This window comes from Macaca thibetana, chromosome 1 (genome assembly GCF_024542745.1).
Source record: "Macaca thibetana thibetana isolate TM-01 chromosome 1, ASM2454274v1, whole genome shotgun sequence".
Classification (NCBI taxonomy): Eukaryota; Metazoa; Chordata; class Mammalia; order Primates; family Cercopithecidae; genus Macaca; species Macaca thibetana.
In genome coordinates, this window is record NC_065578.1 from 25,439,638 (window position 1) to 25,509,759 (window position 70,122).

The 70,122-nt window shown below is 50.8% G+C and overlaps 1 protein-coding gene across 5 annotated transcripts; it reads left to right on the plus strand.

The window, feature by feature from the left end:
* Positions 1 to 878: 878 nt before the first annotated feature.
* RPS6KA1 (ribosomal protein S6 kinase A1) lies at positions 879 to 47,216 on the plus strand. 5 transcript variants are annotated; one of them, XM_050794865.1, is made up of 22 exons: positions 879 to 1,119; positions 8,037 to 8,081; positions 18,048 to 18,164; positions 18,371 to 18,452; positions 22,645 to 22,725; positions 22,892 to 22,971; positions 24,814 to 24,920; positions 25,637 to 25,674; positions 26,018 to 26,160; positions 26,576 to 26,646; positions 26,954 to 27,042; positions 28,070 to 28,134; positions 28,409 to 28,511; positions 30,482 to 30,612; positions 32,416 to 32,541; positions 32,736 to 32,825; positions 33,181 to 33,339; positions 43,235 to 43,396; positions 43,634 to 43,710; positions 43,950 to 44,067; positions 44,983 to 45,120; positions 46,269 to 47,216. In XM_050794865.1, the coding sequence occupies exons 1-22, from the start codon at positions 1,057 to 1,059 to the stop codon at positions 46,389 to 46,391; spliced, it is 2,208 nt and encodes a 735-aa protein (XP_050650822.1). In that variant the 5' UTR covers positions 879 to 1,056; the 3' UTR covers positions 46,392 to 47,216. The 5 variants fall into 5 exon arrangements, with proteins under 5 accessions (XP_050650822.1, XP_050650847.1, XP_050650828.1 ...); XM_050794871.1 differs by lacking the exons at positions 879 to 1,119; positions 8,037 to 8,081 and adding an exon at positions 13,925 to 14,329; XM_050794856.1 differs by lacking the exons at positions 879 to 1,119; positions 8,037 to 8,081 and adding an exon at positions 17,003 to 17,218.
* Positions 47,217 to 70,122: the final 22,906 nt, after the last annotated feature.

The window sequence follows — 70,122 nt, forward strand, 5'->3', positions numbered from 1 at the left end:
CCAGTCCAGAGCTGGGGCTGCAGGTGACTCCAGGGAGACCTGGCCTGAAAGGACTCCCTTCAAAGGGCAGAGCACAGATTGCAAAAACGCATATTAAGAAATCACTCTTGGCGGGGCGCAGTAGCTCACTCCTGTAATCCCAGCACTTTGGGAGGCCGAGGCAGGAGGATCGCTTGAGCCCAGGAGTCAGAGACCAGCCCAGGTAACAGCGAAACTTCATGTCTCTCTCTCACTATATACACACATACATACCTATATATGTATATATATATTTATGGATGTAATATTTATATACATTATGTAAAATCAGTCGATCAAACAATCAATCACTCTATGGTGGCGCTGTGGGTCCTGATTGTGGTAACAACTGCTGATGCCTATCTGGGCCTGGGGCACTGAGATCGCCCGGAGATCACAGTGTTAGCTTCAGTGCGGGGTAGAAATTAGTAGAGGACAGGGGATCTCTAGGGCCTGGTGAGTTGAGGGCCTAAGGGGAGCAGGTCCCAGGCTCCTTCCAAGCCTTAGCCCAGATCAGGCCCAGGAACCCAGTGTGAATGTGTGTGCGGGGGGTGGGGACAGGGTGCTTTCCTCCCCTTGGAAGGAGAAGGAACATCTGGGCTGGGATTCCAAATGAGCTGAGCGGGGGAGAACGGTGGCCCTGGTGTGGTGTGTCCAGGGGAACACCGCTGGGAGGGAAGAAGCCAGCAGGGCCTCTCGGGCTGAGCCAAGCGCGGGCCGGGGGCTTGCGGCGGGGACCCGGCCGGCCCTCGGGGCGCGGCGGGGGCGGGGGTCCGCGCTGGGAATGCCGCGCCGCGGGGGCTGGGGCGGGGCTTCTCCGGCTCCGCCCCCGCGCAGGTAGCCAATGGGCGCGGCGGCGCCGGGTGACGGAGGGAGCCGAAGTGCTAGTGCCGCGGCGGCGGCTGCGGACGGCCCAGCCGGAGCGCGAGGGGCTCGGGGGGGCGCGGCGGTTCGGGTCGCAGAGCCAGGGACCCCTGGACCCGGGAGGCGGCGCAGCCGGGGCCGCCGGAGGAGCGCGGGTGGCCCGGCGGCGGCGCGATGCCGCTCGCCCAGCTCAAGGAGCCCTGGCCGCTCATGGAGCTAGTGCCGCTGGACCCGGAGGTGAGTGAACTGGGCGGGGGACGGGCGCCCGCGGCCGGCGAGCCCGGATCCTCACAGGGGCGGGGCGGCCCGAAGAGCCGCTGTAGCCCGGCAGGCGCCCGCGAGGGCGCGAGTGCCCTCCGATCTCTTGCCCACTGTCCGGCTCCACCCCCCTATGCGCCGGGTGTTCGTGTGCGAGGGACAGTTCCGCCAAGCGCCGACTACCTCCCCGCCATAGCCAGGAGAGGGGATCCTATGGGGCGCTGAGATCTGGCCGCCTTCACCCCACATCTAGGACCCGTCCCGGCATCTGTCCAGAGCTGTCGGAGCTTCCTCCATTAGTGCAAACGGGGAGATCTTCAGTGCCAGATGTCTGGGATTCTATCAGAGACAGGGGTTATGGGACCCCCCACTTCTCCCAGGGCCTTCCGCCAAGAGCCCTGCATCTGGCTTCATCGCCGCTGAGCCTAGAAGGATTTCCCCTCTTGACCCCTGGCGGTTGTGGAGTGTGGGATGGCACCACCCTTCTGGGACTGGAACTCCTGATTTTCTTTGCCCTGAGGCTAGGGCCAGAGGACACCTGTGTTCCCTACCCTGGGCTGTGGAGAAGAGAGTGGGGAAGAGCCCTTAGACCTTGTGAAGATGATTCCTGGCAGGGCGTGGGGGGACCTTGGTGCCTGCCTCCCTTCTTATGCCCCTTCCGGTAGGAAGGGCTGGGCCCTTGGGGAGTTTGGCTTCTGCCAGCCCAGATTCCCCAGACAACTCAGCTCCTTCTCTCCCAGAAGCAGCTCCTGTCCTCCCTTGAGGACTCTGTAGCTCCAGTCCCTAAGCGTGCAGAAGGCCACCTCTTCCTGTGCCTTTTGACCCCAGGGTCAAGGTCAAGCTCCCGAACGAGCTGGTGGAAAACTTCCTCCTTAACCTCTTGCTGGGAAGGAAGCAGGTGATACTGTCCTTCCCAGGTGATTGTTGCGGGTATGCAGGGAGGGAATGGAGGCCTCATTTGAGCCCAGGATCTGAGATGACTTTCTTCCAGTTTGGGCCTGGAGACCCTGCCTCAGTCCCCTCCTCTGCCCTCTCTTACCTAGGGCAGCCACCAAGTGTCCTGCCTCTCAGGACCACAGCCTAAGATCAGGGTGAGCACCCAGGGTCCCCAGCCCCCAGGGTGTGCTGCCCCTTTAAAGGGATGGCCGACACTGGCTATTGGAGGGTGGGCGCGGCAGGATTAGGTAACCAACCTGAAGGCGCAATTTGGAGTAAATTGCTCTGGGATTCCTGCCATGGGGATTTTACAGGCACTGCTAGGCTGCTCAGAGGTTCTCTCGCTGACTCACCCTCTGAGGTGAGGAACACTGCCCTCTGCAGCCCCTGTACTGCCACCCCCTACTAGGACTGGGGCACAAGGTCCTGGGGGTGGTGCTCAGAGGTGCATTCCTTTGCCCAGGCACGCCCCGGGACCAGGCCTCCAAAGGGGAAGGTAGGGCTGGGAAAGGCTGGGGAGAGACTATGCTAATAGGGAGGGTGGACACCCAGGACCTCGATCCTCGGTCTGGGGCACCACTTCCTGCTCCTCTTTAGGGAATCCTGAGGCAGGGGCCAGCTTCCCAAGAGGCCAGATTTAACTGGGAAACTATCTCAGTTTTGAGTTCTGTAACACCTGAGGTCTGTGAGAGGCGAAGACCAGCGGACTTCCTGGGATTCGTGGGACAGGGGGACGCGATTTCCTCAGGAGTTTCGCTCCAGAAACGCTGTGTGATCCTCAGTCAGTCCTCAGCCTGTCTGGGCCTCTGCTTCTCCAGTGGCAAGTGCTAGGTTCTAGCCTCCACTTCCTGGGCCTGAGAGGGTGCAGAGTGTTGGGTACTGTTGTCTGGTCCCCCCTCCCCCACTCCTGGAGGTGCCAGGCGACTGGGTGTTATTGTTTGGGTAACAGGAGCCACAGGGCAGCCACGGTGCAGGTTGGGCTGTTCTCACTGGAGAACAGGGCCTCGCTGTTCTTAGCCCAGGTGACTTGTAAGCGATACAGCCGCCTGACCTGCAGGTACAGGCACCACCGCTGCTGGCAGCTCCTAGCCAGGAAGGAGGCAGGTGAGGGGCTGGTGGGGGGCTTTTCATAGGGACCTAGGATCTGGACTGCTCTGCCCTCCCATAGTGCCGCTGAAAATGGGCCGCTGGGAGGCAGGGCCTGGCCCAGGGTGCAGCCCAGGTGGAGTAATCTGTGGAAAGTGTGGGTGAGGATTCTGGCTGAGCTTCGCTTAGCCTTGTTGAAAGCAGTAGTAGCCTTGTTCCCGGGCCCAGTTCTGCCACGTACAGAGCTTTACTATGTGCCACTCATTCTGCCTTACGAATGTCACCCCACTTTAATTCTCACAACAGCTTCTCAAGGTAGGGATTATTACCCCCATTTTCAGATGGGACAACTGAACTCAGGCTTATGCGTTAATATCAGAGCCAGGATTGCAACCAAGATCTCTCTCTCTTTCACCAAGTGGGAGAGAGGCTCAGGGATGGGGAAGGGCTGGAGCCACACTAGCCCAGGGGGAAGGTGCTCCAAGAGAGGCTCCGGATGTTGGCAGACTCTCCTTATCCTGCAGGGCCCTTGTCCAGTCTTTGCCGAGGGCTGGCAGTGCCAGCCAGCCCTGGCACCTGGCCCCCAGCCTCCAGCAGTGAGCAGGGCTGCCAATGCTGGGCTCAGAACCCAGCTCCTGGGGCTGCTTCCTGCCTGTGGGGCACGTGCTGTCCTTCTCCATCTGCTGCCCAGCTTCTCCAGACGCTGCCCTGGGCCCCTCTTTCCAAGACAGAGCTGCTTGGGTGGGAAGGAAGGATGCCGGTTGGAACCCACTTCTGACATCTTGGAACTGGGGGCAGTGGTCTGGGGCCCTGGGCATCTGCCCTCATGAGCAGTGCTCTCTGAGGAAGAGGACGGAGGGTGGGTCTCCAACCTCTAAGAGGCCAAAGGACTCCTAAGACAAGGTCCTTCATTCAGTACTCTGCAAGGTCAGCACCATTGTCCCCATTCAGTCATTTATTTAGCACTTAGGTGATAAGTACTATTTCAAACAACAAAGTGCAGATGTCAGCAAGGCACACCTGCCCTCATGATACAGATAAGGAAACTGAGACTTTATTTATTTTATTTTTTTTTGAGGTAGAGTCTTGCTCCGTTGCCAGGCTGGAGTGCAGTGGTGCGATCTCGGTTCACTGCAACCTCCACCTCCCGGGTTCAAGCGATTCTCCTGCCTCAGCCTCCTGAGTACCTGGGACTACAGGCCCGCATCACCACACCCAGCTAATTTTTGTATTTTTAGTAGAGTCAGGGTTTCACTATGTTGGCCAGGATGGTCTCCATCTCCTGACCTTGTGATCCGCCTGCCTCAGCCTCCCAAAGTGCTGGAATTGCAGGCATAAGCCAGTGCGCACAGCCGAAACTGAGACTTTAAAAAGTGATATGAGGCCACGCGTGGTAGCTCACGCCTGTAATTCTAGCACTTTGGGAGTCTGAGGCAGGTGGATCACCTGAGGTCAGGAGTTTGAGACCAGCTGGGCCAACATGGCAAAACCCTGCCTCTACTAAAAATACAAAAATTAGCCATGCGTGGTGGTGCGGCCTATAATCCCAGCTACTTGGGAGGCTGAGGCAGGAGAATTGCTTGAATCCGAGGGGGTGGAGGTTGCAGTGAGCTGAGATTGCACCACTGCACTCCAGCCTGGGCAAAAGAGCAAAACTGTCTCTAAAAATGAAATAAAAATAAAAAGTGATATGAGAGACCCAAGGACGGAATAAGTGGCTGGCAGAGCTAGGATTAGTGGCTGTATCTTTGTGGCTGCATAGCTGTGTTCTTTCAAGGATCCTATGCAGCAGTCAGGCCAGAGGGGCAGATGACCCAGGACCCGGGCTCTGAGTGGGAAGCTGGCACCCCGCAACTCCCCTGACCCCCCTACCAGTCTGTTCCCCAGGGCTGCCTGTTTCCCTACTCTTACAGGTTTGGCGTTTCGTAAGAATGACACCCAAGCCAGAGATATAGGGAGTGGAGGCAGCCAGACTGCCTTGGGGGGGTCCCTAAATCATCCAGGCCACTGCTCAAGAAGCCCATACCTCTGGGTACACCTACCCCTTCGTCCCCTCCCTCAGTAGACTTGCAGACACATGACTTTGGGTTATGGTCACGTGTCTCCCACCTGCCTGCTGAGGGACCTCGGGTGAGTCCCTTAACTCTCTGAGCCTTATCTGAAAAATAGGAGTAATAGGACCTGCTCTGGCCTCCTTGCTCTCTTTGCTGGGTTGAACTTTCATTGGATAAACCACATGCTGGACTCTGGCTGGGTGCCAAGGAGTTGATGATGGACAAGCCATGGCCCCTTCCTGAGTTAACCTGCAGCGTGCTTAGTGCTATGGGGGTAGAGAGGAGGGAGGAAAGAACATGAGGCTGTGTGGACAGGGGTGACATTTGAATTCAGTCCTGATAAAAGACCAGGAGTTTGCCAAAGTGACAAGGCAGGAAAGACTTTCTTGGTAGAGGCAGCCACCACACAAATGCTAGGGATATAAAATAGATTGTTTTCAGGGTCTCCAGTTGTTGAGTTTAGCTCAAAAATATGGCCCAATGATAAGAATGGCTGTTGTTTGTAGGCCAGTTACATGCCAGGTATATATATTTATAGGCATTATTTCATTTACTTCTTGTAGCCACCAATGAAGTATGTTACTTTGATCCTCATTTCACAGATGGGGAAACTGAAGCCCCCATAAATGAACTAACCTTCTAGGGGTCACGCAGGTGGTAGAAGCCAGAATTTGAACCCATAAGGTCAGGTTGAAAAACCTACATTCCTAGTGATTGTGCTGGGCAGTTGAAGATGATGGCCTCCAATTCTATGCTAAGGAGCTGGGACTTGAATCTACAGTCCGTGGAGGCCATGGAGGGGTTTGGGGCCTGGTACATAGCAGATTCTCAGCAAATCTTGACTGAGTGAGTTGAGTGCAGTAGTTGCACTTAATTTTAGGAATAATGAAGGTTTGGAGTGGGGAAGGCCATGGGGCAGGGAGCTGGTGGGTAGGCCGTTCTGATCATCTGCAGGAATTATGTCAAGAGTTTAGAATGCCGGGTGAAGTGGGGCTCAGTCTACAAAAGCATCCCTACCCCAGCCCAGCCCCTGGGCCCTGGCCAACCCATCCCTTCTCCCCAGGCTGCTGAGAGATGACAGTGTGTGTATGGATGTGTGTGTGGAGGGGCCTCTAGAACATTTGGCCCCTGGGGAGAGATTAGGGGCATTAAAGGGGCTCAGGGGGCAGGATGTCCTGGGAGTGGCAATGGGGAGCTCTTCCAGGGGCAGGGAGATTATGTAATGGGTAGAGCACAGCTGTGCCTGCTACTGCCAAGCAGGGCTACAGCTGCCCCATGGAACCAGCTCCTGGCTCCAAAGTCCAGATCCAGAGCTGTTCTAGAGCGGGCCTTCCTAGCCGTTGGGAACCTCCTGTCTGCCTCACCACACTCTCCCTGTTCCAGGAGGGGTGGGGCGATTTCTTCAAGCTTCCAAATACCTAGATAGGGTAGGTTACTCACCTCACATCACACAGGAAACAGATGGGCTGGGTTTGACACACCCCAGCGTATTTAATAACCACCTGAGAGTGAAGTCTGGGGGCTGGAAAAGGCAAGACTGACCAGAGAGGGGCTCTGGGCTCTGGGCTGTCATTCAGCTGACCTTTTTTGAGCACCTCCTGGATTTGGGACCAGATTTTTAATCCCCACTCACGAGTTGTGTGACCATAGGCATCATCACTAGGTACCTTCAGAGCCTCAGTTTCCTTCTCTGCCAAATGGGGCCAGGGCCTCCTTCCCAGGGCTGTCGTGAGGATTAAATGGTGCCACAGGACCCAGGCGCAGTGGCTCATGCCTGTAATCCCAGCACTTTGGGAGGCTGAGGCGGGCGGATCACCTGAGGTCAGGAGTTTGAGACCAGCCTGGACAACATGGTGAAACCCCGTCTTTACTAAAAAAAAAAAACAAAAATTGTATTTTTAAAGCCAGGCATGGTGGCACTTGCCTGTAATCCCAGCTACTTGGGAGGCTGAGGCAGGAGGATCACTGGAACCTGGAGGCAGAGGTTGCAGTGAGCTGAGATTGCACCACTGCACTCCAACCTGAGCAACAGAGCAAAACTGTGTCTAAAAAAAAAAAAAAAAAAAGAAAATGATGCCACAGGTGCGAGGCACTGAGCCCACTGCCTGCCATGTGGCAGAGGCTTGGAAGAGAGCAGCTGTTAGCACCAAGCCCTCATGTCTGCCCTCCCGGGACTCCCCGTCTATTAGGAAGGGCAGGCCTGTGTGTAAATAGTCTCTGCAGTGTGACAAGTGCTACAATGAAGGCTGAAGTGGAGGCAGCAGTCATTCTGCCTGGCAAGGTCAGGGGAGGGGTCCTAGAGTGGGGCAGGGCAAGGATAGTAGCCATCATCTCTGGGTTGCACACTTTCCCAGACTTTGTCTCCTTCTACCCTTGCAGCAACTCTGGGAAGTCAGTGTAACTACCCCACCCCATGTTACAGATGGGGAAACTGAGTCCTCTCACAGTTGACTAGTTTGTACAAAGTTTGTATCTGGTAGAGCTGGAAGCTACACATGACCCTTCCTTTCTCCCGGGGAAGAGGTGACATTTGAACTAAGTCTTCAGAGATGAAGTGTTTGCCAGGCAGACAGCATGAGGGTGAGAATGCTGGCCCCTGGGAATGTTCTGCCTGAGTCATGAGGGGCCATTGCCACAATCCTTGGTCTCTGTGCCCTCACCGTGAAAGTGGAGGTGGAGGGACCCACCCAGGACTCCTGCCCCACCACCATGGCCTCCATGGCTATTGGGAGCAGCTAAGGGTGGGGGTGCCCCATGGAGTCTTTCTCCCAAGCGTGTAAGTTCTGACAGTGCTCCCCCAATCTCCTTTCTCTTTTCCAGAATGGACAGACTTCAGGGGAAGAAGCTGGACTTCAGCCATCCAAGGTGAGGACCAGGGCCAGCACCCTGGGCGAGGGGCTGTGGAGGGTCCTGTTTGCATGGCCTTGGAGGAGGTTGAGGGCCCCAGCCTCTAGCCCCTTTGCCCAGCTCAGCTGTCCTTCTCAGGGCCCACCGAATCCTTGTGGCAACCTTGGGCATAGAAATCACTTGTTCCAACCTTCCTATTTTGTAGGTGAGGCAACTGTGGCCCAGAAAGGGTCAGGAGCAGAATCCAGGTCAGGGCTCTGGTTACCTGTTACCCAGGCCAGGATGTGCCTGTGGTTTATTTACTCATGGAATTCATGCTGGCTCTAAGGAGTGATGGGAGGGGCTCAGGCCAGCTGTGCTGCTCCTTTTGGTAGAGCTGTGCTTGTCAAAAGCCTAGAAGTGAGCATCTGGGCACGTGAGCTGAAAAGGGGGTGCTGGTGGCTTCTCAAGGCTAACCAGGCCCATTGCCTGGCATGTGGCACTCATGGCATTTCTTAGGGCTTCCACTTCCAGTCTGGGGCTCATTCCCTCACCCCTGCTATCTCTGCTTCCCCTGGGCCCCTTCCTGTAGCTCCCTACCCCCTGTTGCAGGTTTTGTGTGTTGCCAAAAGCACCAGGGACTAGGTGACAGTGTGTGACCTTGGGGAGGTTCCTTGTACACTCTGGGCCTTGGCTTTCTCATCTCTATATTGGAAAAGACCACATCCCCTTCACAGGGTGGCCGTGAGGTCACAGGAGATGCTGGCCATGGAGGGTCTTTGGAAGCTGCCTAGGCAGGGACAGAGCATGGACTCTGGTGTTAGAGCAAATCTGGGTTCCAGTCCTGGCTCCATCCCCACCATTTAACCAGAAGCTCTTCTCCCTTCTGAGTCTCAGTTTCCTGAGCTGTAAGTTGGGGAAATAGTGCCTATCTCACAGGAGCAATGTGAAGGACGATGAGGTAGTAACTGCCTGGCACATGGCAGCTTTGGTGCCAGCACCGAAAATGTCCTTGTATATTGCTCAGCTCAGCTTCCTGCCAGTGGCCCCACCTTCCAGACCTAGGTTGTCTTGAGCACCAGACCTGCCATAAGCTTGACCTTTGAGATGGATTCAGAATTAGTCCTGATGTTTACCTTGACTTAGCTTCCTAAGATGAGGTGACTGAGCTGGGTAGGGTAGGGCAGGTGAGGGAAGCAGGCTCCCACCCTCTTCTCTGTGGGTTGCTGTGGCAACCTTGGACCAGCAGAGGCCAGTAAATAGTGTGGACTGGGCCCCTTGGTTTATCTCAGCCCATGTCTGCAGAATCTCCTCCCACAAAGTAGCTACCTCTCGTTGCCTAGTAACAAAATGAAGAAGCTGTAGGTTCCCAGTGAAGAAACAGGGTGTTCAGATCTCAGGGCTGAGGTTCTGGGGGTTGCAGAGGAGCTTGCAGCATTTAGGGACCTGTGCTGAGTACAGCTTCTCACCTCAAGAACTGGAGGGGCTGACTGGGAGACGGTAGGAGCTTGCCCAGGCAGGTAATCTTTTGCTCCCAAGCCTATGACTCTTGCTCTAGAGCAGAAGATCGTGGAGTGGGAAGAGAGACAGGGCTGGAGATGGTTGGGACAGGGAGTCTCGAATGCCACTTAAGGAAGAGAAAGAGTTTAACCTATGCCTAGCATCATACCAGGCGCTTTGCATTTAGTTCTCACTACATCCTTGGAGGTAGACTGTTACTATCCCCATTTTACAGATGAGAAAATTGAGGTTCAACATCACAGCTGGTGGGCAATGAAGACAAGTCTTGTTTGGCTTCAAGGTCATTCCTCATAGTCCAGAGAACCCTGAGTGCTGAAGAGGAGGAGCATTGACTTTCTGTGATCCCAAGTGGGACCAGTCCTGGGCGCCTGCTCATCCATCTGTTGCCCCAGCCACCAGTGTCCCTAATGCCCACTTCTGGGCTTAATACACCAGGGGGCGCTCAAACTGTGGTCCGGACCTCATCTCTTTGTGCGGTGAAATGAGCTGGCAATGGGACACTTTATCCTAATGAAACATTCGGTGCACCCTGTTGTACACAGGAGGGCCTAAAATGAAGTCAACATCCCCCACCCTCTGGGAGCTCCCAATCTTTGGGCAGAGGGTGGAGACAGGAAAGCCGTGTGGTTTAGGCGCTATGATGGGGGGAGAGCGCAGCTGTGGGCACATAGAACCTCCGCTCTGTGCCAGGCCCCATGTTGGACAGAGACATATACCACCACCTTCCAGGCGCCCACATTTCTCTCCATAGCATGATGAGATGAGCATGTCCCCGGGAACCCAGCTGATGGCATCTGAGTTCGGGGCTGAGTGTGAACCAGAGACATGGTCATTGCTGTGCATGGCCGAGGAAGAAGAGTTGGGGTGGGCTGTAGGGCACAGGCCATGTTCCCTGCGGAAATGGCATTTGGTTGGGGCTCGAAAGGCAGGATTTGGGCAGCTAGAGAAAGAATTGGGTCTTCCAGGTGGCAAAGAGGCAGGGAAGGGAGTCAGGGATTCTGAGTTCAGAATCCTGCACCTATTTTTTATTTGCCTTGTAACCTTGGGCAAGTCACTTGCCCTGCTGAGGCTCGGGTTCTCTCCTGAAAAATAAAAGGAGAATAAAGCCTATTTCTCAGGGCCACCTGCAAAAGAGAATGTGATGCATATAAATTAAAGTATCTAACAGGGCTTGTGGCACAATGTTGCTGTTTAATGCTTGTTTATTTTATTCATTTCAGGCAGAAAGTGGGATTTGGGATTTGGGTTTTCGCAGCAATACTGTGGATAGCCATCAGGGTGAGAACTCTGTGGATCCCCTCAGCACCTAGATGCATCTGGTACCCTCAGGCACACCAGAGCTCCATTTGTCCTCCCTCCCTTCCTGGGAGTGGACTGGGCATCCCAGGCCCCCTCCCCCAGCTATCTCCGGAGCTGGACCCCTTTGAAGCGCCTGCAGGTCTATTTTGAGAGCTGAGCGTCTCCCCTCCCCTCCTCTCTTCCTGTTTATGAAACCCTGATCCCTCCCGGATCCCTCCTGCTCCCCTGGCCAGAGCTTAGGCAGGATGTGACTGTGGACTTCAGGGAGGCTTGGGCAGCCTCAGGTGTTGGGAGGAACTTCCCTGGGCCTGGCCAGAGAAGGCCAGCCACTGTCCTAGTACCTGGGGCCCTGTGTCTGGGCTCTGTCCTTTCAGCCTGCCCAGGGGAGACCCCACAGCAGTAAGACTAAGTAAACCTGGGAGAAGTTTTGTTTCCAACATCCCCTTGTCTCTGTGGCCCCTTTTGCTTCTAGAAACAATCTGATAGTGGAGCATATTGTTCCAACCTTCATTTTACAGAGGAGGAAACCAAGGTTCATACAGGGAAACAGATTTGCCGGGAGCACTCAGCTAGTGAGTGGCCAGCTCTTCCTGACATCCCACCCTGCCTGCCCCCCTGGCCTTAAGCCCCTTGCTCACACAGGTCTTTCTCTACCTGAAGTGTCTTTTTTTTTCCTCCTTTCTGCCTGGCCAACACTTGTTCATCCTCAGGACCCAGCTGGGCTGCCCCTCTGGAAGGTCTTTCTTGACTTCACCCATTGGCAGATAGTCACCACCTTTGGGCACCCACAGCACCTTGGTTATGGCTGTCTCAGGATAGTTGTGGTTTTTTGGTTTTTTTGTTTTGAGGCAGGGTCTCCCTGTGTTGCCCAGGCTGGAGTGCAGTAGTACAACTACAGCTCACTGTAGCCTTGACCTCCTAGGCTCAAGTGATCCTCCTACCTTAGCTACCAGAGTATCTGGGACTACACGCGCACGCCACTATGCCCAGCCAGGAGTTCAACACAAGCCTGGGCAATACAGGGAGACCCATCCTCTACAAAAAAAATTTATTTTTTTTTTTGAGACGGAGTTTTGCTTTTGTTGCCCAGGCTGGAGTGCAATGGCACGATCTGGTCTCACTGCAACCTCTGCCTTCCAGGTTCAAGCGATTCTCCTGCCTCAGCCTCCCCAGTAGCTGGGATTACAGGCATGTGCCACCATACCTGGCTAATTTTGTATTTTTAGTAGAGATGGGGTTTCTCCATGTTGGTCAGGCTGGTCTCGAACTCCTGACCTCAGTTGATCCGCCTGCCTCAGTCCCCCAAAGTGCTGGGATTACAGGCATAAGCCACTGTGCCTGGCCCTCTACAAAATATTTTTCAAAAATTAACCAGATGTGGTGGTGCGCACTTGTCCTCCCAGCTTACTCCAGAGGCTAAGGTGGGAGCCTGAGAGGCTGCAGTGAACCATGATTACGCCACTGCACTCCAGCCTGGGCAACACAGTGAGACTCTGTCTCAAAAAAAAAAAAAAATGCTGGACACAGTGGCTCATGCCTGTAATCCCAACACTTTGGGAGGCCAAGGCAGGCAGATTGCCTGAGCTTAGGAGTTCGAGACCACCCTGGGCAACATGAAACCCTGTCTCTACTAAAATACAAAAAATTAGCCAGGCATTGTGGAGTGTGCCTGTAGTCCCAGCTACTCGGGAGGCTGAGGCATGAGAATCACTTTGAGCCCAGGAGACGGAGGTTGCAGTGAGCTGAGATCTCACCACGGCACTCCAGCCTGGGCAGCAGAGTGAGACTCCCTCTCAAAAAAAAAAAAAAAAAAAAAAAAGGCTGCATGTGTAACTGCTCCATCAGTAGGAGGCACACTTATCATCATCTCTCCATGCCAGGCCTGACCTAGTGTTGGAGGCCAGCTCCCCTTCAAGGCTGCCAGGGAGCTGTGGACCCCTTCTCACCTGCCTGGTGGCATGCTGGGAGATGTGTCTGAGGACATCTGTCCCACCTGAGGGAGGGGGTAGTGCCTGGGAGGGCCCTGCAAATGCTGCCAGCTGGGGAAGGGGCTGTTGGTGTCCGTTAGGGACAGGATTGGCAGGTGGGCTTGGCTACAGCTGGTAGGGTGGGGACCCTGGAGACCAGGAATCAGGCCCGGGGGCTCTGGGCTTCTCTTCCAGCTGCCCTGTAGGAGGAAGTAAATAAAGAGGAAGTCCCTATGCGGGGGGGATGGGGCAGGGACCAAGGGATGTGGGCTGGTGGCTGTCCTCCCCCCGCCCGCCACCAGAGGCCTCAGGGCCCACACAGCCTTCAGCAAAGGCAGTTCTGAGACTGTTTCCTTCCTGTTGCCCCTTCTGGTACCCTGCTGGCCACAGAGGCTAGTGTGGACTGGGCCCCTTGGTTTATCTCAGTCTGTGTCTGGAGACTGTCCTCCCACAAAGTAGCTACGTCTCTACCTTCTTTCTTTGCATCTGAGGGACCAGGGGTTGGTAGGGAGGGTGAGCTTTGGGGCTCCGAGAGCTGCCCCAGCCTCCAAACTGGTCTGAGGAAGGTGGAGAGCAATGAGAGGCTTGGCTGAGGGAGGCATCTTTCGCAATCTCCCAGCAGCCATCCACCCGCAGACTCTGCAAGGACAGGGAAGGGAAGTCTGTGTGTGCGTGGGGGCGTGTGTTTCTGCATAGGGGTTGTCTGTGGACAGCGTTTCCGATCACTGGCCTGTGTGTGTGTGTGTGTGTGTGTGTGTTCCTGTGCTGTACTGGTGTGAGTGATGAAGTGAGACCACGTAGAAAGGGGCTGGGCCTGGCCAACCCCTGCCCCATAGCTGCCTGCTCCTCCTCTCAGACCTCTGTGAGGTCCTTGGTTGGGCTTTCTGCCCACCTTACCCATCCTGGGGCTTGGGACTGGCAACCATCTTCGGGGCAGCTGAGCAGGGCAGGACCGGGGCCACTGGTGCCTGCTTTCTGGGCTGCCATTGTGGGTGGGCCTAGCCATGGGAAGGGTGCTATGGGGGGTGGGACACAGTATCTAAGCTCTGGGCTGGACAGTCAGACAGTGGCCTTTGCTGACTTTTGCCCCACATTCTTTCAGGTCCCCCCCTCACGTGGATGTTTGCGGGTGCTGATATGCCCACTGTGTCACCGCCTTATCGCCTTGTGACTTCTGTCTCTGCTCTTGTCTGTCCTCCTTAGAGTCAGAGGACATAGGGAGAAGTGTGCCCCTGGGCCTTCCCTGGGGTCATGGGCTTGGGGTCTGCAGTGTCCCCTCTTCTGCAGAGGAGCCTGACCCATCTTCTGCCCCTCCTCCCTGCAGAGGGGGAAGTGAGAAGGAGGGGGGCCAGAGACCCTGCCTTCTGGGCCAGGAAGGCTAAAAAAAAGCAGAAGTAAGAAGAGTAACGGGGCCCTCTGGCCACCGGCCTGAGCCCCACCATGCAGACCCCGGCAGATTTCCCCAGAGTTGAGAGAGACTTGGTTCCCTGTCCCAGAAAGGTGAGCAGAAGAGTCGCCTGCCTCCAGCAGTGTCTGTCACCGTGACTGGGCAAGGAATGGGTTTGGGGGTGGCTCTGTCCCCTGGGGTTTCTGGGTGATTTCCTGCTTCTGTCCCCAGGGAGTGCTCTCAGTCAGAGGCAGACAGATGAGGTAGAGGCTCAGATCTCAGGGTGGGGTGTGCAGGTATTGCTGTGTGTCCTTGGCCCCCCCTCAGTCCCTCTTTGAGCCAGGCTTTCTGCCTGTCCTGCCAGGAGGTTACACTCGGGTCTGATTTGACTGCGGCTCTCTGGTGTTTTTGTGGGGCTGTTCCACCCACTCCTCCATCTGTCAGGGAGGGTTAGGTATCTTCCCCTGAAGACAAGATTGTGTCTCCGAGGGCCAGGACCTATAGTGGGAGGTCCCAGGTGGACTCTAGTACTGAAGGAGAAGGGGGTTTGGGTAGACGGGTGGGCAGGACGTGGCTCTGGCTGATTTACCTGTCCACCCTTTCCTGGCATTTGATGCCTGCTGACCCCAGGCCAGGCAGTAAGCAGGGAGGCACCTGGGTCCAAGCTAGCTCTGCCACTGTTTGCTTTGAGCCTCGGTGAGTCACTGTCTTCTGAGCCTCAGTTCCCTGTTCCTGGAATGAGGATACCAGTTTTTAGGATATGATCAGAGTCAAAGACATCAGATTGCACTCAGGAGATAGTCCTCTCAGCCACTATCTGGGCCCTCCTCAGGTCCTGGCATAGGAGGAAAATCCTAGGGAAATGGAAAACCTCAGAGGTGGGTCTGTAAGAAATACCAGAGTCCTCTCCTGAATGGTGAGAGTTTGCAGATTGTATCCCCTCATCTCTTTCCCCACCCCAGGTACAGCAGCGAGAACCCACAGTTCCGCCCTTAACCCCTTCCTGGGGATCCCTGCCCTGCTGCCTGCCTGTGTATCTGCCAGGTGTCAGACCTATCTGCCCTAGGTATTGTCAGTCTGCTTGGGGCTCGTTGACTGTCCTGCTGTCTCTCTTTGCTGCCTTCCTGTGTCTGTGGTTGGGTTCCAATCTCTCTCGCCACTTGATAAGTGCCTGACTTCACCTGTTGGGCACATGTCACATGTTAGGTGCCTGTTGTTCATGTCCCCTTCTGTCTCTGCCTGTTGGGTTTATGTCTTCATCTGTCTCTGCCTATTGGATACATGTCCCCTTCTGTCTCTGCCTATTGGATACCTGTCCCCTTCTGTCTCTGCCTGTTGGGTTTATGTCCCCTTCTGTCATTGCCTGTTGGGTTCGTGTCACCATCTGTCTCTGCCTGTTGGATACATGTCCCCCTCTGTCATTGCCTGTTGAGGTTTGTTTTTTTTTTTCCCAAGGCAGTCTCGCTCTGTTGCCCAGGCTGGAGTGCACTGACGCGATCTTGGCTCACTGCAACCTCTGCCTCCCGGGTTCACGCCATTCTCCAGCCTCATCCTCCCAAGTAGCTGAGACTACAGGCGCCTGCCACCATGCCTAGCTAATTTTTGTATTTTTAGTAGAGACAGGGTTTCACCATGTAGGCCAGGATGATCTCGATCTCCTGACCTCGTGATCCACCTGCCTTGGCCTCCCAAAGTGCTGGGATTACAGGCGTGAGCCACCGTGCCCAGCCTGCCTGTTGGGTTTATGTCCCCTTCTGTCATTGCCTGTTGGGTTGGAATTCTCTTCTGTCCCTGCCTATTGGAGATGTGTTCCTTCTGCCTTTGCCTGTTGGGTTCATGTCCTCATCTGTCTTTACCTATTGGGTACATGTCCCCTTCTGTCTCTGCCTGTTGGGCTTGTGCCCCATCTGTCTCTGCCTGTTGGGTTTGTATCCTTATCTGCCTACACACATTGGGGATGAGTCTCTGTCCACCTCTGTCTGTTAGATATGAGTCCCCTCCTGCTTCCCCTTATTGGGTACACATCTCCATCTGTTTTCTATTGGATATGAGTTCCTCCTGCCTCTGCCTGTTGGGTGCGTGTCCTTATCCATCCCTGCCTGTTGGGTATGTGTTCTCTCCTGCTCCTGCCTGTTGGATGCCATTCTTCTTTTTTTTTTTTGAGACAGAGTCTCGCTCTGTTGCCCAGGCTGGAGTGCAGTGGCGTGATCTCGGCTCACTGCAAGCTCCACCTCCCGAGTTCACACCATTCTCCTGCCTCAGCCTCCCGAGTAGCTGGGACTACAGGCGCCCGCCACCACACCCAGCTAATTTTTTGTATTTTTAGTAGAGACGGGGTTTCATTGTGTTAGCCAGGATGGTCTCGATCTCCTGACCTCATGATCCGCCTGCCTCGGCCTCCCAGAGTGCTAGGATTACAGACATGATGGATGCCATTCTCATCTGTTTCCACCTGTTGGGTGCCTGCTTCTGCCTGTTGAGTGTCTCTCTTCATCTGCCTCCATATATGAGGCACCTGTCTTTGCCTGTTGGTTACCTGTTTGCTGTTGGGTACCTCTCTGCTGTTGGGTACCTGTCTGCTCAGCAGCTGCACTGGCAGAGGGCTTTCCCTTTGCAGACCCACAGGGAGGATGGGGGAATGGCCAGAGGGCAGCCCTCAGGCACTGAGGAGTGGGGGAGAGAGAGGAAGGGAACGTGGTGAGGGTGTAGGCCTGGTGCTGGGAAACCACAGGCCCTGAGTGATTGGCTCCCTTGGGCCGGGCCCAGCCCCCGCCCTCACCCTGCACATCCGCCTTGGTCCCGGCCACCACCGCGGCAGCCCCGGACTCTGCCTGCTCCTGCCATGGTGCCGTGGCCCTGCTGGGCGGATGGAGCAGGATCCCAAGCCGCCCCGTCTGCGGCTCTGGGCCCTGCTCCCCTGGCTGCCCAGGAAGCAGCGGCCCAGGATCAGCCAGACCTCTCTGCCTGTCCCTGGCCCTGGCTCTGGCCCCCAGCGGGACTCGGTGAGTGTACCCAGATGTCTGGTCCTGGCCTGGCTGTGTCCCTCGCAGCAGGTGCCTGGGAAGCCAGCTTAGCGTAATCTGGCTTTGGGCTGTCCTGGCCCAGGCCTGGCCCTGCGGGGTGACTGGACCCTGCCCAGACTTGCTTCCTGGGTAAGTGAGGAGGTACTTCAGGGCTTCAAGGCAATGGCAGCAGATTAGAGGGAGGGTAGAGTCCTGGAATGGCTAGGGCGTGGCAAGGGGCTTCTAGTAGGTTTGTATGAAGGAAGTTTGGGAAGATGAGCCATGCAGTCTCTGGCCTTAATTCTGACCTGCCCCAGGCCAGCACTTACCAAGTTGATGGGGGAGTTTGGGTGACTCTTGGGTCTTTGTGCACGTCAGCCCTGTCCTACTGACCAGAGGGATCCCCTCATCCCATCCTGACCAGGAACGAAGGCCCAGCTCTACCTCCCCATATGAGAACAAACCTACTTCCTATTGTGGCAACCCTAAAGCAGCAGGGGGAGGGAAGCCCCACAGGCAGACCTGGGGCAGGTCTCTGGGTCTCAACCAGAGCCTGAGGTTGACTCAGCCTGGCCATGCCTGGGCATCCCTTTGGGCCTAATCAGGCCAGAGCATCGGGAGCAATAGGAGTGGTGCCTCTTCTGTTTGACCTCCCCAGCCTTTGAGGCCCTTTTGAAATCAATGACCTTGGAGGCTGGCCCTTCAGGGAAGTCGTCTGTTGGGCCTTTAGGTCTCATCTGCTGAGGTCTGGTGGGAATGGCCTTGGGCAGGGGAACTCCTGCTGCCCGGATGGGGCCCACCATGCCCACCAGCTCTGTCCCTCCATCAGGATGAGGGCGTCCTCAAGGAGATCTCCATCACGCACCACGTCAAGGCTGGCTCTGAGAAGGCTGATCCATCCCATTTCGAGCTCCTCAAGGTTCTGGGCCAGGGATCGTTTGGCAAAGTGAGTCATGAGCCCGTGGCTGTGAAGGCAACCCTCGTCATGTTAGAGGTGGGGGTCAGTGGTCACCTAGGGGCCCAAAGGATCAGAGGTCACCTTGGTACCCAGGGAGAACAAAAAGACCAGCTTGGGGCTCAGAGAAGATGGAGGTCAGCCTGGGCGCAGACCTCTCCCATCTTCTGCCCTTGCTTCCCTCTCTGCCTTCTCAGGTCTTCCTGGTACGGAAAGTCACCCGGCCTGACAGTGGGCACCTGTATGCTATGAAGGTGCTGAAGAAGGCGACGCTGAAAGGTGAGTAGGGACACCTCCCTGTGCAGAACCCAGGCTGGGCTGAGGGAGGCAGCCCAGACTTCAGGGGCCTTGGGTCTGGCAAGGGAGACGGCTCTGTCTTCAGGAGCACCTAGTTCAAAGGTGGAGAAACAGGCCTATTTCTCAGCCATCTCTCCCCACCCAGTCCCCCTCCCCCTAAGCCAAGTGCCAATGACTGGCTGTGAAGGTCTGGAAGGTGGTAACAGGGTAAATATAATATGTTTGTCAGAGGGCAGGGCCCTCAGCTACTTAGCTGGTTAAGCAGAGGCGTTCTGACTGTTGATGCTAGCAGAGTCTGAGGGAGACCTCTGTGGCCCCTAACTCAGGGGCCTGAGAGAAGGGTGTGAGTGAAGAGGCAGGGAGCCCAGGGAGGCAGCTGGGCCAGGCGAGAGAGGGTGAGTCCAGGCAGGGCCACAGAGCTGGATGGCAGAGAGGTTCAGAAGGGAACCCTGAGCCAAGATTAGAGTTCTGGGGACTTACAAAGGATATGAGGATGGTTGGTAGTGGGTTTTGGGTTGAACACTGACCCCGTGGCCTGGGAGCCCGTGTGACCACTGACCTGGCGGAGTCGCAGCCAGGTGCCCTTCCTTGACCAAGTCTCCCTTTAAATAAAAGTCACGGCCGGGCGCGGGGGCTCACACCTGTAATCCCAGCACTGTGGGAGGCCAAGGCGGGTGGATCATTTGAGGTCAGGAGTTCAAGACCTGGCCAACATGTTGATACCCTGTCTCTACTAAAAGTACAAAGAAATGAGCTGGGTGTGGTGGTGCGCCCCTGTAATCCCAGTCAGAGCCAAGTCCTAGCTGGGGAGGTCGTGGGGGCAGTAGGAGGCGTCAGCCTTAAGGATGTTATGGGTGGCTTTGGTCTCCTAAGGCCAGCCTGGTGGGGGTGGGAGTCATCCCCCAGGAGGTATGGTGGCAGCTTCAGAGGGAGGAGAAAGTTGAAAAGCCTGGGTTCCTGCTGTGAAGGGCTTGCAGGCTGGGCCGGAGAGGCTAAGCATACCCGACAGTGTGATGCAGCCGGTGCTGAGACTGATGTGCGTGGATATCCGACGGGCTGGGGAGCTGGGAGTGGTGGTGCAGCCTTGCAGAGGGTGGGACCAGAGGCCAAGGGGACACCTAAGGAGCGGTAAGCCTTGAAGGACGAGTGGATTTCTCCAGACCAAAAATGGTCGAGGAAGAGACCCTGGGAAGGAGAAACTGTTTGCCTGACCTAAAGTACAGAGGTGGTTTGAAAATGTAAGGTAGGCTGGGCGCCATGGCTCATACCTGTAATCCTAGCACTTTGGAAGGCTGAGGCGAGTGGATCACTTGAGGTCAGGAGTTCGAGACCAGTCTGGCCAACATGGGAAAACCCCATCTCTACTAAAATACAAAAATTAGCTGGGTTTGCTGGTGTGCACCTGTAGTCCCAGCTACTCAGGAGGTTGAGGCACAAGAATCGCTTGAACCCAGGAGGTGGAGGTTGCAGCGAGTAAAGATCGCGGCACCATACTCCAGCCTAGGCGATGAGAGCAAAACTCCATCTCAAAAAAAAAAAAAAAAAAAAAAAAAAAAAGGAAAAAGAAAATGTAAGGTGACCAAAATAGTTAACTCTGGTGTGGTCCCTGTCGTGTCTAGTGAGGAAAATACAAAAATTAAAATAGAGGAAGGGGCCCACTGATGTGAAAAGTGCTCTGAAGGGAACCAGCTCTGTAGCCCTGTGTGCTGACACAGAAGGCGTGTTGGAAGGCAGCTGCAGCTTCTACTTGTAGCAAGGGCCGAGGATTGTGTCCCGAACAAGACTCTGGAAAGACGTGCAGGAGGAGCACATTGGCCAGATCTCCTAAGATAAGCAACTGTGAGCATCAATTCTAGAATGGCAGTGACGATTGAATAGAATTCATACTAGATGGATGGACTAGTGAAGGCTTTGGGACTATGAGGCTGGAGAGGAAACTGCCGATCCAGTACATGGACCAAAAAAGCCTTTAGTTTTGCACTGTGTGTATTGCTCAGACATTTTGTCTGGTCTTAGTAAGCATTCCTTAGCCTTCCACCTCTCCTTTTAATAGAAGTCAAGGCCGGGTGTGGTGGCTCACGCCTGCAATCCCAGCACTTTGGGAGGCCAAGGTGGGCGGATCATTTGAGGTCAGGAGTTCAAGACCAGCCTGGCCAACATGGTGAAACCCTGTCTCTACTAAAAATACAAAAAAAATGAGCCGGGTGTGGTGCGCCTGTAATCCCAGCTACTCGGGAGGCTGAGGCACAAGAATTACTTGAATCTGGGAGGCAGAGGTTGCAGTGAGCCAAGATCACACCACTGCACTCCAGCTTGAGTGACAGAGTCTCATAAAAAACAAACAAAAAAACAAAGGCCACATGAGAGGTCTCAGTCAAGGGATAATCAATATTGTAATAAACTTAAGTTGAAACACAGTGCCCAAAATGAACCTAAGCAGCCAAGTCCAAAAGCCTATTTTTTTTTTTTCTTTCCCAAGACAGAGTCTCGGCACATGCCACCAGGCTGGCTACTTTTTTGTATTTTTTACTAGAGACAGGGTTTCACCACGTTGGCCAGGATGGTCTCGACCTCCTGACCTCATGATCTGCCTGCCTTGGCCTCCCAAAGTGCTGGGATTACAGGCGTGAGCCACCACACCTGGCCCTAAAATTTGTATTTTTTTTTTTTTTTTTTTGAGATGGAATCTCACTCTGTCGCCCAGGCTAGAGTGCAGTGGCGCAATCTCGGCTCACTGCAACCTCCGCCTCCCGGGTTCAAGCCATTCTCCTGCCTCAGCCTCCCTAGTAGCTGGGACTACAGGTGCCGCCACCACGCCCGGCTAATTTTTTTTGTATTTTTAGTAGAGACGGGGTTTCACCGTGTTAGCCAGGATGGTCTCGATCTCCTGACCTTGTGATCCGCCCGCCTCGGCCTCCCAAAGTGCTGGGATTACAGGCGTGAAAAATTTGTATTTTTAATGCAGACAGGGTTTCACCGTGTTGGCCAGACTAGTCTTGAACTCCTGACCTCAAGTGATCCACCTGCCTTGGCCTCCCAAAGTGCTGGGATTACAGGCATGAGCCACCCCCGGCCCAAAAGCCTGTTCTAATCACACTAGAAAAATCAATAGGCCGGGCGTGGTGGCTCAAGCCTGTAATCCCAGCACTTTGGGAGGCCGAGACGGGCGGATCACGAGGTCAAGAGATCGAGACCATCCTGGCTAACGTGGTGAAACCCCGTCTCTACTAAAAAAAAAAAAAAATACAAAAAACTAGCCGGGCGAGGTGGCGGGCGCCTGTAGTCCCAGCTACTCGGGAGGCTGAGGCAGAAGAATGGCGTAAACCCGGGAGGTGGAGCTTGCAGTGAGCTGAGATCCGGCCACTGCACTCCAGCCTGGGTGACAGAGCGAGAGCAAGACTCTGTCTCAAAAAAAAAAAAAAGAAAAATCAATAAAACATGATACTTGGTGGGCTTCAATAAATTTAGAAGGCAACCTGAAAAAGAGAAGAGTGCTCTGAAGGAGAAGCACTGTAGGAATCCAGAAGGCCCTAACTCAGCTTGGCAAATTAGGGAGTGCTTCCTAGAGGAGGTGAGGCCTAAGCTGAGCCAAAGAACCTGCTGAGAGTCAGAACTGCCTGACAACTTTTATTCTTTAAAAAAAAAAAAACATATATGAAGGGTGCCCGCCTAGACCCATGGATCGGGATTTTAGTCCCAGGGAATCTGCCTCTCTAGCTCCCCAGGTAGCCGTTCTTACCAGCCCTGACTGGAATTTGGGAATTTTTATGCCAGATGGAAAGCAGGGCTGGTGAAGGCGTGCCAGGGGGAGGTGCAGAGGCAAAGTCTGAGGATGTGACAAAACAGAGCACCTGGGGAGCAGGTTGCTCAGACTGGCTGGTTAACAGGCCTTGATGGGGCGTGGTGGGAGAAGGGACCAGAGAGAAGGGCAGGGTGCCAAGGCCCCAGCTGTGGGCACTGCTGTGAGGGGTGGGAGCAAGGAGCCAGCCAAGGAGCCAGAAACAGACTGGGAAGGAAGAAACCTGAGGATTGAGTGTCCCCAAAGCCCTGGGTGAGGGGGCCTTGGGACCTCAGGCCTGGAGGAACAAGTGGAAAAGAGATCCTTTAGCGGGGGCTTGGGAGTGACTGTGTTGAGTGTCTAGACTACTGGTGACTTCCTTTCTCGTCTGGCCAGTACGTGACCGTGTCCGGACCAAGATGGAGAGAGACATCCTGGCTGATGTAAACCACCCATTCGTGGTGAAGCTGCACTATGGTAAAGCTGCAGGCCCTATCTGAGCTCCTACCCTACCCATCTTTCACCCTTGCCTGTGGTCTGTACACTCTCCCACCGCCTGCCTGGTAGGCCAAGGGAGCCAGGGCTGAAGGGGCAGGTCGTAAGGCCCGGGTGACTCTACCATTGCCTTTCTCCCTCTCCCCAGCCTTCCAGACCGAGGGCAAGCTGTATCTCATTCTGGACTTCCTGCGTGGTGGGGACCTCTTCACACGGCTCTCAAAAGAGGTGAGCTGACATCTACTGCCAGAGGGCCCCGGCATGGAGCTGGGGGACAACAAGGTCTCCCATCCCAGGGCCCTGTACAGAATGTGTTCAGATGGCTTGAATCTGGAACCACCCAGGCCTGCCTAGCAGCCCCTGGCCCGGGAAATACCATTCACCCTCGGATGGAGGCCATACGCTGGCAAGGTCTCTGAGAGTTTCTCCCAAGGAAACTCTGGGGAGCTAAGGGTTCCTCTCACCTCCGCACCTGCATTCTTCCAGGGCTGCTCTGAGCAGAGGTGTGAAGATAGGGGAGAAGCCCAAAGTCACCCAGAGAGCCAGACACTTCAGCAGTCATCTCCCATATGTCATCCAACAGGATTTTGAACCAATATAAAAGGATTTGAGGCTGGGCGCAGTGGCTCACACCTGTAATCCCAGCACTTTGGGAGGCCGAGGCGGGCGGATCAGGAGGTTAGGAGATCGAGACCATCCTGGCCAACATGGTGAAACCCCGTCTCTACTAAAAATACAAAAATTAGCTGGGTATGGTGGAGTGTGCCTGTAATCCCAGCTACTCAGGAAGCAGAGGCACAAGAATCGCTTGAACCCGGGAGGCAGAGGTTACAGTGAACCAAGATCGTGCCACTGCACTCCAGCCTGGTGACAGAGCGAGACTCCGTCTCAAAAAATAAAAAAAAAAGATTTGAGCTAGAAAATGGGGTCATTCATACAATTCAGACTTTAAAGAGAATCTAGCCTTTTTTGTTTTTTTTTAATTGTAATTTTTTTTTTTTTTTTTTTTTTTTGAGATGGAGTTTTGCTCTTGTCACCCAAGCTGGAGTGCAATGGCAGGGTCTCAGCTCACTGCAACCTCCGCCTCCCGGATTCAAGCGATTCTCCCGCCTCAGCCTCCCGAGTAGCTGGGATGACAGGTGCATGCCACCATGCCTGGTTAATTTTTGTATTTTTAGTGGAGATGGGGTTTCTCCATGTTGGCCAGGCTGGCCTTGAACTCCTGACCTCAGGTGATCTGCCTGCCTCAGCCTTCCAAAGTGCTGGCTGGGATTATAGGTGTGAGCCACGGCACCCGGCTTAAATTGTTATTTTCCCGAGTAGCTGGGATGACAGGTTCATGCCACCATGCCTGGTTAATTTTTGTATTTTTAGTAGAGATGGGGTTTCTCCATGTTGGCCAGGCTGGTCTCGAACTCCTGACCTCAGGTGATCCGCCTGCCTCAGCCTCCCAAAGTGCTGGCTGGGATTATAGGCATGAGCCACCGTGCTTGGCTTAAATTGTTATTTTAATGTTTGAATAGGAAATACATTTACATGATTCAAAAGAAAAATATTCACAAAGAAGTCTTACTCCCGCCCCAGCCCCCTCTATCCCCACCCATAAACGTTATTATTGCTTTCTTGTTTAACTTTCCCATGTTTCTTTTGCAAACAAATCTGATGTATGTTCATTCCTACCCCCACTTCCTTATGTAAAAAGTACTATTCTGTATACACTGTTCTGTACCTTGCTTTTTTCAAGATAGTACATCTTGGAGCTCACTCCATCTCAGAAGTTCTAGTTTATAGCCGCAAAGCACTCCATTATGCAGGGGATACAACTGATTCCAGCCTTCTACTCTTGGACCCTAGGCCTGTTTCCAACCCCTTCTATTTCCGAACGATGCCACAATGAGTGGTTTGCGTATTAGTCATTTCATACTTTGTATGACAAGAAGGCTATATGGCCTGGCGTCTCCAAGGGTCCTCCCAGGGTGGCCCTTCAGGACCAGGAAGCTGCTGACTGCCCAGTGCCCCAGCTCTTAAGGAAGAGGAGGGCCTGCTGAAGATCCCTCCTGTGTTTTGCAGGTGATGTTCACGGAGGAGGATGTGAAGTTTTACCTGGCTGAGCTAGCTCTGGGCCTGGATCACCTGCACAGCCTGGGTATCATTTACAGAGACCTCAAGCCTGAGAAGTGAGTGAAGCCTCCAGCCCCACCCCTGCCTCCCCAGGGGAGGCCTCTTCTAGGACAGGGCCATCCTGAGGTGGGTGGGCATGGCTTTCTCCAGGGACGTCCTCCTGTCTTGGGCAATCTGAGGAATGGGTGAGTGGGGTGGGTGGTAGTGCCAGCTGCCCAGTCACTAATGCTACCGTTCCCAAGGGCCAGGTACCTTCCATGCAGGTAATGTTGCCCATCTTTTTTTTCTAATCTAGTGTGACATTGGAGATGCTACCTTTAGAGGTCTTTCCTTGATACAGCCCTGTAGAATTTTCCCTAATATCTAATTACCCTCAAATGATAACTAAGGAGCCAGGGGCAGGTGGTGAGTTGGAATAAGATCTGGGTTTAGCGTTAGGTAGCCTTGTATTCAAATCCTGTCTCCACCTACTAGCTAGACCTACTAGCTTGATGACTGTAGAGCTACTTAACTGCCCTAAGCCTTAGTTTCCCCATTAGCAAAATGGGGCCCTAATAGTACCTGCCTCACACAGTTGCTTCAAGGATTAGCAAAAAAGATAGGCAACATCCCTGCATGGCACTGCTACCACCCTGCAATGCCCACCCTGTCATCAGAGATAACTGGGTGGAGCACCTCCTCTGGGCTGAGCCCAACTCCCACAGCCCTGTGGTGACACCACCACCCCCACGGCCACAGCTGAGGAGCCCTGACCCCTATTCCTCTATTACAGCATCCTTCTGGATGAGGAGGGCCACATCAAACTCACTGGTGAGTGGAGGCCGCCTGCCCCCTTGGGCCCCAGGGGAGGGCAGGGCAAGGTCCTAATAGGTCTCGCTGAGTGCTGGGGCCTCATTCTTCCTGAGAAGCTGTGCCTGTTACTTGGAAGTGTTCAAAAACTCAGGCCTCAGACTTGGAACACCCTCAGTTGGAATCCCAGCCCCTCATTGTGTAATGCAGGGCAGGTCACCTGACCTCTCTGGGCCTTAACTTCCTCCTGAGTGTCATGGGGGTGATGGCTTCTGGCCTCTGGGCACGGGGGTTGGGTGTGCAAAGGGTGGCAGCAAGGAAGGCAGGGTTCCTGAGGTGTGTCCTCCTGCCCTCCTTGCTGTAGACTTTGGCCTGAGCAAGGAGGCCATTGACCACGAGAAGAAGGCCTACTCCTTCTGCGGGACAGTGGAGTACATGGCCCCCGAGGTCGTCAACCGCCAGGGCCACTCCCACAGTGCGGATTGGTGGTCCTATGGGGTGTTGATGGTGAGTGCCCAGACAGGGGTAAAGGATCCAGCCCAAGCCTCTGGCCTCAGTCTCCCCATCTGTACAGTGAGGGGGTTGATCATCTCTAGGGCTCTCCCCGTCTCCTCTCACAGCCAAGCTGGCCTCACTCTATATTCAGCTGTGGTTTTCCTCCTTGGAAGGATCCCAGGCTTGACCCCACCTGGGACACACCTAACCCAGTGCTGGCCTTCTCCCCAGCCCCGCGCCCCCACTGCTGCGCCTGGTGGTCTGGGTTGGCAGAGGCAAGAGGGACGGACGTAATTCTTGCTCCAGGAAGACTTGGATGTATCAGCAAGAATCCTGGGACTAGGGCAGAGGGGCCTGGATAGGAGGAGGCGGGAGGTGTGTGGGGGAGACAGGGATCAGAGCCTGAATAGACCCTTGTCCTCTGCAGTTTGAGATGCTGACGGGCTCCCTGCCCTTCCAGGGGAAGGACCGGAAGGAAACCATGACATTGATTCTGAAGTAAGCCCCAGCCCTGCCCTGATAACAATGGACTCCTCCAAGCCCCAGCCCCAGTTTGGGGGTCAGAATATTATTACCCTGTCCCTGCCTCAGATTCCCTTTCTAATGAGGCTCTCCTCTGGGTTAAACATTATACCTTCCTTTTTCATCCGTAGGGGCCTGTGGTTGGGAACCCTGAAGTCTTTGGGAAGTGAATTAGTGGATGGCTTGTCTAGACCGAACTGGGAACTAAACCTGGACAGGGGCCGGGGGAGATGGGGCCTCTGGGGCGGGGCTCGGCCTTGATGAGTCCCGGGGGCTGTTTCAGGGCGAAGCTAGGCATGCCCCAGTTTCTGAGCACCGAAGCCCAGAGCCTCTTGCGGGCCCTGTTCAAGCGGAATCCTGCCAACCGGCTCGGTAAGCAGCCCCAGCTCAGGGGAGGGGATGTGGCGATGGGGAGCCGGGTACAGCTGCAGCCTAGGCCACAGGGCCACATCTGGGCTGAAAGGGGCCGTTGTGCTTTGTGTGGGCAGACAATGCCGCGGGCCACCCTGCCTTCTGGCTCCATGTGTGGTGTTGTGGAGGGGGGAGCTGACCTGTGTGTAGGGGGAAGGCAGGAACTGAGTCATCCCTACTCCCTCTGGGGACAAGGACAGAGGCCCCTACACAGCTTCTCCGCCAAGGCTGCTGGCACAAGAGAAAGAGCATGAGCTCAGGAGTCAGAAGGCACAGGTCCCAATCCCGGCTCTGTGTCAGGTCCCCACTGCCTGGCATGAAACAGTCCCTGTATAAATATTTGTTAAACGAATGAGGCCACTTATGAACTAAGTAACCCCGGGCAGGTGACTTCACCTCTCTACACCCAGGTTCCTCGTCTTAATGGGAGATGATGATCCCAAGCTTGCTTCAGGGCTCTGTTGATGAAATGAGGTTGCGTGAACATGCCGGCATGTAGTAGGTATCCAGTGTGTGCTGGCTTCCCTGGCTCCTGGGTTCATCTGGTCCATGACCAGCTGTGTAAGGTCCAGTCCAGGCCCCTGGGGTTGAATGGAGTGACAACCTGTTCTATGGTTGAAAATGTCAATAGGATAAGAGGAACAGAGATGAGGCTTGCGTTGGAATGAGGTGGGGCTCTCTGTAGGTCTCAGAGCAAGCTCAGCTTCTGTTCTGACTGTGTGGCCTTGGAGAAGTTGCCTAAAGTCTCTGGGCCTTCCTCCTCCCACTAGTACATTGGAACTTCTTCATCAGAAGCTCCAGAAAGTGGAAAATGCTGAGTAGGTGACAGGCCTCAGGGTGATGGCTGGGTAGATTTGAGGCAGAGTGAGCCCATTTTCCCCTCTGCTCCAGCAGCTGGTCCCAGAGCCCTGTGAGGCTGCTTGGTGGGCAGGGTGGTGTCTGGGGGTTGCGCCACCCAGGCTCAGACCCTTCATTTGGGCTCTTTCAGGCTCTGGCCCTGATGGGGCAGAGGAAATCAAGCGGCATGTCTTCTACTCCACCATTGACTGGAATGTGAGTGTGTCCACCCACGCCAGGGCTCCGGCCATCTTGGCCACAGGAAGGGTGGTGGGAGGGGAGCCTCTGCTAGCAAGGGCCCCAGACGCAGGAGCAGAGGGTCACAGCCTGCCCTTGAAGACAAGGGCTGGCCTCCTGAGGGCAAGCAATTATGCTGTTGTCTGCTGGGCAACATGGCCTATGTTCCAAGCCCAGCACCTCCTCCTGCATGGGGCTCCTGGTGGGCTGTTGAGGGTGCTGTGGTGACCAGGGTGCCCATCCCACTGTGCAGAAGCTATACCGTCGTGAGATCAAGCCACCCTTCAAGCCAGCAGTGGCTCAGCCTGATGACACCTTCTACTTTGACACTGAGTTCACGTCCCGCACACCCAAGGGTGCGTCTCTTATCTGTTTTGTCTGTCTTGGGCTGGTACAGGAGAGAAGCCGGGAGTCGGTGGCAGCTTGCGGGGCAGAGATAGTCAGGGACACTGACAGGCCGAGGTGTGTGGATGGGCAGGCGGGTGAGTTTCTGGCTCCGTGGGACTCTGACTTTCGCCCTGTCTCACTCTGCCTGACTCTCTCACTCTGGGGTTCTGTGGGTCTCTTTGTGTCTGGTGAGAGAGTAGGAGTCGGGGTGTGTGGGTGGTGAAGGCCACAGTAGAAAAGTCGGGACCCCTGCCAGGGGCACCTTCCAGTCCACTGGGAAGACCAAACACATCAGGCTTACCATCACGTCAGGGAGAAGGAATCTGACCCAGCCACACTGTGTGGTGGCTGAGCAGAGGTGACAGTGCCCATAGATCAGGGACAGGCATGGGAATCAGCTTTGGCTGCCCTGACTACCGGGCCTCCGTGTACTTACCTGGAACAAGGGCACAGCCACAAACCCACTCATTTCCTGGGGTTGCTGCAAAGAGCCAGTGAAGGAGCTTCTGGGAAGGAGCTGGGCGAATCCTAACTTTTTGGCCAGATATTGACAGTGGGTGTGGGGTGGAATGTTCTGGGAGGCCTCCTATAAGGGCATGTTTTAGGAGAGGGAGTACTTTTCTTTTTTTTTCTTCTCTTTTCTTTTCTTTTTCCTTTTCTTTTGTTTCTTTTCGAGATGGAGTCTCGCTCCGTTGCCCAGGCTGGAGTGCAGTGGCGCCATATCGGCTCACTGCAACCTCCACCTCCTGGGTTCAAGTGATTCCCCTGCCTCAGCCTCCTCAGTAGCTGGGATTACAGGCATGTGCCAGCACACCTGGCTAATTTTTGTTTGTTTGTTTGTTTGTTTGTTTGTTTTTGAGACGAAGTCTCACTCTGCCGCCCAGGCTGAAGTGCAGTGGCCGGATCTCGGCTCACTGCAAGCTCCACCTCCTGGGTTTACGCCATTCTCCTGCCTCAGCCTCCCTGGTAGCTGGGACTACAGGCGCCCGCCACCTCGCCCGGCTAGTTTTTTGTATTTTTTTTTTAGTAGAGACGGGGTTTCACCGTGTTAGCCAGGATGGTCTCGATCTCCTGACCTCGTGATCTGCCCGTCTCGGCCTCCCAAAGTGCTGGGATTACAGGCTTGAGCCACCGCGCCTGGCCAATTTTTGTATTTTTAGTAGAGACGGGGTTTCACCATGTTGGCCAAGCTGGTCTGGAACTCCTAACCTCAAATGATCCACGATGGGGTGCTTTTCTCACTGTACTTGCACACCTCTGATGACAGGGACAGCAGTTCTCTAAGCAGTCTGCTGGGCAGTGTGACAGGTGCAGCTTTGTAGGAGTCAGGGGCCAGAGAAGCAGCATGAGGCAAGGCTTCTCAGAGGAGGGAGCGAGTGAGCTGAGTCCTGAAGGATAGGCAAGCAATGGATTATCTAGTTAAAGGGAACAGTGTGTGCAAGGGCTCAGAGACCCCTTTAAGGATCTGGGAAGTCCAACGTGGCTCAGCTGTGGTGTGGAGAGAGAAGAGGAGGATCACAAGGCCCTCCATTGCCAGACTCAGAAGCTGGGCTTACTCCTGAAGGCAGAGGGGCACCTTTGAAAGGTGCGGGCAGGGTGGCAGATTTGTGGTTGGAACCTTCCCTTTGGCTACTGTGCAGGGATGGACCTGAAGGGGCTGATGTAAGACGGAGAAGCTGGGGAGGAAGCATCCAGGAAGGGACGAACTGTCTTGGCCTGGGATGGAAGTGGATGTGAGAGTCTTTAATGTTCCTCATGCATCAGGACTGGACTGATCTAAACACATATGAGCAGTCGGACTAAGGCCTGGGATGGACAGGCCATCTGCAGGCTCCTGCCATGGCCAGCCGCTGAGGCCCTGTGCTCCCCCTTTGCTGGGCTGCCTCAGGGTCGAGGGGACCTCCTCAGGTACCCTCACATTCCCCTCCTGCCCCTACAGATTCCCCAGGCATCCCCCCTAGCGCTGGGGCCCATCAGCTGTTCCGGGGCTTCAGCTTCGTGGCCACTGGCCTGATGGAGGACGACGGCAAGCCTCGCGCCCCGCAGGCACCCCTGCACTCGGTGGTACAGGTGAGGGGGGCAGGGGGCTGCTGCTCCGTTATCCTTTTCTAAAGAATGGCTGTGAATACAGGCTCTGAGTTAGACAGAACCGGGTTCATACCCTCGTGCCACTGTGGGACCCGTAGGGTCTCCAACATAAAACAGGGACAGTAAGGCCCACCTCACACTGTGGCCCTGATAATTGGATGATGATATGGCTATACATTTCCCAGCACAGAGCAGGGTCTGGGTACATGCCAGGGGGTGCCCAGGGTGGTGGTGCAGAGTGACTGTCGTGTCTCTGGCATAAGGGTAGCAAAGAACTTGTATCTCTTCACACTTGTTCCCCATTTGTACACTTCCACTGCCTCATGAAAGTTTCAGGTTGAGAGGCAAGAATGTAGACTGTGGAGCTCATTGCATGGGTTCCAGATTCACAAGATAATGGACGTTGGGGTTTTTTTTGTTTGGTTTTGAGACGTAGTCTTGCTCTGTTGCCCAGGCTGGAGTGCAGTGGCACAATCTCAGCTCACTGCAGCCTCCACCTCCCAGGTTCAAGCAGTTCTCCTGCCTCAGCCTCCCGAATAGCTGGGATTACAGATGTACACCACCACACCCAGCTAATTTTGTTGTTGTTGTATTTTTAGTAGAGACGGGATTTTACCATGTTGGCTAGGTGTCAAACTCCTGACCTCAAGTGATCCACCCACCTCAGCCTCCCAAAGTGCTGAGATTACAGACATGAGCACCCGACCAGATAATGGACTTTAGATGAGATACTTCCCTTCCTGGTGCCTCAGTTTCCTTATCTGTAAATGGGGAAATGATAGAATCTTCCTCCATAGAGCTATTATGAGGATTATTAGAGTTAATACATGTAAAGTTAAAGTGGGCTGGGCATGGTGGCTCATGCCTGTAATCCCAGCACTTTGGGAGGTCGAGGAGGGTGGATTGCTTGAGGCAGGAATTTAAACAGACCTGTCTGGCCAACATGGTGAAACCCCATCTCTAAAACTACAAAAATCTGATGGGCGTGTTGGCATGTGCCTATAGTCCCAGCTACTTGGGAGGCTGAGACACGAGAATTGCTTGAACCCAGGAGGCAGAGGTTGCAGTGAGCCGAGAATGCACCACTGCACTCCAGCCTAGCAACAGCGCAAGAGTCTATCTCAAAAAATAAATAAATAAAAAATAAAGTTAAGGTGACTATGTAATTTATTTTCCAAACTGGGACATCTTTATCCAGGACAAATATTAAATCAGACTGGATGCAAGGACCGCAGGCGCAAGCCAGGGCTGGCCGCGGGGCATGTAGTCACCTGATGAAAGTGCTTAGAATACTGCCTGGCACGCAGCACACACTAAGCACCATTCAGCATTGCTATGGCTAATGTCCCAGAACCTTGAGACACCCCCTGAGTTGAGCTGTGACACCCCAGAAAGGGGAGGCAAGTCACTCAAAGCCATACTTAGTGGCACAGCTGGAACTCAGCTCAGGGCTCCTGCGTCCCTCCCAGGCCTGCCCAGGCTTTTCAGAACTAAAGTCCTCTCCATGTGTGTTGTGACCCTCTTGCCCACTCCCTGCGCTGCCCTCTGACCACAGGCTGCAGTCCAGGCAGGCTGGGAGCCAGCGAGTATGCCCAACATATAGAGTAGAAAACTGAGGCCCAGAGAGGGGCAGGCTCTCACCTGCAGTCACATGGCCAACACTCTACGCCAAGTCTCCTGGCCCTTCCCCGGTGCTGTCTCTACTGAGCCAAGACCTTGAATGCTGGGAGATGACCCTTAGCACTCTGGAGCCAGGGGTCAGCCACAATTTTTGGTCTCCTACAGCAACTCCATGGGAAGAACCTGGTTTTTAGCGACGGCTACGTGGTAAAGGAGACGATTGGTGTGGGCTCCTACTCTGTGTGCAAGCGCTGTGTCCACAAGGCCACCAACATGGAGTATGCTGTCAAGGTGGGCCTCCTGACCACGTCTCAGCCAAGGCTGCCGGGCCGGGGGCAGGTCCCCGTCTGGTGGGGAGGGGTGGTGCCTGAGCTCTGCAGATGTATGAAAGGTTGTGTGGCTGAGACCTCCAGGCCTGCTCCATGGCAAGGAAGGACCCTGGAGCCTGTCACCCTGACACTGCCACATGCACCCACTTTCTTCAGGTCATTGATAAGAGCAAGCGGGATCCTTCAGAAGAGATTGAGATTCTTCTGCGGTACGGCCAGCACCCCAACATCATTACTCTGAAAGATGTGAGTGGGGTGGGGACCAGGAACTCGACTCTCTAGGATTTGTCTCAGGGTTGCCATTCCTTTGACTTCTCATCCTCTTTCCGGTGGTCATGTGGAGGGGAAAGAGGTCCCTTGGTCCCTCCAGTCTGCCCATCCCCCAAGGGCCCTCCTTCAGACTCAGGCATTTTCTGAGGACGTTCTTGCCTATCAGGGGACCGGTGTCAGCATCCTCCTTTTGGGGAAGGCGGGGCCACTGAAGAGCAAGCAGAATACCTGCCTAAGGCTCATGTCATTCTTCCCTGCTCTGGGGCGCTGCTGACCAGGGGGCCCAGGCCTGACACTGGGGAGAAGAGCCTGATGGTGAGGTCTTCGGCAGGTGTACGATGATGGCAAACACGTGTACCTGGTGACAGAGCTGATGCGGGGTGGGGAGCTGCTGGACAAGATCCTGCGGCAGAAGTTCTTCTCGGAGCGGGAGGCCAGCTTCGTCCTGCACACCATCGGCAAAACTGTGGAGTATCTGCACTCACAGGGGGTGAGTCTGGATTCAGGGAGGCGGTAGGGGGATGCCAAGGGTCATACCATCAGCAGAGCACATGAACCACATGCTGGCCCAGGAATGGCAACCTCCAGCTAGCCAAATTGAGGGAAGACTAGGCTGGGTCGGGGGATGCGTGTAAAGGAGGGAGGGAGAGATGTGGTCAATCGTGAAAGGGAAGGTATGGAAAGTTATTCAGTATCTACTGTGTGCCAGTCACCATGGTAAGGTTTAGCATAAGATGAAGTTTCCAGGCCAGGCGCAGTGGCTCATGCCTGTAATCCCAGCACCTTGGGAGGCCAACGCAGGTGGATCACTTGAGGTCAGGAGTTTGACACCAGCCTGGCCAACATGGTGAAACCCAGTCTCTACTAAAATACAAAAAAATTAGCCGGGTTTGGTGGCGGGCGCCTGTAATCTCAGCTACTTGGGAGGCTGAGGCAGGAGAATGACTTGAACCTGGGAGGTGGAGGTTGCAGTGAGCCAAGATCACACCATCGCACTCCAGCCTGGGCAATAGAGCGAAACTCCATCTAATAAATAAACAAATACATAAATAAGATAAAGTTTCCTTACATTATCTCAATTGGTTTTCACAACACTCTGAGATAGATGCTGTTACTGGTCCCACTTCACAGGTAAGAAGACCAGAGCTCAGAGATGAAAGTTCATTTGCTCAAGATTACATAGCCAGGGAAGAATGGAAGAATTTCAGACTGAAGAATTTAGGTGGGGAGTGGGTTTTGAGTTAGGAAGCAGCAGGGTCACCATGGGGGAGGTGCAAGGCTTCAGGGAGGTGAATTCGACTATGGGTTCAGTTGCTAAGGCAGAGGAAATGGATGCAGGAGGAAATTCTGCTGGAAACGTAGCAGGGAACTACAGAAGAGGTGTAGGTCCAAATGGCAGAGTTTGGCCTTTATTACCGCACAAGGCAGGTGAGCACTAGATGACGGTGAGGTAGGAAAGTTCATTACAGTGGATTAAAGCCCAAAACAGTAGCATTACTTTCTCTCTGCATGAGGTGATGTTTTAGGGTACATCTGATCAGACAACATGGGGGTTAAGAATGTAGGCTCTGGGCCAGGCACGGTGGCTCACGCCTGTAATCTCAGCACTTTGGGAGGCCGAGGCGGGCGGATCACGAGGTCAGGAGATCAAGACCATCCTGACTAACACGGTGAAACCCCGTCTCTACTAAAAATACAAAAAAATTAGCTGGGCGTGGTGGCGGGCGCCTGTGGTCCCAGCTACTCGGGAGACTGAGGCAGGAGAATGGCGTGAACCCGGGAGGCGGAGCTTGCAGTGAGCCGAGATCGCGCCACTGCACTCCAGCCTGGGCGATAGAGCGATCTCTCGAGAAAAAAAAAAAAAAAAGAATGCAGGCTCTGAATCCACCTGACTGAGTCCAGGTCTTGGTGTATGAGGTTATTAACTTGTTTTCACATAGTACCCAGTCCATAGACACATTTCCCCTATTGTCCTGTTTTGTTTTTGTTTTTGTTTTTAATTATTGGAGATGAAGTCTCGCTCTTATCACCCAGGCTGAAATGCAATGGCATGATCTTGGTTCACTGCAATATCTGCCTCCCAGGTTCAAGTGACTCTCCTGCCTCAGCCTCCCGAGTAGTTAGGATTACAGATGCCTGTCAGAATGCGTGGCTAATTTTTTGTATTTTTAGTAGAAACGGGGTTTCACCATGTTGGCCAGGCTGGTCTCAAACTCCTGACCTCAGGTGGTCCGCCCACCTCGGCCTCCCAAAGTGCTGGGATTACAGGTGTGAGCCACCGCGCCTGGCTCCCTATTGTCCTTTCAAAAATGTCTTTTTTGACTGGTTTATTGAAATTAGAATACCTGTAAGTTCCACACATTTCATTCAGTTGGTAAATCTCTCCCCTTTTTTTTTGAGACAGGGTCTCACTCTGTTGCCTAGGCTGGAATGCAGTGACACAATCACAGTTCACTGCAGCCTTGACCTCCTTGGGCTCAAGCGATCCTCCCACTTCAGCCTCCCAAATAGCGGGGACCACAGGCACGCACCACCACACCTGCCTAACTTTGTATTTTTTGTAGAGATGGGGTTTTGCTTTGTTGCCCAGGCTGGTCTTGAACTCCTGAGCTCAAGTGATTTGCCCACCTTGGCCTCTCAAAGTGCTGGGATTACAGGCGTAAGCCACCTTACCCAGCCTCTTTTCTTTTTTTCAAACTGGAGGAAAATTTGCATACAGTAGATTTCAAGGGTACATTTTGATGAATTTTGTTAAATGTGTACACCCATGTCGCCTCCACAGTGAGACCTCCCTTTTTTATGCCACCGACATGTTGAATATGAGTTCTGTGGAATGGCTCGTGTTCTGAATTTGTCTGTCGGCTGCCTTCTGGATCATTTACATTATTTCTCCATTGTTTTTTTTTTTTTTTTTTTTTTTTTTTTTTTTTTTTTTTTTTTTTTTGAGACGGAGTCTCGCTCTGTCGCCCAGGCTGGAGTGCAGTGGCGCAATCTCGGCTCACTGCAAGCTCCGCCTCCCGGGTTCACGCCATTCTCCTGCCTCAGCCTCCCGAGTAGCTGGGACTACAGGCGCCCGCCCCTGCGCCCGGCTAATTTTTTCTATTTTTAGTAGAGACGGGGTTTCACCATGGTCTCGATCTCCTGACCTTGTGATCCGCCCACCTCGGCTTCCCAAAGTGCTGGGATTACAGGCGTGAGCCACCACGCCCGGCCATATTTCTCCATTGTTTATATTTCCTGTAAACTGCAAGTTGCTCTAACATCATTATTAGCTTCGGCTTTTTTGGGGGGATGGGAATGAGGTCCAGATGGTAAGGTTGGGCCAAGCATGGTGGCTCCTGCCTGTAATCCCAGCGCTTTGGGAGGCCAAGGTGGGCAGATCACTTGAGGCCAGGAGTTTAAGACCACTCTGGCCAATATGGTGAAACCCCATCTCTACCAAAAATATGGAAATTAGCTGGGCATGGTGGCACATGCCTGTAATCCCAGTTGCTCTGGTGACTGAGGCACGAGAATCGCTTGAACCTGGGAGGCAGAGGTTGCAGTGAGCTGAAATCACACCACTGCACTCCAGTCTGGATGACAGAGCAAAACCTTGTCTCAAATAAAAAATAAAAATAAAAGAAGGCCGAGGTCATCCAATCTATGGAGGTACACTTCAGTGCATCACATCCACGAGCACAGTGTCACGCTGCCCGCCTTTAACCATGGCAGGTGGTAACCGTCCCATCTCCTTATTGTAAAGATCCTCATTGAATGGTTTCATCCTTTCAGAATCTTGCCTGAGTCTAGTATTTCATTAGGGTTGCGAAAGTGGCGATGCCTGATTATGTCTAATGTTTTAGGGGAAATTCCGTAAAAAAGAATTTCACCTCTTAACCAAAGCTCCAATTTGGTTGCCCCCTGTGCTTTTAATGGTCATGTTTGAAGTGGCTTTGGTTTTTGAAATGCCAGTGCAATAGACTAATATTTAAACATGTCAAGTCAGAGAGCGTGTTTCCTTTTTCTGTTTTGTTCTTAAGTGAGTACTCATTAAACTTAAGAAGGTTTAGAAGACAGGCAAGCCAGTGTACCCATGGGTCACCTGAAGCTCAAAGTAAGGAAGAACTTTCTGAAGAGGGGAGCTGCCTCCAGAGACAGTGAGCCCCTTCTGCCAGGGATGTGCAAAGCTCCAAGTATAGATAACCACTTGGTGAGGATGTTGTTGGAGGAAGTTGTCTCCTTCCCGAAGCTGGGAGTGTGTGTGTCTCCAAAGTTTCTGGCTCTTTGCTAATACCGGGGCAGGTGATGAGGAATGGGAAGCTCTTCTTGTTGACATATTTGGAGGGGATGCTCTGGGTTGCTTTGTTGACAGCAGTAGCTGCGGTCTGTAAGCTGGGAATCCCACAGGAGCTGAGGGATGGGAAGGGGATGACCAGGGAGCAGGGTCCACCGGGACCCCTGTTTGTTTGAATATTGTCTTTGTATTGAAGCATTGCGTAAACACTGAGAAGTGCACAAATCATGACGGACAAGTCAATAAATTTTCAAAAAGTGAATACACCTGTGTAACCAGTACCCAGATCAATAAACAAAACATTTCCGTTCCCTTAGAGGCCCCCACCTGAGGATAACCATCCTAAGCTAAATGCTAATAGGTTCATTTTGCCCGTTTTTTAATTTATTTTATTTTTCATTTTTATTTATTTATTTATTTTTGCTTTTCTTGCCCAGGCTGGAGTGCAATGGCATGGTCTTGGCTCACTGCAACCTCTGCCTCCCAGGTTCAAGCAATTCTCCTGCAACCTCTGCCTCCAAGCTTCAAGCAATTCTCCTGTCTCAGCCTCCCAAGTAGCTGGGATTATAGGTGCCTGCCACCACAACCAGCTAATTTTGTTTGTTTGTTTGTTTGTTTGTTTTGAGACAGAGTCTCGCTCGCCCAGGCTGGAGTACAGTGGCGTGACCTCAGCTCACTAAAAGCTCCGCCTCCCGGCTTCACGGCACGCCATTCTCCTGCCTCAGCCTCCCGAATAGGTGGAGCTACAGGCGCCCGCCACCATGCCCGGCTAATTTTTTGTATTTTTAATAGAGATGGGGTTTCACCATGTTAGCCAGGATGGTCTCGATCTCCTGACCTCGTGATCCACCCGCCTGGGACTCCCAAGGTGCTGGGATTGTAGACGGTGAACCACCGTACCCAGCTCATTGTAGTTTTAATTTGCATTTTTCTGATGATTAATGAAGTTGAGGACCTCTTCAAATGTTTATTGCCATTCGGACAACCTCTTTTATGAAATGCCTCTTCAAGTCTTTTGTCCATTTTTAAAAATTGGTTGTCTTTCCTTTGCATCTTACGTGGCAGGAGTTCATAATTTAATACATGGAGTCTTTGTAAGTCGCCAGTCTCCCTCTATGTTGTTTCTATAAGGTTGTGGACTCTATAATAGAGAGGGTTTCTCCCTTTAACCAGATGATTCACTTAGAACAACTTCGCCTCCTGTTTGGCCGGTCACAGGTGCCTGAATGCACATCTTCTCACGCTGCTCCTGAAGATGTTGCTGCCACTGCTGCTGGTGGTAGCTAATGCCACGTGCCACTTTCCACGGGTCAGGCAGGGTTCTGTGCACTTTACATATTGACTCTTGTTTTTTTTTGTTTTTTTTTGTTTTGTTTTGTTTTTGAGACAGGGTCTCACTCTGTCACCCCAGCTGGAGTACAGTGGCGTGATCATGGCTCACTACAGCCTTGACCTCCCAGGCTCAAGTGATCCTCCCTCCTCAGCAACCTGCAGCCCGCATATTTGGGACTACAGGTGTGCCACCACACCTGGCTAATTTTTAAATTTTTTTTTGTAGAGATGGGGTCTCACCATGTTGCCCAGGTTGGCCTCAAACTCCTGGGCTCAAGCGATTCTCCCACCTCAGCCTCCCGAACTGCTGAGATTACAGGTGTGAGCCACTGCACCCAGCCCAGAGCCTATGCTGCTTTGGACAGCATCTGGTCTCTAGGTTTTGTTTGTTTGTTTTTGAGATGAGTCTCGCTCTGTTGCCCAGGTTGGAATGCAATGGTACGGTCTCGGCTCACTGCAACCTCCACCTCCCAGGTTCAGGTGATTGTCCTGCCTCGGCCTCCTGACTAGCTGGGGACTATGGGGGCGTGCCACCACACCCGGCTAGCTTTTGTATTTTTTGGTAGAGATGGGGTTTCTCCATGTTGTCAGGCTGGTCTTAAACTCCCAACCTCGTGATCTGCTGCCTCGGCCTCCCAAAGTGCTGGGATTACAGGCGTGAGCCACGGTACCCGGCCTGGTCTCTAGTGCTTCTTCACAAGCAGTCACTCTGTCTTAACATCCAGCATGGTAGAGGGGTTCAGTCCAAGGCAGTTCTGGAGTTACTGTGATGTCTGTCATTTCCCAAGCCCCTTGCTAAATATTCCTGTCCTTCCCTATAAGCCTGGGGTTGAATACTATTATCAGCCCCATTTTACAAGTGAGGAAACTGAGGGCTAAAGATGTTAAATGTCGTGCCCAAAACCACACAGCCATGAGTGGATGGTAAAGCCAGGATTCACACCCTGGCCTGCCCGACTCCTTCCTGTGACTGGAATACCAACTCTCCTGGAGGTCACGGCCTATTGCTCCAGTGCCTGCATTCAGCCTACACATATATTTTGTTTGGCCTGCAAGATAAGGAGTGTTTTTTGATTTGAGGTGTGGTTTAGTAAGGCTTTGGTAATTTGGCTGCTTCTAAAAACACTGGGTCCGAGTTGCTGTGTAGCGACTGTCAGCTGGAGCCAGGTAGCCACTGCCCTCTGCGAACTGCTTGGAGGTTCCCGCTCTGCCTGGCTTCACTCATTACTTGCCCAACCCGTTGATTTTCTGTGCAGTGAGATGTGAGACTATACTTTTCCTCCTGCCACATACACTCCCGAGGGTCAGGTATCAGAATCACCTGTGGGGCTTTTTTAAGCTGTACTTCCCCTCCCCTACTCACCATCCCTACTATTCTACCACAGGCAGTGGTGAGACAGTTTCCTATAGGAATTTGTAGTTTCTCTATGTTGTATTAGGGTAGGAAAAAAGATCAACAACTTGAGCCGGGCGTGGTGGCTCAAACCTGTAATCCCAGCACTTTGGGAGGCTGAGGTAGGTGGATTGCCTGAGGTCAGGAGTTCGAGACCAGCCTGGCCAACAAGATGAAACCCCGTCTCTACTAAAAATACAAAGAATTAGCTGGGCATGGTAGCAGATGCCTGTAATCCCAGCTCCTCGGGAGGCTGAGGCAGGAGAATTGCTCGAGCCTGGGAGGCAGAGGTTACACTGAGCTGAGATCACGCCATTGCACTCCAGCCTGGGCAACAAAAGCGAAACTCCATCTCAAAAAAATTAATTAAAAGAAAGGTCAACTTCCATATCCCTGTGTCCCAGTAGTGTCATGTGTGCCACACTAAACTGGAAAGACTATGGAATTAAGGTCAGAACTGGGTTCTGGTCTTGCCTCTGCCTCTAACTTACATGCAAGTCAGTTGTCCTCTCAGGCCGGATGTAGTAGCTCACACCTGTAATCCCAGCACTTTAGGAGGCCACGGTGGGAAGATCACTTGAGGCCAGAGTTTAAAACCAGCCTAACCAACGGGGTGAAACCCTGTCTCTATAATACAAAAATTAGCCAGGCATGGTGGTGCACACCTGTAATTCCAGCTACCTGGGAAGCTGAGACACGAGAATTGCTTGAACCCAGGAGATGGAGGTTGCAGTGAGTCAAGATTATGCCGCTGGCGAGACTCTATCTCAAAAAGAAAAAGAAAATTGTCCTCTCAGAGCCTTGGTTTTCTCCTCTATAAAATGGAGCTAGTAATTCCTGTCCACCCACCGAGGTGCAGTGGGTGGCTCCAGTGAGATCATGACTGGTAACGTTCTTTGTAAACTGGGAGTTTACTTGCGTAGTTGGTGTCCTCAGCCAAGCTGAGCATCCCTGACCTCTAGGAAGAGTCCACATTCCTGGGGGCCTGGCCTTGTGCTGTGGGCCATATGATCGTGTTTGAAGGAGAGAGCCCATAAGACTTTCTCCGAGGCTTGGATACAGTGCGTTGCTGGGGCCACCCTATCAGTGTGGCCCTTTCCCCCTCATCTACCTGGCACTCTTCTCCCTATGGAGGTGGACTGTACTGGGCCATATCTACCTTCTCCATGGGCTCCACAGGCACTGCTGGAGGGCTTGGGGATCAACTGAGACTATGAAAGGACTATCTGAATAAAACCAACTAGCCTGCAAAACTCTACTAATCTAACCTTCAAGGTGTCTGTCTCTGTGTTTCAGAGGTGTGATTTGTTCATTCATTGCACAAAATTCACTTAGCATTTGCTCTGTGCTAGGCCGTGCACTGGGTGCTGAAGGTGAACGGGCATTCCACAGACGTAGGGGTTATGATCGTTACCGAAGGAGCCCCTGGTGGCCTGAACTCAAGGGACCTGAGGGATGCAGTGGACAGTGAGGCTGGTACAGATGATGGCTGTGCCTCCCATGTTAGGGTAGGGGCTTTGGACTTTATGTTGCAGGTAGGGAGCCTTCAACGGTTTTTTGACAATGCCCAGGGAGGTTTCTGGGCATTAGCTTAGGGGAGGAGGAGCAGGAAGATGAGAACATGAGGAGTTTAGTGTGGGATGTGTTTGAGTTTGAGGCTCTGTGGAACATCCAGTGGTTGCCATGTGATAGGCAGCTGGATTTATGAGCCAAGACTCAGGAAAGTTCTGGACTAGGGTTAGAGATCTGAGAAGTATTGGTAATTGATAGAGGATTGACTATGAATGGAACTGTACAGGCCAGGCACAGTTACTCACACCCGTAATCCCAGCACTTTGAGAGGCCCAGGCAGGAGGATCACTTGAGCCCAGGTGTTCAAGAACAGCCTGGGCAACATAGCGAGACCCTGTCTCTGCAAAAAGTGTTTTAAAAATTAGCTGAGTGTGGTGGCACACGCCTCTAGTCCCAGCTACTCGGGAGGTTGATGTGGGAGGATCACTTGAGCTCAGAGGTTGAGGCTGCAGTGAGCCATGAATCATGCTGCTGTACTCCAGCCTGGGCAACACAGACCCTGTCTCACAACAAAACATAACAAAACAAAACAAAACAAAGCCTTACAGAGTGGGAGGAGGAGAAGAATGAACTGTGGGGTGGTTCAGCCCCGTCAAGTTACAGATGAGCAAATGGCCCCAGAAGATAGCCGTTTGCTTATGGCCTCAGCAGTGTCATTCATCCATTCATTCAACAGATATTTATTGAATACTTAACATGTACTAGGAGCTAGTTTGAGTGCTGGGATACAGCAGTGAGCAAAACACTCATGGAGCTTACATTCCAGTGGGCAGACTCAGAAAGCAAATTAAATATTATGTTAAGTAGGGAAATGCTACAGATAAAAGTAAAGCAGTGTATTCTTAGATTCTAAAGATAAGGAAAATAGGGCCGGGCATGGTGGCTCACACCTGTAATCCTAGCACTTTGGGAGGCTGAGGCAGGCAGATCACTTGAGGTCAGGAGTTTGAGACCAGCCTGGCCAACATGGTGAAACCCCATCTCTACTAAAAATAGAAAAATCAGCCAGGTATGGCAGTGGGTGCCTGTAATCCCAGCTACTTGAGAGGCTGAGGCAGGAGAATTGCTTGAGCTTGGGAGGCAGAGGCTGCGGTGAGCTGGGATCGTGCCACTGCACTCCAGCCTGCGCGATAGAGGGAGACTATCTCAAAAAAAAAAAAAAAAAAAAAAAAAAAAAGACTTTTAAGATTTTGACCTAAGTAGTGGGAAGGATGGAGTTGCCACAAGGTAAGATAATGTGATGAGTAGGTTTTAGGGGAGAACTGGGAGTTCAGTTTTGGACAGGTTAACTTAGAGCTACCTGTGGACACCTACACAGAGTCAGTAGCAGCAGCAATAAGACCCTCATTTCAGGCCGGGCGCGGTGGCTCAAGCCTGTAATCCCAGCACTTTGGGAGGCCGAGACGGGCGGATCACGAGGTCAGGAGTTCGAGACCATCCTGGCTAACACGGTGAAACCCCGTCTCTACTAAAAAATACAAAAACTAGCTGGGCGAGGTGGTGGGCGCCTGTAGTCCCGGCTACTCGGGAGGCTGAGGCAGGAGAATGGCGTAAAAACCCGGGAGGCGGAGCTTGCAGTGAGCTGAGATCCAGCCACTGCACTCCACCCTGGGCGACATAGCGAGACTCCGTCTCAAAAAAAAAAAAAAAAAAAAAAAAAAAAAAAAGACCCTCATTTCAGCCCCTTCCCCTTCTCTTGGATGCCAGGTCTGTGCACTCGTCCTGTCTGGGTAACTTTCTCATCCCTGGCAGCTGACCTGGGCCATTGGCCACCTCCCCACACTGAGAACTGACCCCAGCCCCTGCCCCTAGGTTGTGCACAGGGACCTGAAGCCCAGCAACATCCTGTATGTGGACGAGTCCGGGAATCCCGAGTGCCTGCGCATCTGTGACTTTGGTTTTGCCAAACAGCTGCGGGCTGAGAATGGGCTCCTCATGACACCTTGCTACACAGCCAACTTCGTGGCGCCAGAGGTGAGTGGCGCGGCCTCCTCAGCTGTAAGAGTGAGGGGGAACTGGAGGCCTTGTGCCCCCTCCTAGAGGCCCCACATTGGCCAGGACTCGAGTCTCTGTGACCTTGGCCCAGCTGGCAAGGGGAGATCTAGCCTGTGCCTGGGACCCTTGTCCTGCCCTTGAGGGGAGTAGCAGGAAACATCTGTGGTGACTTTCTACTGCCCCCCAGACTGACCACCTCCCCTGCCCTGTTGCCAGGTGCTGAAGCGCCAGGGTTATGATGAAGGCTGTGACATCTGGAGCCTGGGCATTCTGCTCTACACCATGCTGGCGGGGTGAGTGCCCCTGGCCTGGACCCTTCCCCACTCCTGTAGCCCTAGCGTTTGGGCTGGGCGGTGCTTGTCTGATAGGAATGGCTCAGCCAGCTCTGACTCAGGATGGTCTGGAAATAGAGACGTGCTCCTGCCTCTGGGAGCTCTACCTTGGGAGTACCCCATCTGAGGGGGAGACAGTCTCCCCCAGCTCCAGGATGGAGGCCAGAGTCTGTACCCAGTCCGTGGGGGCTTTTCTGCAGGTACACTCCATTTGCCAACGGTCCCAGTGACACACCAGAGGAAATCCTAACCCGGATTGGCAGTGGGAAGTTTACCCTCAGTGGGGGAAACTGGAACACAGTTTCAGAGACAGCCAAAGTGAGTCTGTACCACCTGTGTGGGCTTATTTGGAGGAGGGAGGCAGGGTCCCATCCCAGGACTTTTCAGCAGTTCATGAACAGCCTCATTTCTCCAAGTGGATGTTCCACAAATCCCTGTTGCTGTATTTCTCCAAGTGGAAGATTCCCAGGCAGACCACCACCATCCCCGCACCTTGTTGGGGTAACTTGGTGATCATTCATTGGCCCTTCTCATTCTGGGCCCAGGGCTGCATCATCGGTCCGGGCCTTGTGGAAGCCTAGTGTAGTGAGGGATACTACCTAGTTTGCACACAAGGAGCAGAGATGCCTGGAGGCACAGATAGGCGGACCCTCTTGGCCAAGGGTGTGGACCGTGGAGACACAGAGCAGAGCAATTGGCCATGCCACACAGAGCCTCCTTGGAGGAAGTAGCGTGTGAGCTTTCAGTATTAGCAACAGTGTTTGGTTATTGGGAACCTGTATGCCAGACAGCGTTGAACCCTCTCTGTACGGCCACCTCACATCAACCTGCGAGGCAGGGAGCGGTTATTCCTATTTCTCAGCAGGGAAACTGAGGCTCAGAGAGTTTAAGAAACTTGCCCAAGGCATTCACTTGATGAGTGCAAAAGGCAGGTTTTGAACCTGATCTATCTGAGCCCAAACCTGAGGCTTTTCCCACCTTCCCACATGGCTTTTTGAAGGCAAAGGAGAAATGGAAGGGTGTTCCAGGACAAAGGGCCTAGAGCAGCGAAGGCCCTGAGACAGGAACCTTGGCTATGTGCGGGGAGCCCTGGAGCAGAGCGGAGAATGGATCCCAGGGGCTGCTGCAAGGGTTCAGGCGGGAGCTAGCAGAAGATGGTTGCCCTCCTGTGTCCCATTAGGGGCCTGCTCCCCTGCAGCCCTCCCACCACCCCCTTGCCCACTGTGTCCCCAGGACCTGGTGTCCAAGATGCTACACGTGGATCCCCACCAGCGCCTCACAGCTAAGCAGGTTCTGCAGCATCCATGGGTCACCCAGAAAGACAAGCTTCCCCAAAGCCAGCTGTCCCACCAGGACCTACAGCTTGTGAAGGTATGGCCACCCTTGGGCTGCTGGGCATCTAGGGGGTCAGCCCAAGGTGGCACGGTCAGGGACTTGTGGCAGAGCCAGGCAATTCCATGTCTGTACGGAGCACCATGAGGTGGAACATAGGAGAAGAAGACACAGCCCTGCTGTCAGGGAGCTTAACACACTACAGTGTCACGGTGCATTCACGGCCCCCAGTCCTCTGGAAGACACAGCTGCTGACCTCTGAACCCTCCAGTCTTAAGGGGGTTGGACCCATGACCATAAAGGACCACTGAGGCTGGATTAACAGTGGGCTAGGCTGGGCGCGGTGGCTCACGCCTGTAATCCCAGCACTTTGGGAGGCCGAGGAGGGTGGATCACGAGGTCAGGAGTTCAAGACCAGCCTGACCAAGATGGTGAAATGCCATCTCTACTAAAAATACAAAAATTAGCCAGGCGTGGTGGCAGGCTCCTGTAATCCCAGCCATTCAGGAGGCTGAGGCAGGAGAATCACTTGAACCCAGGGGGCGGAGGTTGTAGTGAGCCAAGATTGTGCCACTGTGCTCCAGTCTGGGTGACAAAGTGACTCCATCTCAAAAAACAAACAAACAAAAAACAAAACAGTGGGCTATGGGGCTGGGTGCGGTGGCTCACGCCTATAATCCCAGCATTTTGGGAGGCCAAGGAGGGTGGATCACTTGAAGTCAGGAGTTGAAGACCAGCCTGGCCAAGATGGTGAAACCCCATCTCTACTAAAAATACAAAAATTAGCCAGGTGCAGTGGCAGGTGCCTGTAACATCCCAGCACTTTGGGAGGCTGAGGCAGGTGGATCACCTGAAGTCAGGAGTTCAAGACCAGCCTGGCCAACATGGTGAAACGCTGTCTCTACTAAAAATACAAAAATTAGCTGGGCGTGGTAGCGGGTACCTGTAATCCCAGCTACTTGGGAGGCTGAGGCAGGAGAATCGCTTGAACCCAGGAGGCGGAAGTTGCGATGAGCCAAGATCGTGCCACTGCACTCCAACCTTGCCTGTCTAAAAACAAAAATAAAACAAAACAAAAAACAGTGGGCTGTGGAACACTGAGCGGGGCTGGCCTACCCTTGGGGCATGCATCCCCTCCCCACTACATCTCCCACCATTATGAACTGACCTCCCCGCTTCTCTTTCAGGGAGCCATGGCTGCCACATACTCGGCACTCAACAGCTCCAAGCCCACCCCCCAGCTGAAGCCCATCGAGTCATCCATCCTGGCCCAGCGGCGAGTGAGGAAGTTGCCATCCACCACCCTGTGAGGCACCAGGGCATTCAGGCCGCAGGGCAGTGCTAGCTTGACGGAGGCAGCATGCTTCCCAGAGGGAGCAGGCCGGAGCCACAGGGCCAGAGGGAGCTGGAACCCGAGGGGCCGGGGAAGCCGCCAGCCCAGAACACCCCTAGTGAGGGTGTGAGAAGTGCCTTCTCCTTCCCCAGGATGGACTCTTCTCGGCTCAGGCTCTGCTGGTGGAAAGCGATTCACTGTACAAACTCTTTTTTTATGGAAAAAATGGCATCAACCACCATGGATTTTTACAAGATCCATTTGCCTTTCTGGGAGCAGAAACAGCCATTGCGGCCCAAGGAGGGGAACTGAGTCACACTGAGGCTCTCTGAGACTCTTTAGAGCAGCTTTGGGATCCCACCCTGGGGACCCCCACGATTGGCCATCTGTAGCCATCTGCACACACCTCCGAGACAGTCCAGTGTCACCTCTCTCAGAGCCTCTGGCTGGTTATTAGAATTCATTCTATCCCCAGTCAGCTCCTTTTCCGTTCTGTTCTGCTGGGAGTTCTAGAACCACTTCCTGCTACAGGAGTGGACTCATGCCCTGCTGGCTTCCAGCTTCAGGCACCAGCATCCACCTCGGCCCCACCAGTGGATCCCCTGTGGTCAGGCTGGGCAGCCCCAGAGAGAGGATGTGGAAAGCACTTTTTGGCTGACTTCTTTTGGGGTTGGCAACAGGACAGAGTTCACGGGAGGCCAGTGGGTGGGCCATGAGGGACAGGGGCTTTTTTCACTTCTTCCTCTGCTGGTTACTCAGGGTTCATCTGTCCATGGCCTTTCTAATAAACTGTTGAGTTGAAGCATGCTCTCCTCCACTGTTCATCCCTGAATTTACCCTCTCTCTGCTATTGGATGTTGAAGACATTGGCAGTGACAGAAAATGGGCCAGGGCCAATTAGCCCAGCTGCTTGGAACCAGGTCATCTGGGGAGTGTGTGGGAATCCTGCTGGTCTGGCCCACGCGTCCCTGCCAGGGGATTCCATTATGGTATTGATAACAGTATTACTAGCCACTGGTGACCAAGTGCCAGGCACTATGCCTGGGCCTCACATGAATATCTCATTTAATCTTGACCCTGTAAGGTAGATGCTCTGTATTATCCCGGTTTTTTTTTTTTTTTTTTTTTTTGAGACGGAGTCTCGCTGTCGCCCAGGCTGGAGTGCAGTGGCCGGATCTCAGCTCACTGCAAGCTCCGCCTCCTGAGTTTACGCCATTCTCCTGCCTCAGCCTCCCGAGTAGCTGGGACTACAGGCGCCCGCCACCTCGCCCGGCTAGTTTTTTGTTTCTTTTAGTAGAGACGGGGTTTCACCATGTTAGCCAGGATGGTCTCGATCTCCTGACCTCGTGATCCGCCCATCTCAGCCTCCCAAAGTGTATCCCTGTTTTATAGATGGGGAAACAGGCTCAAGTTGGGGAATGACATTTTCTCATGCAGTATTTTCTGAGCACCCTTTCTGGCCCTGTACTGGATGCTGATGAACCAGGTATAGAACAAGGCCATTGTGTCCAGGGGTCTTACCTCCCAGTAGGGGAGATGGACACTTAACAAGCCAAGGTCAGCTACTGAGAAGACATGTGCGGAATTAAACTTGGGTGAGAAATTGGGTGGTCAGGGAAGGCCATTCTGGGGAGGTAACCCAGGAGCTGAGATCTGAATGGTGAGAAGGGGTCAGCCAAGACTGGGAGGCAGAGGGCAGGCAGGACAAAGTCCATGAGGGGGAAACAGGCTTGGTGTGCTCAGGGATGAGAGGAGGCTGATGTAGCTGTGTCCCCCAGAGCCAGGCGTTCGCCCAAGACGAGGCGGGAGAGGAGGCAGAAACTAGTTGTGCTAGGCATTGTAGGCCAGGATTAAGTGTGTGTTTAATTCTGAGTGAGGTGCAAGCTCCTAAAATAATTTAGGCAGGAAAGTGACATGATTTGATCATGATTTGATTCACATTTTTAAAAGATCCCTCTGGGCCAGATGCGGTGGTTCACACCTTTTATCCCACCACTTTGGGAGGCCGAGGCAGGCAGATCACTTGAGGTCAGGAGCTCAAGACCAGCCTGGCTAGCATGGCGAAACTCTCCCTACTAAAAATACAAAAATTAGCTGGGGGTGGTGGTGCACGCCTGTAGTCCCAGCAACTCACAAGGCTGTGGCATGAGAATTGCTTGAACTGGGAGGCAGAGGTTGCAGTGAACCGCGATCACACCACAGGCAACAGAGCGAGACTGTCTCAAAAAAATAAAAGATCATTCCAGCTGCTCTGTAGATAATTTGCAGTGAGGTGGGGAGGCAGGAGGGAAGCAGGGTGACCAGGTTGGTGGCTACTGCAGTAGCCCAGGCAAGAGATGAGGTGGCTTGGACTAGGGTGGTGGAGTGGAGATAGGGATGGAGTGGATGGGGTCAAGATATGCTCTGGAGGTAAAGTAGATAGCACTTGCTGGCAGTTTGCATGCAGAGGATAAGAGAAACAGGAGATTCAAGGATATTTTCTAGATTTTAGGGGAAAGAGTTTTGGGGGAAGCATTGGAGAGGAGTAGATTTGAGGAAAATTTTTAGAGCTCTGTGGAAAGTAACTTTTAAATATCCAAATGGCAGGGCATGGTGGCTCATGCCTGTAATCCCAGCACTTTGGGAGGCTGAGGCAGGTGGATAACCTGAGGTCGAGAGTTCGAGACCAGCCTGACCAACGTGGAGAAACCCCGTCTCTACTAAATAAAAAAAAATACAAAATTAGCCAAGCGTGGTGGCGCATGCCTACTTGGGAGGCTGAGGCAGGAGAATCACTTGAACCCAGGAGGCCGAGGTTGCGGTGAGCTGAGATTGCACCATTGCACTCCAGCCTGGGCAACAAGAGTAAAACTCTGTCTCAAAAAAAAAAAAAAAAAAAAAAAAAAAAAAAATCCAAATGGAAAATTAGAAGTTGAAGTTCTAGGGAGAGATCTGGACTGGAAAGATAAATTTGGGAGTCATTAGCTTGGAGAAAGTTTGCAAAGCCAAGAGACGGGGCTTCTCAGAGTGTGGTCCATGGACCAGCAGCATCAGCATCATCTGGGAGCTGAGTAGAAGCTCTGAATCTCAGGCCCGTCCCCAGACCTGGTTAATAGAAATCTATGTTATAACAAAGTCTACATGTGATTTCTATGCATATTAAAGCTTGAGAAGTGCTGTTCTAGGGACTGAGCAAAGACGAGGGGGTCAGGGGATGCCTGTGCTGAGCCCTGGAGCACCAGCAAGGGAGACTCAGGGATGACAACCAGAGGACCCCCCCACCCCCAGACTGGCAAGATTCCAAGCCTTATGAACCAGGCCTTGGTTTCCATTACTTCTAGCCTCCCCACTTTACAGATTTTAGAAAGCCAGGGCCTTAGAGGTGAATAAGTCCTGTTATGATGGAAGGAGATTCTGATAACAGCAGCTAAGTTTTGGAGCTGGCTTAAGTGTACAGATTCGAAGCCTGGCAGCCTCCCCACAGGAGCAAAGAGGGTGCTGTTGGGGCCCCATGGGCTCAGAAGTCCTCCTGTGCAACCAGTGACACTTACGTGGTACTTAGCCCCAACCCACGTCCTGTGTGTTTCACTTATTGGAGACTTGGTTTCCTTATCTTGGAACCAACATTTCCTGTCCCACCCATCACCCAGGGTTGTCTCCCCTGGACCCCATCACCCAGCTGGAATCCTGAGCATCACCCTGCCTCCTTCCCCCCAACTTCTGCATCCTGGCACCATCAATTCTGTTTCCTAAATATTTGGAGGATCCATCCCCTCCTCTCCATCCTCCCTGCCCTTCTCATATTTTTGTTCTTTCAGTAGCCTACTAAATCCAGACTTTTGTGTCCCCAACATCCTCCATTTACAATCACAAATCTGACCCAGCATCTGCCCTGAAGTGACTCCTCACTGTTTACAAGATAGAGCTGAGGCATCCTCGCTTGAATTCAGTGTCCTGTGTGATCTGGCCCCACCAAGACCCCAGTGTCAGCTCTGTAACTTGTCCCCAAACTGCTCACAAGACCCAAACCTGCCATGCTTCTGCCTCCGCTGGATTCTGCTGCCACATGTGCCCCACTGATTTCTCATCCTTTAGGAAAATTCAAATGACACCTCCGGGGAGCCAACTAGGACACCCCAAACTGTGGTGACCTTCCTTTGGGGTCCCCAGACCCCACTCCGTGCCCCATTTCTGTGTATACTACACTTTTGGAAACAGCTGATGATGTGTTTTCTCCCCACTAGTCTGTGAACCTGAGGGTGTGGGCTGTGCTTTGTTCATTCCATATCCTGTGCACCTGGCACACAGTTTTTTGGTCCTCAGCTAGTGTTTGTTGAATGACTGAGTGAACGAGAGTGGACTTGATGGTGCTGGGGGAAGCACAGAGCTGGAACCTGGAAAGGCATCTGGGGTGGAAGGGAAGCTGGTGCTCTGAGGCATTGAGCAGTTAGTGTCTTGCCCCAGGCACCTGAGGGAAGATTCAAGAACCAGGAAATGGTGGTGGATGGGTGGGTGGCGTGGGAGTCCCTAGGTTTCTCAGCAGCCAAACCCCAAAACCCTAATACTTCACCTCTGTGGGCTTCAGTTTCTGCACTTGCTAAATGGGGATAATTCCTGCCCACCTCACAGCCTTACCCGAAGATCAAATGAGTGTGTGAATATGAATGTGTTTAGGAAGGTAAAAAGCTTTGCAATTAGGCTTATGATAGTTTTCACAGGTCGGGACAGTCCCCCAAGAACTCACTGGACTCCAGAAACGCAGTTCCCAGCCACCAGCACCTCCAGTAGGAACTTTCCTCTCTGAGTGCTGACTGCCTGGACAAAACCCACTAATAGGCTGGGCATGGTGGATCACGCTTATAGTTGCAGCACTTTGGGAGGCCAAAGCAGGAGTATCATTTGAGGCCAGGAGTTCGTGACCATTCTGGGCAATGTAGTGAGACCCAAGACCCTGTTTCTATTTAAAGAAAAAAAAAGTAAAAATGTTTTTAAACCAACTAATGGGAGTGTATATTCAGGGCAACTTGAATCTATGCTCCCTAGGAATAAATATTTTAAATAAGAAAAAAAAAAAAAAAACACTAATAGCAATAACCCAGCTTGGGAAAACAAATGATCAATCCTCATGTCCCCAAGTTCCACAGTCACTCTTCCTTTTTTTTGAGAGTCTTGTTCTGTCACCCAAGCTTGCTGCAACCTCTGCTTCACGGGTTCCAGTGATCCTCCCACCTCAGCCTAACAAGCTGGGACTACAGGTGTGTGCCACCATAGCCAGCTAATTTATTTTCTTTTTTAGAAACAGGGTCTCACTATGTTGCCCAGGCTGGCCACCCTTCCCTTTAATGCCCAGATAACAACCCCTGAGCACTCACCCTTCAGAATGTCCCCTCCCATAAAATAGTGGCTCCCATCTATCAATCAAATGCTCATGATGGAGTGCTGGGCACCAAGTGCTTTCCTTGCTTTATTTCATTTGATCCTCATTATGAGGGAGATGTGATAATTTCACACACAAGAAAACTGAGGATCGGAAATTAAATGACTTGCTCGAGTACCCAGCTAAGAGGCAGAGCAGGACTCAAATAGAAATCTGTGTTTCTGAAACTCACACTTCACTGGTGTGCTGTCCAGCCTCTCTGCTTCTGAAAATGCCCAAGACCTAGTTCCACGTTCCACAGATCTGTCTGGTGATGACCCTTCCCCTCAGCCAGCCAGGTGATCATAAAGTTCCCATAACATTGGGTTCTGGTGTCAATTAGAGGACACAGTTGGAAAGTTCTATTTCCCAGCTGGCAAGGTGTAGAAAACAAGATGGGGAATTTGGGGAGTTTCCTACAGACATTCTCAGAAGGTAGAGAGTTCCCACCACCTGTGCTGCACACGCAGAGCACTAATGACGTGTTGAGGTCTTACAGGAGATTCCTCTTCCCTTAGGGGACTGTTTAGATGATCTCACATGTCCCCTTTGGGTAGGGGACTCAGATTCTCAGTTGTTGGTGCAGACATCAAAATCCCTGAGCATTTTTTGCATTTTACCCACTTATGTATCATGTTTTCCATGATTACTTCAGGCCTCCATAAAGAAAAGGCTGGTTTCCTACATATGTTAAATAATTAAACCAGTTAGCACCTTGGTTAACACATGGATTTAATTCACTCACTCACCCTGTAATGAAAGGCCACAAAGAACACGCCCATCAGTGATTGGTCATTTGTTCATTGGCCATGGTAGGCACAAGGTCTTGAGTTCCTTCTTTAACCAGGCAGAGTATACACATCATCCCTAATACGCAAAGCAATCTAATGAGGGAGGCATTACAATTTCCATTATTTATTTATTTAGTTATTTATTTTTTGAGATGGAGTCTCACTTGGTCACTCAGGCTGGAGTACAATGGGACAGTCTCGAGTCACTGCAACCTCTGCCTCCCGGGTTCAAATGATTCTCCTGCCTCAGTCTCCCAAGTAGCTGGGACTATAGGTGCGTACCACCATACCCAGCTAATTTTTGTATTTTTAGTAGAGACGGGGTTTCACTATGTTGGCCAGGCTGGTCTTGGACTCCTGATCTCGTGATCCACCTGCCTCGGCCTCCCAAAGTGCTGGGATTACAGGCGTGAGCCACTGCACCCAGCCTACAATTTCCATTTTATGACAAGGAAACTGAGGCTAAGGGAGGACACTTGCCCACAATCCCCAAGCAAGGAAGTGGCTCAGCCAGGTTTTGAACTGAGGCGTATCTGGCTCCAAGCTCATATGTGTCCTACTATTCAACCCTGGTGCACAGGCTAAATCTCTTCCCACAGTGACTCATAAAATCTCACAGTCAGAAGGGCTCTAAAGGCCTAGACTCAACCCCCACCCACTATAGGAATCTCCCACAGAGGGTTTCCACTTTCTGTTCGAATACCACCAGCGATGGAGAATCCACCACATCACAAGGCAGTCCCCCACACAGTTGGAAAGTTCCTCCACTTTGAACTGACGACTTCTGAGTAGCTTCCACTTCTTGTGGGGGGTTCCCACTAACTCCTGGGGACCCAAGGGAGAAATGATTCAACAGAAGCAGGAGAGAGATCTACATGAGCACCCCACCCCCAGTGGAGGTAGCTACAGGTGTCAGGCAAAGGAGTGGTACTAAGGCTAAGCCAAGGAGAGAGAAAGACCCAGAGAAGTGAGCAGGAGGCCCTCGTGGGCCATCATCCTCCAGGGCCTTTGCAGTGGCCCCCACCTTTTCCCTCCCACCTCAGCTCCTGCCCCACTCACCTGTGAAGGCAGCAGTGGGTAATGGGAACAGGCAGAGCTAGACAGACCTGAGGTCATACCCCAGCCCTAATGCTGACCTGCTCTGTGACCTTGGGCAAGTTGCTTCACTATTCTTACTTTTCAGTTGTCCAACAGGGCGATAGTGAGCATTAAAGAAGGGGGTGTTGGCTGGGCACGGTGGCTCATGCCTGTAATCCCAGCACTTTGGGAGGCTGAAGCCGGCGGATCATTGGAGGCCAGGAGTTCGAGACCAGCCTGGCTAACATGGTGAAACCCCATCTATACTAAACACACACACACAGACAAATTAGCCAGGCGAGGTGGCAAGTGCCTGTAATCCGAGCTATTCGTGAGGCTGAGACAAGAATCGCTTGAACCTGAGAGGCGGAGACAGCAGTGAGCCAAGATCGCGCCACTGCACTCCAGCCTGGGTGACAGAGTGAGACTCTGAAGTCTCAAAATTTAAAAATAAAATAATAAAATAAAGGGGAGAGCGTGTGAAGTGTGTACAGAGCTGCTCAGTTATAAGCAAACAACACGAGGACGTGGGAAGCAGGCTAGAGTAGTGTGGTTAAGTACAGACCTGGGGTTAGGCTGTCCTGGTTTTGTTATTTCACTTTTTTCTTGAGGGACAAACAGTCCTGGCTTACAATTCAACTTTGACCACTTGCTTGTGGACCTTGGGCAAGCCATTTAATCTCTCTACCTTGATTTACTCATATTATTCCTTTATTTATTTTTTAGAGGCAGAGTCTTATTCTGCCTTGTCACCCAGGCTGGAGTGCAGTGGTATGATCATGGCTCACTGTAACCTCAACCTCCCAGGTTCAAGCAATCCTCCCACTTCAGCCTCCTCAGTAGCTTAGACCACAGGCACGGACCAACATGACTGGCTAATTTTTGTTTTATTTTATTATTTTATTTTTTTGTAGAGATGGGTTCTCGCCATGTTGCCTGGACTGGTCTTGAACTCCTGGGCTCAAGTAATCCTCCTGCCTCGGCCTCCCAAAGTGCTGCGATTACAGGTCTGAGCCAATGCGCCCTGCCTTCCCACCGTTTTAAGTAGAAGGAATCATATCCAGAACCCGGACAGGTCAGCTCATTTAAGCATCCTTGCCCCATGAAAAGAGGGAGCCCTTTCATGATGACCTTTTCTCTCTTTCCAGAATCTCTCTCTGAGTTATAACTCATGTTTATGACTCAGTCTGAGACTTCTTTTTATAATTTCCTCTGTTTCTCTTCCCTTCATCTGCTCCCCACCACCCCCGCCCGCTGTGGGCTGAGTTGAGAAACCGAGGGGTGATGACACATGTCAGAGCTGGTCATGAGGCCTACACTTAGGATGGGCCTGGGGTCACCCATCTGTTGCAGAATCTTCTTACCAGACCTGGACTTGGGCAAAGTCATTCCTGTAGTCATTAGGAAGCATTTCAGCTACTGGGTCCTTTGTGGACTTCTGTGAGTGGGGGTTGGGATCAGAAGACACAAATGAGGTCAAATCTCAACAGCAGACATCACTAACTATGTGATCTTGGGCAAGTCACTTGGCCTAAGTCTTATTTCCCTCATCTGCAGACCATCATCAGAGAGTTATGGAGGAGATACAAAGAAATAATGAGAATAAAGGCTCTGGCAGGGATCAGATCCAGAAAAAATGATGGCTGAGTTGCCAGAATGCTTGATAGAACCTTCAGGCCTAATGAGATGCTCCAGAACCAAGGGATCTTAATTCAGGGTCCATGGCATCCCAGGCATGGGGATATATGTAAAACGACCTGTATATCTTCCTGGGAGGAGAGGGTACAGGGTTTGTCATCAGATTCTCAAAGGAATTCAAGATCTCCTAAATGTTAAGAAACATTTTACCCAGGGGAGCAGATAACTAACACTTTTACTTTTCAAGCATGTAGAACAGCAGTCCTGCCGCAGCACTGTGCAATAGTTCTTTCAGTAGGCTTAACATTCCAGGCTGGGCAGTAGCTCAGACCTATAACCCCAACACTTTGGGAGGCCGAGGCAGGTGTATGGCTTGAGCCCAGGAGTTTGAGACCAGCCTCGGCAACATGGTGAAACCCCCTTTATACCAAAAATACAAAAAAATTAGTCAGGCATGGTGGGGTGTGACTGTGGTCCCAGCTATTTGGAAAGCTGAGAAAAGCTGAGGTGGGAGGATCTCTGGAGCCAGGGAAGTTGAGGCTGCAGTGAGCCATGATTGCATCACTGCATTCCAGCCTGGGTGATAGAGAGAAACTAGGCATACACACACACACACACACACACACACACACACACACACACATATATATATATAAAAAATTTAAAAAACACAAAAATTAAAAACTTATGTTCCAGACATAGAAGATACTAAAATGAGAGCAATTGGCTTCTTGACTTTCTGGAGCATTGAACTTCAGAGAGGTTAAATGATTTAGCCAAGGTCACACAGTGCTAAAGGAAGCCTGATGCTGGAATTGGACCCCCAAGTCTCTGACTGCAAAGTTGGCCACTTTGTGTCTTGATAGAGGGGCCTTCCCAGGGGTCAAGATCCTTCTGGTTGGCTGAGACCAACAAGATCAGCATTCTATAAGGCCTGGGAATGGTCACTGGTTGGGGTTACAATGAGGGCCTCTGCCAGGGAGATGAGTCTGAACTACTAGCTCACCTCCTGGGGGTACTGATGAGCTGCCTGTAGATTAACTGGGGTTGTTAATCACCCATGATTCAGGGAGAAGGGGTTATCTTGCTAACTGCAGTCTGACAGACCATGAGGGAACTCCACATGTGTATTTATAGCAACAACACTGAGGTTTAATTTATATACAATAAAATGCATAGATTGGCTGGGCGCGGTGGCTCACGCCTGTAATCCCAGCACTTTGGGAGGCCGAGGTGGGCAGATCACCTGAGGGTCAGCCTGACCAACATGGAGAAACCCCGTCTCTACTGAAAATACAAAATTAACCGGGCGTGGTGGTGCGTGCCTGTAATCCCAGTTACTTAGGAGGCTGAGGCAGGAGAATCGCTTGAACCCGGAGGTGGAGGTTGTGGTGAGCCAAGATTGTGCCATTGCACTTCAGCCTGGGCAACAAGATCAAAACTCTGTCTCAAAAAATAATAATAATAAATAAGTAAATTTAAAAATAAAAAATAATAAAAATAATAAAATGCATAGATTTTAAAAGTACAATTGAATGAGTTTGGACAAACTCATACACGTATGAAACCCACACCACTCTCAAGGTATAGAAAGTTTTCATTATGCAGAGAATTCCTTGTGTCCCCTCTCAATTCCTTCGGTGCCAGAGGCAATCACTGTTCTGATTTTTGTCACCATAAGTTAGTTTTGCCTGTTCTAGAACTCAATAAAAATTGAATCGCCCAGTGTATACTTTTTGTGTCTGACTTTTTCCATTCAACATAACATCTGTGAAGATTCATCAATCTTGTTGTATGTCAATAGCTCATTCTCTGTTGTTGCTGAAATGGTATTCTATTGAATGAAAATGCCACAGTTTAATTCATTCATCTGTTGATGGACATTCTTTTTATCCCCCAGTTTTGGGCTAATATAAACATTTATGTACGAGTCTTTGTGTGGACACATGTTTATATTTCTCTCGGGTAAATAGAAGCAGTATTGCCGTGTCACAGGATAGGTGAATGTTTAATTATATAAAAAGTTACTAGGCTGGGTATGGTGGCTCACGCCTATAATCCCAGCACTTTGGGAGGCCAAGGTGGACGGATTGCTTGAGTTCAGGAGTTGAGACCAGCCTTGGCAACATGGTAAAACCCCATCTCTACAAAAAAAAAAAAAAAAAAAAAAAAAAAAAATTAGCTGGGCATGGTGACGAACCTGTAGTCCCTACTACTCAGGGGGCTGAGGTGGGAGGATTGCTTGACCCCAGGAGGTGGAGACTGCAGTGAGCCATGATCACGCCACTGCACTCCAGCCTGGCTGACAGAGTGAGACCCTGTCTCGAAAAGAAAAAAAAAAAATACTAAATTGTTTTCCAAAGCAGTTGTGCCATTTTACACTCCCACCAGGAATGTATGACAGTTCCTGTTGCTTCAAACCCCTTGCCAGCCTTTGGTATTATTAATCTTTTTTTTTTTTTGAGACAGAGCTTTTGATCTTGTTGCTCAGGCTGGAGTGCACTGGCGCGATCTTGGCTCACTGCAACCTCCGCCTCTCAGGGTCAAGCAATTATCCTGCCCCAGCCTCCTGAGTAGCTGGGATTACAGGTGTGCACCACCACACCCTGCTAATTGTTTTGTATTTTCAGTAAAGATGGGGTTTCACCATGTTGGCCAGGCTGGTCTTGAACTGCTGACCTCAGGTGATCCACCTGCCTCAGCCTCCCAGAGTGCTGGGATTACAAGTGTGAGCCAACATGCTGGTGAGTTTTTTTTGTTTGTTTTTTTTTTTGAGACAGAGTCTTGCTCTGTCACCCAGGCTGGAGTGCAGTGGCACAATCTTGGCTCACTGCAACCGCCACCTCCCAGGTTCAAGCGATTCTTCTGCCTCAGTCTCCCAAATAGCTGGGATTACAGGCATGCACCACCATGCCCAGCTAATTTTTGTGTTTTGAGTAGAGACGGGGTTTCACCATATTAGCCAGGCTGGTCTCAAACTCCTGACCTCGTGATCCGCCCGCCCGGCCACACCCTGTGATATTATTAATTTTTTTAACTTTAGTCATTCAAGTGGGTATGAAGTGATTTATCTTTGAGGATTTAATTTGCATATCTCTAATGACTAATGACATTAAGCATCTTTTGGTGTGCTTATTGAATATTCCTGTATACTTCTTCATCTATTCAAAATTTTTGAGCCATTTAAAAAATTGTGCTGGGGCCAGGCCCAGTGGCTCATGCCTGTAATCCCAGCACTTTGGGAGGCCAAGGCGGGCAGATCACCTGCAGTCAGGAGTTCGAGACCAGCCTGGCCAACATGGTGAAACCCAGTCTCTATTAAAAAAAAAAAAAATACAAAATTAGCTGGGTGTGGTGTTGCACACCTGTAATCCCAGCTACTTGAGAGGCTGAGGCAGGAGAATCACTTGAACCTGGGAGGTGGCAGTTGTAGTGAGTCGAGCTCGCACCATTGCACTCCAGCCAGGGCAAAAAGAGCAAAATTCCATCTCAAAAAACAAAACAAAACAAAAAAATTGTGTTGGCTGTGCATGGTGGTGGCTCATGCCTGTAATCCCAGCACTTTGGGAGGCCGAGGTGGGTGGACTACCTGAGGTCAGGAGTTTGAGACCAGCCTGGCCAACATGGTGAAATCCCATCTCTACTGAAAATACAAAAATTAGCCAGGCGCAGTGGCAGTTGCCTGCAATCCCAGCTACTTGAAAGGCTGAGGCAGAAGAATCGCTTGAACCTGGGAGGTGAAGGTTGCAGTGAGCCTAGATCACACCACTGCACTCCAGCCTGGGTGACAGAGCAAGACTCCGTCTCAAATAATAATAATAATAATACAATAAATAAATAAAAATAAAAAGTTGTGTTGTTGGCCACACATGGTGGCTCATGCCTGTAATCCCAGCAATTTGGGAGGCCAAGGCAGGAGGATCACTTGAGCCCAGTAGTTTGAGAACAGCCTGGGCAACATAGTGAGACTTTGTCACTACAAAAAAATTTTTTTTACTTAGCTGGGCATAGTATCACATGCCTGTGGTCCTAGTTACTTGGGAAGCTGAGCCGAGAGGACTGCTTAGGCCTGGGAGGTCGAAGCTGCAGTGAACTGAGATCATGCCACTGCACTCCAGCCTAGACGACTGAGTCTCGAAAAAAAAAAAAAAAAGGTTAGAAACCTACAAGAGGAGAGGTTAAATAACTTACTCAAGGACACAGGTAGTAAGAGACAGAGATGGGATTAAATCTAGGTCAGCCTCACCTGGAACTTCCTGCTCCTAATTCTTACTACTTTACTGTCTCTGTAATTTAAGACCCAGGTGATGGTTAGCCTGGAATTTTTTTTTTTTTTTTTTAAATTTTTTTGAGATGGAGTCTCACTCTGTCGCCCAGGCTGGAGTGCAGTGGTGTGATCTAGGCTCACTGCAAGCTCCACCTCCCGGATTCATTTATACCATTCTCCTGCCTCAGTCTCCGGAGTAGCTGGGACTACAGGCGCCCACCACCATGCCCAGCTAAGTTTTTGTATTTTTAGTAGAGATGGGGTTTCACCATGTTAGCCAGGATAGTCTCGATCTCCTGACCTTGTCATCTGCCCGCCTCGGCCTCCCAAAGTGCTGTGATTACAGGTGTGAGCCACCACGCCCGGCCTAGCCTGGAAATTTTAAAGATCTGCAAAGTTTTCTAATAGGATTGCATGAGATCTATTGCTTAACTTGAGGAGAATCTACATCTTAACAATACTGACTCTTCCAATTCATGAAATATCTATTTAGATTTAATTTTTCTCAGCAATGTTTTATAGACTTTAGTGTACAGGATTTATATATCTTTTATTAAATTTGTCCTGAAGTATTTGATATTTTAAATATAATATTGTCAATGGCATTTTTTTTTAAATTTTAGTTTCCAATTTTGTGTTGCTAGTGTATAGTATTATAATTGATTTTTTTTTTTTTTTGAGATGGAGTCTCCCAGGTTGGAGTGCAGTGGCACCATCTAAGCTCACCGCAACCTCTGCCTCCTGGGTTCAAGTGATTCTCCTGCCTCAGCCCCCTGAGTAGCTGGGATTACAGGCGTGTGCCACCACACCTGGCTAATTTTTTAAATTTTCAGTAGAGACAGGATTTTCACCATGTTGGCCAGGCTGGTCTTGAACTCCTGACCTCCAGTGATCCACCTGCCTTGGCCTCCCAAAGTGCTGGGATTACAGGCATGAGCCACCATGTCTGGCCAACTTCTTTTTTTTTTTTTTTTTTTTGAGACAGAGTCTTGCTCTGTCACCCAGTCTGGAGTGCAGTGCTTGAGAATCTCGGCTCACTGCAACCTCTGCCTCCCAGGTTCAAGCGATTCTCCTGTCTCAGCCTCCTGAGTAGCTGAGATTACAGGCATGCACCACCACACCTGGCTAATTTTTGTATTTTTAGTAGAGACGGGGTTTCACCATGTTGGCCAGGCTGATCTCGAACTCCTGACCTCATGATCTGCCCCCCTCGGCCTCCCAAAGTGCTGGGATTACAGGTGTGAGCCACTGCACCCAGCTTACTTAGTTTTAATAGCTATTTTTAGGTTCCTTAGCATTTTCTACAGAGATAATCTTTTTTTTTTTTCTTTTTTGAGATGGGGTCTCACTGTCGCCCAGGCTGGAGTGCAGTGGCGCAATCTCAGCTCACTGCAACCACTGCCTCCTGGGTTCAAGTGATTCTCCTGCCTCAGCTTCCAGAGTAGCTGGGACTACAGGCACATGCCACCATGCCCACTAATTTTGTAATTTTAGTACAGATGGGGTTTCACTATATTGGTTGGGCTGGTCTTGAACTCCTGACCTCAGATGATCCACCTGCCTCAGCCTCCCAAAGTGCTGGGATTACAGGCATGAGCCACTGTGCCCGGCCAAGATAATCTTGTTCTTTGCAAATAAATATAGTTTTACCCATTTCTTTCACATCTTTTTTTTTTAATTGCATTTTTTTAAATTCATTACTTATTTATTTATTTTATTTTATTTATTTATTTATTTTTTGAGATGGAGTCTCACTCTGTCACCCAGGCTGGAGTGCAGTGGCCGGATCTCAGCTCACTGCAAGCTCCGCCTCCCAGGTTCACGCCATTCTCCTGCCTCAGCCTCCCAAGTAGCTGGGACTACAGGCACTCACCACCTTGCCCGGCTAGTTTTTTGTATTTTTTAGTAGAGACGGGGTTTCACTGTGTTAGCCAGGATGGTCTCGATCTCCTGACATCGTGATCCGCCCGCCTCGGCCTCCCAAAGTGCTGGGATTACAGGCGTGAGCCACCATGCCTGGCTCCTTTCAAATCTATATGCCTTTTATTTCTTTTTTCTTGCCTTATTGCACTGGCTAGAATTGTTAGTACAATAGTAAACAAAACATCCTTACCTTCTTGATATTAGGAGGAACGCATTCAATCTTTCATCATTAAGTATGATGTTATCTGTATTATTCTAAATACTCTTTATCAGGCTAAAGAAGTTTCCTTCTCTTTCTACTTTGCTGAGAATTTTTACATGAATTTTCTCAAATGCTTTTTTCTTTACGTATTGAGGTGATCGTAAGTTTTGCTTTGTTTTTTAGTTGGTTAATGAGGTGAATTACATAGATTTAAAATGTTAAACCATCATTTCATTCCTGAGATAGATAGCTACTCAGGTTATTTCTTCTTTTCTTCTTTTTTAAAAATTTTTATTATTATTATTTTTTTGAAACAGGGTCTCACTCTGTCACCAAGGTTGGAGTGCAGTGGCACAATAATGGTTTACCTCTGCCTCAATCTCCTGGAGCCAATCAGTCCTCCTACCTCAGCCTCACAAAGCACCGGGATTACAGGCGTGAGCCACCACACCTGATGTGCAACATGTTTTATTTATTTATTTAATTTTTTTGGAGACAGAGTCTTGCCTTATCCCCTAGGCTGCAGTGCAGTGGCATGATCTCAACTCACTGCAACCTCCGCCTCCTGAGTTCAAGCGATTCTCCTGCCTCAGCCTCCTGAGTAGCTGGGATTACAGGCATGCGCCACCACGCCTGGCTAATTTTGTATTTTTGGTAGAGATAGGGTTTCTTCACGTTGGTCAGGCTGGTCTCAAACTCCTGACCTCATGTGATCTGCCCGTCTCAGCCTCCCAAAGTGCTGGGATTACAGGCATGAGCCACTGCACGTAGCCCACAACATGTTTTAGAAAGCTAAAATTAGCTGGGCATGGTGGCTTACACCTGTAATCCCAGCACTTTGCTAAGGTGGGTGGAGTGCTTTAGCCCAGGAGTTTGAGACCAGCCTGGGCAACATGGCAAAACCCCATCTCTATAAACACTTAAAAAGTTAACTGGGCATGGTGGCATCTGCCTGTAGTCCCAGTTAATTGGAAAGCTGAGGTGGGAGGATTGCTTGAGCCTGGGAGGTTGAGGCTGCAGTGAGCCAAAATCCTACCACCACACTCCAGCATGGGCAGCAGAGAGAGATCCTGTTTCAAAAAAAAAAAAGAAGGAAAGAACAATGAAATTTACTTAGTAGGGCCAGACACAGCGGCTCACGCCTGTAATCCCAATACTTTGGAAGGCTGAGGCGGGCAGATCACACCTAGCCAAGAGCTTAAGACCAGCCTGGCCAACATGGCGAAACTCCGTCTCTACTAAAAATACAAAAAATAGCTGGGCATGGTGGTGTGTGCCTGTAATCCCAGCTACTCTAGTGGCTGAGGCAGGAGAATTGCTTGAACCTGGGAGGCGCAGGTTGCAGTGAGCCAAGATCACGCCACTGCACTCCAGCTTGGACTACAGAGTGAGACTCTGTCTCAAAAAAAGAAAAATAAAATCAGTTTATTTATTATACCACATATTGCAATGATGGCATCTGCTCATTTGTCATTCAACAAACGTTTCTTGAGCACTCACCTGGCATGTAATTTTTTGGAGGAAAATTTATGACTTTGGTTTGCTATTTGTCAAAAGGCACTCTCTGTTCCTTCCTCCCGTTTACCTTATGCTAAGCAGTTTACTAGAAGCTTTAAATGCTTTGGCTCATTTAATCATCAAAACAACCTAGCTAAGTAGATATTATTATTTCCTTTTATACATGAATAAAATGGAATATCAGATAAATCAAATGGAATCAACTTAAATTAAAAAAACTTTAATCCCTTAATCAATAGTTTACATGTATTGAGTGCTTATCAGGTGCCAAGCACTGTAATAAACGCTTTATAAGTATTATTGCCTCTATTTACTTACGGAGTGAAGGCTTTGAATATACTCATTTTACTAATGAGTATGAGGTTAAATTACCTACTATCCAAGGTCATCCAACCAGCACTGTACTTCACACTAGAAAACCTGTGTTCATACATTGTTTTTACAGTGTGATCTTGTCATCTTACAGTCACTGAACAGCTCTGAGCTTTAGTTTCGTTTGTTTTTTAGCTTTAAGTTTTTAATGATTATATCATCTCAAAAGATTGTTTTAAAGGCCTGAAAGGAATTCCTATACCTGTAAGCACTGCACATGTATTATTCAAGCAAACATTGGTCACCAATTATGTGAAAAGCATATACTAGGTATTAGAGGATGCATTAAAAATAATTTATTGTTCTTATGTGGTTTATAGAGATGAGATTAGATATAAATATAAATAAAGACTACAGATAAAAAGGAATCCCCTTCTCACAATTAAATTGGGCTATCCTAAATTGGGCTGTGAAATCAGACAGATCCAGATCCAGACAAACCCAGGTTTGAAACCTCAGCTTCACCACCCACTGGCTGTGTGACTTTGAGCAAATTACCCAAACTTTCTTCTTTCTCTTCTTCTTCTCCTTCTTTTCTTCTTCTTATTCCTCTTCCTCCCTCTTCCTCTTCCTCTCTTCTTCTTCTTCTCCTCCTCTGCCTCCTCCTCGTCCTCCTCTTCCTTCTTCTTTTTTGAAACAGGGTCTTGCTTTGTTGCCCAGGCTGGAGTACAGTGGCTCCATCTTGGCTCACTGCAACCTCCACCCGGGTTCAAGTGATTTTTCTGCCTCAGCCTCCCGAGTAGCTGGGATTACAGGCACGCACCACCACGCGTGGCTCATTTTTGTGTTTTTAGTAGAGACGGGGTTTCACCATGTTGGCCAGGCTGGTCTCAAACTCCTGACCTTGTGATCCACCCGCCTTGGCCTCCCAAAGTGCTGGGATTACAGGCTTGAGCCACCACGCCTGGCCCAAGTTTTTGTTTTAAGGTTAATTCAATTTTCTTTTTTGTTCTAAGAAAGCTTTTTCTACCAAAAGGTCTCAAAGATTTTCCTCTTATTTTCTTGCAAAAGTTTTAGCTTTTATGATTAGGTCTATGATTCATTTCAATTTAATTTTTATGGTATATACTGTATGAGTATGATAAAAGCATTGAAATTGTTTTTTCTTTATGGATATCTAATTGTTTCTGCATCATTTTTAGAAAAGACTATCCTTTCTTAACACATTTGTTGAAAACCAACTTACATGTGTGAGTCTGTTCCTGAACTCTCTATTCTGTTATATTGATCTATAGATCTTTCTAATAGCACAGTTTTGATTACCATGCTTTACAGTGCTTATAACTAAGTCTTGAAACTGGGTAGCTTAAGCCTTCCTCTCTTGCATCTTTTTTTTGGGGGGATAGAGATGGGTCTCCCCCTATAGTGCTCAGGCTAGTCTTGAACTCCTAGGCTCAAGCGATTCTCTCACCTTGGCCTCCCAAAGTGCTGGGATTACAGGCATGAGCCATCATGCCCGTGCCCCCTGCTTTTCTTTTTTTTAAAGAGACAGGGTCTCACTGTGTTATCCAGGCTGGCGTGCAGTGGCTATTCACAGGCACAATTCCACTACTGATCAGCACAGGAGTTTCGACCTGCTCAGTTTCCAACTTGGGCTAGTTCACCACTCCTTGGGCAACCTGGTGGTCCCCCAGCTCCCAGGAGGTCACCATATTGCAGAACTTAGTGCAAACAGACACCTGATGGACATAGCACACTATGGCCCAGAATTCTTGGACTCAAGCCCTCCTCCTGCCTCAGCCTCCCATGTAGCTGGGACAACAGGGTGTGCCACTGCACCTGGCTCTTTTATTTTTTTAAAAAATTTTCTCTCTCCCCCTTGATTTTGTGCAGTTTCATTATGATGAGATTCTTCTTCTTTTTATTTTATTTTATTTTATTTTATTTTATTTTTGAGATGAAATTTCACTCATTGCCCAGGCTGGAGTGCAATGGCACGATCTCAGTTCACTGCAATCTCTGACCCCTGAGGTTCAAGCGATTCTCCTGCCTCAACCACCACAGTAGCTGGGATTCCAAGCATGCGCCACTATGCCTGGCTAATTTTTTGTATTTTTAGTAGAGAGGGGGTTTCCCCGTGTTGGCCAGGCTTGTCTCAAACTTCCGACCTCAAGTGATCCACCCGCCTTGGCTTCCACAAGTGCTGGGATTACAGGCATGAACCACCACGCCCAGCTCTTCTTTTTTTTTTTTTTAATAAGGCTAGCTAAGTGGAGCAGTGGGAGTAAAGAAGGAACAAATAAATCTGCAACTGATTGTGATCAATTAGTTGCAAACACCACTGCAGTTGGACCAGCTATCTTTTTAAAATATCAACCTAGGAGCAGAATAATTGGCACAGAAACTACTGTCATAATTAATTTGACTATGTGCTGGCTGATTACTCTCCAGAATGGCTGCACTAATCTATACTCCCATCAGGGTCCCTATATACCTCATTTTGGCTGACACTTAGCATTACTCAGATTTCTAGTTTTTGCCAATCTAATGGCAAATTATGTGATATATCCATGTTGTTTCTTTAAGCGGCTTTACTGAATTGACATACAATAAACTGCAAAGGGTACAATTTGATGAGTTTTGACATTTGCATACACCTGTGAAAACTATCTTTACAATAAAGTTGTATGAGTATGAGTGTATTCGTCATCCCCAAAGGCTTCCTCATGCTCCCTTTTTTTTTTTTTTTTTTTTTTTTTGCAGGGGGGGAGTTTGTGTTTTTTTGTTTTTGGTTTTGTTTTGAGACGGAGTTTCGCTCTTGTTGCCCAGGCTGGAGTACAATGGCACGATCTCGGCTCACTGCAACCTCCACCTCCCTGGTTCAAATGATTCTCCTGTCTTAGCCTCCTGAGTAGCTGGCATTACAGGCATGCGCCACCACACCTGGCTAATTTTTGTATTTTTAGTAGAGACAGGATTTCTCCATGTTGGTCAGGCTGGTCTTGAACTCCCAACCTCAGGTGATCTGCCCGCTTCAGTCTCCCAAAGTGTTGGGAATTACAGGCGTGAGCCACTGCGCCTGGCCTGTTTTGGGTTATGTTTTGTTTTTTTGTTGAGACTGAGTCTTGCTCTGTCGTCATATTGGACTGCAGTAGCGCTATCTCGGCTTACTACAACCTCTGCCTCCCAGGCTCAAGTGATTCTACTGCCTCTACCTTCTGAGTAGCTGGGATTACAGGCAGCTGCCACTACGTCCAGCTAATTTTTATATTTTTAGTAGACATGGGATTTCACCACGTTGGGCAGACTGGTCTTGAACTCCTGACCTCAAAGTGATCTGCTTGTCTTGGCCTCCCAAAGTGCTGGGATTACAGGCATGAGCCATCACCCCCGGACCCTCATGCCCCTTTGAGTCTGAGCTTTTTCATCTCCAAAGTGCAGCTTAGTTGTGAGGATGTATGGTGTTAGCTTAGCGTGGAGCCTGGCACACAGAAAGCACTGGGGAAATGGAGCTTATATTACCGCAAACATACAGCTGGGTAGTTAAGTATACACGCCCTAAAGCCAGACTGCCTGTGTTCAAACCTTATTCATTTCCTTGGGCAAATTTTTCAAAGTCTCTGGGAATCAACTTCTCCATCTGTAAAATGGGAATGATTATATGGTACCTGCCTCACAGGGCTGTTAGGATTAAAAGAGTTAATATGTGTGAAAATATTTTTCTTCTTTTTCATAAGTAATTGAATGATTTTTGCTCTACTTTTTGAAATTTTGAAAATATTCATTAGCACCTTCTCTGACATGTAGGGATTTGGAACTCCAACTTGGGAGCCTCTGAATTGAGTGTAGTTTCTCAGTGGTCTCCTTGCAAATTTGGTACTATTAGGTCTCTGATGAAAGCGGTGATGGTAATTCTCAGAGTCACCACAAGAGGGAACAGAAATTTACTCTTGTGGCTTGTGAAGACAATTCAATTATATTTCTGATCTACCCAGTTGGAAATAACAATTTGATATCTGAGCATCCAGCCCCTTCTTGGTATGTTACATACGGGACTTATGCAAGTAACTTAGTGTTTTGACTATCCTGAGTCTCTGGTTGAGCACTACAACGCACATATGAACAAAAGGACTCACAGCCTTTGGAGCATAACCTGTTTACAAGTAGCAGTAGAAGTACTAAAATAATAACAATGGTTAACATTTATTAAGTTAACACATGTTTGGCGCTATTCTGTTTTCCATTAACCTATCCTATTATGATAGGCATTCTCATTATCTTATTTCCTCACTTTAAAGGTAAGAATATTGGGGTCTAGAGGTGAGGAAACTTGCCAAAGATCACATGGTCATTAGAATGATGTATAGTTAATGAAAGATAATTTCATAGTAGGAGAAAAAAAGACACTATTTTAATGAAATGGTTTTTTTTTTTTTTTACACAGTCTTACCCTCAAAAGACAATTAAATATATGTACTTTACTCTTAGAGAGTTTGTGTAAATAAACTAGCTTTTGTAAAAAGCACCTGACAAGTTCTGACATATAGTAGGAACTAAGGACACGCTTAGTTGGAGGCCTGGGGAACCTTGGAAGCAGACCCTGAGACAGAATTTCTCAGTAAGAGATGTTTGTTTGTTTGATTGTTTAGAGACAAAGTCTCACTCTGTCACCCAGGCTGGAGTGCAGTAGCACAATCATGACTCTGTAGCCAGCCTTGACTCCCAGGTCAATTGATCCTCCTGCCTCAGCTTCCCGAGTAGCTGGGACTGTAGGCATGTGCCACCACGCCCAGCTAATTTTCTTAATTTCTGTAGAGATGAAATCTCACTGTGTTGCCCAGGCTGGTCTTGAACTTCTGGGCTCAAGCGATCCTCACCTTGGCCGCTCAAAGTGCTGGGATTACAGGCATGAGCCATCATGCCCAACCCTTCCTTCCTTCCTTCCTTCCTTCCTTCCTTCCTTCCTTCCTTCCTTCCTTCCTTCCTTCCTTCCTTCCTTCCTTCCTTCCTTCCTTCCTTCCTTTCTTTCTTTCTTTTTCTTTCTGGGCGGGGGTGGGGTAGAGACAGAGTCTTAAGGAAATACTCCAAGGAGAAGTCAGTAGGGCACAGGAGAAGTTGAGCTGGGAAGGGAAAAAGCAAAAAGCCAAGCAAAGGTGAGATTTCAAGCAAAGTCCTCGAGAGAGTAGTTTAATCCCTATTAATCCCCGAGACAGCTCAAGAGTATAAATTCTACCCAGCGGCAAGAATGCCAGTCTTTCAGACTCCCGCATCTAATCAGTCATTTGCTAGAGACCAGGGAATAGGGAAGGAACAAAAACCATTCTAGTAACTTGAGGATCTTCCTCTTTTGAAGTGTCTCAGGAGCTGGTTACTGGGAGCAAAAACAAACAGAAGCCAAAGGAGGGTCAGGAGGAACTGGTAGGAGATCTGAGAGGATCTGGGCAGATGACAGTATACAGGGTCGTGGTTTTCGCTTCTGAGAAAAACTGGGCTCAAATTCTTGCTTTGCCACTTACCAGCTGTCTGCTGTTTCCCTTTCTTCATCCATAAAGCGGTCACAGTAATTAATACCTGCCCTTACTTCCTCATATGATCAAAAAAGATCAAATGGAACAGTACAGAGAAAGCCCTTTGAAAGTTAAAATGCTAGGCTGGACATGGTGGCTCATGCCTGTAATCCCAGTACTTTGGGAGGCCGAGGAGGGCGAATTGCTTGATCTCAAGCATTCCAGAACAGCCTGGGCAATATGGCAAAACCCCATCTCTACCAAAAATATAAAAATTAGCCGCGTGTGGTGGTGGGTGCCTGTAGTTCTAGCTACTCAGGAGGCTGAGGTGGGAGAATTATCTGAGTCCGTGAGGTCAAGGCTGTAGTGAGCTATGATTGTGCCCCTGCACTCCAGCTTGGGTGACAGAGGGAGACTTTGTCTCAAAAATAAGTATATTAATTAAATTTAAATAAACAAACAAAGAAACAACAAAAAAGTTAAAATGCTAAATAAATTCTACATGATTTATTCCACAGACGTTTACTAAGCATTTACTATAAACCAGGCACAGTTCTAGGTGCTGAGATTCACAATCTAGTAGGAAATTCATAAGCTATTAAGGAGTTTTTATTCTAGTGAGGGAGACAGATAAGGAAATAGAAAATTATATGACCTTGGGATAAGTGATGTCTTTAAAGTATGTTGGGGAAGGGGAGCCAGTGGCACAAAAGAGGATATGACCAGTTCTACCAAGGGGCAGAGAATCAGCAGAGATTCCCAGAGGAGCTGACATCCAGCTACCCAAAAGATGGGCATGGTTTGTCAGGTATATGTGGCCAGAAAGGGCGTTTCTGGTAAGGAAAACAGCACAAGCAAAATCAAAGAGGTATAAAGTAGACTGATAAATCAGGAAATTTAAATTCAACCCAGACGCCTTGAATGTCAGGACTAGGATCTTGAACTTAATCCTATAAGAAAGTGAGACCTGGCCAGGTGCAGTGGCTCATGGCTGTAATCCCAGCACTTTAATTCGAGACCAGCCTGGCCAACATGGTGAAACCCCATCTCTACTAAAAATACAAGAATTAGCTGGGCA

Excerpts from the sequence above, each read along its gene's own strand:
- RPS6KA1 (XM_050794856.1), top strand. The coding sequence starts at position 17,084 with ATGGAGCAGGATCCCAAGCCGCCCCGTCTGCGGCTCTGGGCCCTGCTC. Across the intron at positions 26,161-26,575 it reads GGTCCTATGGGGTGTTGATG|TTTGAGATGCTGACGGGCTC; the intron begins GTGAGTGCCCAG and ends TGTCCTCTGCAG. Across the intron at positions 28,135-28,408 it reads ACTCCACCATTGACTGGAAT|AAGCTATACCGTCGTGAGAT; the intron begins GTGAGTGTGTCC and ends CCCACTGTGCAG.